This window comes from Trifolium pratense, linkage group LG2 (assembly GCF_020283565.1).
Source record: "Trifolium pratense cultivar HEN17-A07 linkage group LG2, ARS_RC_1.1, whole genome shotgun sequence".
NCBI lineage: Eukaryota > Viridiplantae > Streptophyta > Magnoliopsida > Fabales > Fabaceae > Trifolium > Trifolium pratense.
The window spans coordinates 53,893,367-53,965,455 of NC_060060.1; the positions used below are offsets into that span (position 1 = coordinate 53,893,367).

At 32.6% G+C, this 72,089-nt stretch overlaps 6 protein-coding genes and 1 long non-coding RNA gene across 9 annotated transcripts; 2 read left to right on the top strand and 5 right to left on the bottom strand.

The window, feature by feature from the left end:
• The first annotated feature begins 4,404 nt into the window (after positions 1-4,404).
• On the top strand, positions 4,405-5,156 carry LOC123906238. Its single transcript, XM_045956103.1, has one exon. It carries the CDS (start codon positions 4,511-4,513, stop codon positions 4,970-4,972), a length of 462 nt encoding a protein of 153 aa, XP_045812059.1. The 5' UTR covers positions 4,405-4,510; the 3' UTR covers positions 4,973-5,156.
• Positions 5,157-6,346: 1,190 nt separating this feature from the next.
• Positions 6,347-16,472, bottom strand: LOC123906239 (LMBR1 domain-containing protein 2 homolog A-like). Of its 2 annotated transcripts, XM_045956104.1 has the most exons (14): positions 15,860-16,472; positions 14,672-14,751; positions 13,616-13,774; positions 12,099-12,312; positions 11,500-11,586; positions 11,269-11,408; positions 10,611-10,691; positions 10,430-10,494; positions 9,778-9,950; positions 8,621-8,751; positions 8,422-8,509; positions 7,301-7,514; positions 7,087-7,190; positions 6,347-6,915 (listed from the first exon to the last, which is right to left on the bottom strand). In XM_045956104.1, the coding sequence occupies exons 1-14, from the start codon at positions 16,025-16,027 to the stop codon at positions 6,457-6,459; spliced, it is 2,163 nt and encodes a 720-aa protein (XP_045812060.1). In that variant the 5' UTR covers positions 16,028-16,472; the 3' UTR covers positions 6,347-6,456. The 2 variants fall into 2 exon arrangements, with proteins under 2 accessions (XP_045812060.1, XP_045812061.1); XM_045956105.1 differs by lacking the exon at positions 15,860-16,472 and having other exon boundaries at positions 13,616-13,752.
• Positions 16,473-18,301: 1,829 nt separating this feature from the next.
• On the top strand, positions 18,302-19,731 carry LOC123904942. The gene is made up of 3 exons (XM_045954549.1): positions 18,302-18,711; positions 18,809-19,346; positions 19,453-19,731. Exons 1-3 carry the CDS (start codon positions 18,302-18,304, stop codon positions 19,729-19,731), a joined length of 1,227 nt encoding a protein of 408 aa, XP_045810505.1.
• Positions 19,732-32,101: 12,370 nt separating this feature from the next.
• LOC123906241 (triacylglycerol lipase OBL1-like) lies at positions 32,102-35,977 on the bottom strand. Its single transcript, XM_045956106.1, has 4 exons — positions 35,649-35,977; positions 35,077-35,267; positions 34,948-34,981; positions 32,102-32,881 (listed from the first exon to the last, which is right to left on the bottom strand). The coding sequence occupies exons 1-4, from the start codon at positions 35,965-35,967 to the stop codon at positions 32,190-32,192; spliced, it is 1,236 nt and encodes a 411-aa protein (XP_045812062.1). The 5' UTR covers positions 35,968-35,977; the 3' UTR covers positions 32,102-32,189.
• Positions 35,978-45,328: 9,351 nt separating this feature from the next.
• LOC123906242 (triacylglycerol lipase OBL1-like) lies at positions 45,329-57,624 on the bottom strand. The gene is made up of 5 exons (XM_045956107.1): positions 57,172-57,624; positions 56,005-56,195; positions 49,259-49,292; positions 46,726-47,345; positions 45,329-46,288 (listed from the first exon to the last, which is right to left on the bottom strand). The coding sequence occupies exons 1-5, from the start codon at positions 57,488-57,490 to the stop codon at positions 46,040-46,042; spliced, it is 1,413 nt and encodes a 470-aa protein (XP_045812063.1). The 5' UTR covers positions 57,491-57,624; the 3' UTR covers positions 45,329-46,039.
• Positions 57,625-60,775: 3,151 nt separating this feature from the next.
• Positions 60,776-62,741, bottom strand: LOC123906243. Its single transcript, XR_006808810.1, has 4 exons — positions 62,401-62,741; positions 61,556-61,668; positions 61,410-61,464; positions 60,776-61,022 (listed from the first exon to the last, which is right to left on the bottom strand). It is a non-coding gene; the product is annotated as an uncharacterized LOC123906243 (long non-coding RNA).
• Positions 62,742-64,474: 1,733 nt separating this feature from the next.
• On the bottom strand, positions 64,475-70,566 carry LOC123906244 (triacylglycerol lipase OBL1-like). 2 transcript variants are annotated; one of them, XM_045956109.1, is made up of 5 exons: positions 70,185-70,566; positions 67,331-67,521; positions 66,485-66,518; positions 65,004-65,620; positions 64,475-64,903 (listed from the first exon to the last, which is right to left on the bottom strand). In XM_045956109.1, the coding sequence occupies exons 1-5, from the start codon at positions 70,501-70,503 to the stop codon at positions 64,655-64,657; spliced, it is 1,410 nt and encodes a 469-aa protein (XP_045812065.1). In that variant the 5' UTR covers positions 70,504-70,566; the 3' UTR covers positions 64,475-64,654. The 2 variants fall into 2 exon arrangements, with proteins under 2 accessions (XP_045812065.1, XP_045812066.1); XM_045956110.1 differs by having other exon boundaries at positions 64,495-64,903; positions 68,974-70,310.
• Between the last annotated feature and the right edge of the window lie 1,523 nt (positions 70,567-72,089).

Here is a 72,089-nt window from a genome sequence, read left to right on the forward strand (position 1 = left end):
TGTGGTACATGGGCGAGGGACTTGATAGAATCTTCACCCTAGAACTCACCATATTTTTTATGTTAAAAAAAAAACTTAGCAGTTCAGAATGAACAGGGTGAGCGGAAGTTGTATTTAAACGAGAGAGTTAACACATTTGTCTCAAGAGAAATCGGTTTGGGAAGAGGAGTTGAAGAGTAGAAATCGGTTTTATGTATTATTATAAGTTTGTCAAGGTAGTTTATGATAAAATAGCTTATAAAAATACAATTTTCACTAGTGTGAACTTATAAAATAGCATAAAACCTAATTTATATTGCATAAGTTGTTTGCATAAGCTAAAAAATAAGCTAATCCAAGCGAGACCATACATATATATATATATGATGATGATGATTCAATATAATGGAGGAGTGGTGATTAAAATTTTCCGGTCGCTTGGAATCGATTAGTCTTGATAAATTTTTCTGATGTGTTCAAATATTTTTTTTTATAGAGAAAGACGCTTTACTAATTTAAAGTTCGATCGCGAGGTAAGTAAATTCAGGTCATGAATTATTTTAATCATGAATCGAACTCAAATTCTCCCAAATAATTCATTCTAGGAAAACTTATTAACCAGTTGAACTAAATGTCTTAGTTAATACTCCCTCCGTCCCAAATTATAAGGGAAAAAAAATCACACTTATTAAGAAAAAGTAAAACATGAGAATTTGAAATATATTTTTATGGGTTTTCCTTGGAATAAGTTGTATAGTAAGATGCAAAAACAATTTTTATTGGTTGTTGTTTATTGAGAAAATGAGAGAGAGAAAATTAAATGCAATTTGCATTTAATTATATGAGTAGGGGTGATCGCGGTGCGGTTTGGTTCGGTTTTGAGCATAAAAGTTATCCTAACCGCGAGATAAAAATGCATGCGGTTCGGTTTGGTTCGGTTGATTTTTAAAAAGTCATCCAAACCAAACCAAACCAAACCAATGCGGTTTGGATCGGTTCGGTTGGTGCGGTTTAAAACATAACGATTGTACCGAACAATTTTAAGCATAAAAATAAAATAAAAAAGTGAAGTTCCAAAATAACATTGTAGTACCAAAAAAATTATTTATCCAAAATAACATTATAGTAACTTACAATTTTAAATATATAAAAAAATTGAATTTTCAAAATAACATCACGGTACCGATAAAATTTGTTTATTTAAAATAACATTACAACACCAAAATAAAATTTCAGTACAAAAAATAAAAACAACTTGAAGTTCGATTAAATTGGTCGACTGACTTGGTAATTGGGCATGTATATTGGAATATAAATATATTTTCTTTTACGATATTGGAATATAAATATATAATAGTAACTTAATGCGGTTTTTGCGGTTATCCGCGGTTTTTGCGGTTTTTGCGGTTTTGCGGTTTTGCGGTTTGCGGTTCAGTAAGAAAGTCATCCAAATACATCCAAACCAAATGCGGTTTTTGCGGTTTTCGGTTTGGTTTGGTTCGATTTGCGGTTTTACTTTTGGATTGGTTCGGATACGATCACCCCTATATATGAGAATAAGGAAAAAATATTCTTGAAAATAGTTTTTTCCCCTTATAATTGGGACAAGAAAATGAAGTTTTTTTCCTTATAATTTAGGACGGAGAGAGTATGTCCAAATATTGATTATGTGACACATGATACAGAAAAAGACAATTGTCATTTAATAATTAATTTACATGCATGTTTGGGATGCGGCCGCCAACTCTTTGAATCATAGGACCCGGATTATGTGCAATCATTGATTGCTTGCGGCCACACATTTCTGATATTTTGATCTCGATTAGACGATTCACGTTAAATGTATATTTTTATTTTATAAAAAGTACAGTTTTGATCTTTAAATTTTAAACCGTCTAATCTATATCGAATGGTCAGAAATGCGTGGCTGCATGCCGGCAGATAGTCACTTAATCCTCTATTATAATCCCTTATTATTATTATTATTATTATTATTATTATTATTATTATTATTTTTATAATGTTCTATCATATATACGTAGTCTATTATTTTTTTGATCAAATCATACGTAGTCTATTGTAACACGTTCGATTTGCCAATGAATAATTAATTTCACCATGCATTTCTAAACTAAACTAAATAACTTATTTTGACGTGAAAAAGCTTATACATAGCCTCAACTTAAAAACTATTATAAGAGTCAACGTGAAATTTTGAATAAGTAATCATGTTCTTTTAAAATGATTTAGTATTCACCACACTATGAATTTATACAAAACTTCTCATAAATGACAAATAATTTTTTAATTATAAACTTAATTTCACGAAATTTAGTTAATTCTAAAAATGACATTGAGTATGTGGACTGGACATAATCTACGTATGAAATCAATTGTGTTTTGGAACACTGTTTAAAGTTTGAAATTTCTTCGTCAATTTGACGGAGCAAATTGTTATATTTATGAGACTGACCTTAGTCGCAATATCAAAATAGTCAATTATACAATTATTGTTTTTTAGGTGATTTCTTATTAAATTACTTCGTCCGTCTCAAAATTTTAGTTCTTTTAGAATTTTACACATAATTATAATTATACTTTAATGGATATATTTGGCCGATATCCGCACATATAAGGTGGAACAGACGCGTATTGGATCATTAATGAGTCAACGCATATTTAACACGTGTTTAAATCACACGTAAGTATTAATTAAAAAAAATAATAATAAATAACTTTTAATTTTTGTGACAAAAAAATAACACATCACCAAGCCCGTCCTGTCCCGAGCCGGACGAACGACGACGCACGCGTGTGATCATTAATGAGTCAGCGCACATTTAACATGTGTTTAAATCACACGTAAGTATTAATTAAAAAATAAATAATTATTTTTTAATTTTTGTGACAAAAAATAACTATCACCGAGCCCATCCCGATTAGAGCCAGATGGATGGCGGCGCACGCGTTTGATGGTTAAGAGTAGTTTGTGTGATGTTCAAGAGTAGTTTACAAAACGGAGTACCCCTTGGGGGTTCGAAGTGGTCACATAAGGATATATATAAACACTAATAAGGAGTGTAATCTTATTAATGTGGAATTTCTCCCACTTTTTTTAATTCACACTTCAATATTTCCTAAGTCCCAAGTCTTATGTTTATCCTTCCACCACATTCCAATCAAATTTATTCAACTTCCACATATTAAGGGCCTGTTTGGCAAGATCCAAAAACTGACTTATAGATTATGTCTTACAACTTACAAGCTAAAAGACATGTTTGTTAACAATCTTTTCATCATGAGCTTACATCTTATTTTACTGACTTATATGCTAAAATGTGAGGCTTATAGTAGATGACTTTGCAGAAGAATATATATCTCGATGTGGAAAGCGATTATAAGATTCTTATAGATATGATCTCCAATAATTACAAGTTTAATGGGAATATCTCAATTTTGGTTCACCACATTCGTAATTTGCTTAGTTTGAGATGACATTGTCCAAATTAATCATACTTTGCTCTAGGGCAATAGGTGTGTTAACTGACTTGCAGGCTTTAGCATTTTCCTAATTAGGTGATTTAAAGGTTATGGTTTTGGAGAATCCTCCCAGTGAGCTTCCAAAACTTCTTTTTGTGATATTTCCGAAACTTGCATGCCTATAAATATCCATTTTTAATTTCTTAATTTTTTCTCTCTGGGCTTTTTCCCTTTATTGTAAAAATAAATAATAATCCTAGACCTCAATTTTAAGCAAATTAACTAATTAATTATACATGTAGATGTTCTTGGAGTTGTTTGGTTTCAAGTGTATTATGCTCTTTATGGTAGAATATGATAGTCATTTTGATATATGATCGTCAGTGTAGACAATAAACGTTGATGTATCATTTTCAATTAAGGTAGAGATTGTTAGAGTTAATTGGTATAAAACATCTTTGAACGGGTTATACATTGCACATTATTATGAGGCAAAAACAATTAATCGTTGACTCAAATCCTTTGTTACAAGATGTATCCGTCGAAACATTTTATATTTGTATCATCGACTTTCTTCTTTTGTTTATACTCTTGTCTTACAATGTTTTATGTGTTGTGGTAAGAGTGAAGTGAGTTATATCTCACGCTGTTTAGAAAAGTGGTGGCTGAACATTTTATCCCTTAAAGTAAAAATACTATTACCAGGTTTGTTTGCCGGTCGCTTTCAAATTCAATTACAGATTTCGTTAGAGATTAGCATTTAAAAAACAAATTAAGAAAAGATGTATTACATTGAACGCAGTCATAACACAATAATCTCGTTCTGATATTCAATAATAATTATTATTACATTTTCCATATCCTGCCAAAAATTAATTTAATTTATAAAAGCAGCAATTATAGAAAATATAAAAACAGGAACCTTCTGAGTCATAGTCCATTGTATTATTGTTGTATTTCAACACATTATTTCTTTGACCAAACATGTATTATAAATAAACATAACACACGAGCACATTCATATCCAATCAAAAAAAGTTAGAATTAAACAATGAATCAAATGAATTGGTGTGAATTAGAAGCATCAAGAGTAAGGTGCAAAGAGCATCCAAATGATAAACAATTACCAGGTGTTTGTTCTTCTTGTTTAAGAGATAAACTTTCACAGCTATATACTAAGAACCCTATTGAATCTCTTTACTATTGTTCTCCTTCTTCACCTGCTACTCCTCAAGCTATTGATGATGGTTCAACAAATCATGGATCTTCGCGTAGTAGACGCTTTCGTCGGAATGCTTCACATGCGACCGGTTCGGCTTCTTGCATGATAAGTTTTAATCATGCTTTGAATTTGAAGAAGAGTAAGTCGCTTGCTGTTGTTTCGAGGAATCGAGTTAGAGATAGGGATGTTGTTGGTGGTGGTAGGGGAAGAAAGAAAGATGGCTTTTGGTCCAAGGTACTAAAACTAAGGAGAAAGGATACAGAGGAAACTGTGGTGAATTCAAGGACATGAAGGTGGATATGATGTATATGGTTACATATGCAGATGTATCATATTTTGTTTGATGATTCATTGTGGATCGTATTAGAAATTCCAGTTTTTTTTGTTTAGGTTATTGAATTGTATACTATGTTATTGTTTTTATTTTATCCATCAACATAAATGGCAAAATCTTAAGCCACTAGGTTAGGTTCGATACTCAGCTTCGTTGTAAAAAAATAAAATAAATGGCAAACTTTTGCATTCTTTGAATCATCCATGTGTGTTATTTTGCTATAATTTTAAGCAGACACAATTGATTGAGTATAAGTGATTAATATTTTTTTTAAGAGTGAATCATATGGGAGAATCCAAATTCAATCCATAGGGAAAATAACTTATTCTAGGTGACCAGTGACCGGCGACTTAGCGGCGGGGTATGAGGTGGTCGGTGACACGACGACTGCTGGTGAGGCGGTCCGCAACAAAAAAATGACGGCAGCTGACACGGCGATCGACAACGATGGAAAACACCCAGCAAGTTAATGATAAAAATGTGAAAAGGGATTGTGATATTGTTTGTACAAGTTTGGTCAATGGTTGTAAAAGGGGTTTATGGATGGCTGTAAAAGTTTTATATTGATTGAATAAATGAATTGGTTTTGTTTTCAAATTACTATGTATACCAGAAAAAATAAGAAACAAGAACAATAGTATTTGATATTGTATCACTAAATCAAAGCATGTTGATATTGCTATTGCAGCGCTGACAACCTTGTTTTGGATTTTTTTATTGCAGATTTTGTTGTGGAAGAGGAAGAGAAAGAATAACTTTATTGTAAGTATAACATGTATTTTTGCATTTTAGTTTATCATCCATTGGGTTGATTTAATGGCCAAGATTTAGAGGAGAGAGATGGAGACAATTGAGGAAGGAGAGAAATCGAAGGGAAAAACACTCTCCAACCACCAACTGAGTTCGGATTTACAAGACAAACAAATATTAATTTTTTGTCATCTGAAACTATACTTCTGACTTCCTAACAATTTATGTCGTCCGAAAATATACTCTAAATATATTAGAGGTTTTTTAATAGCTGAGTCACAGGCAGCTCCTCGGAAAGCGATACGAGCCACATGCAGGGAAACTTGCACGTGTGGAGGGCACGATGAAAAGTAATGTCTGAAATGAAACTATGAATACAAGCCCGGCAAAACATCAGTTATGCTGTCTACTGGTACAATTTTTAAGTATTGTTTCTAAATTCTAAGGATCAGCTAGTTTGTGTTACATTGATTTGTAATGTATTGAGTTTCTATATTGTAGCCTATTTTTTCATCTTTAGGCTGCAATGGGGAATTCAGTATTGTTTTTCTAAGCAGAGCATTAAAAATTTCCCATATCTGTACATGATAATATGGACCTGCATTGTCAATCCAAAATAACACTTTACACCTGTAAGTTCTTGCCAAATGATGAATATGACCTAGAAGGAATACAAGTATCGGTTTACATCTCAGTCCTCGTCATTGTAAATAACTTGGTCCAAAGATGGCTGTTTGAGTCTTTGAAATATCTCATCGAGGGACTCAGATGAGGACACACGAGAGACTGTATTTTCCTCTGTTTGCCGTATAGGTAAAAACTTTTTGGCCCCTATGTTGGACTTGAAACTTTGAAAGCCCGTCTTCATTGTTTGCCATGTCGAAGCCAAACCTGAAGATGGTGCTCCAGCTGAATTTCTAGAATTAGTATTGCCTTCATCAAGCACAGAATAAGATGCTACCTTTTTCTCTTCTGTCTTCAATTTAGATAATGGCCCACCCTGCGCTCTAATTTCAGCATACTTGTTGCTTATGGCTTCTCTGCTCGAGCCATATCTTCGTGTCTCTTCATCCAATGTTTTGGATATACCTCCATTCACTTCTTCGGTAATTAAATCGGAAGTTGTCTTCAATTCAACACTGTTCCTCCCCTGAAGAAACACAGGGTATAAGATGAGTAATACTATAATACCAAAAGAAAGTAGTAGTTCCAAATGTCATACATTGCAGCCAAAGAACGCATTAGGTTAAATTGGATATGATACATAACAGAAAACAATTGAGACAGCATTGCTTCCACTTTTTGAGGTATGTCTACATACCCTATGATTATTGCCCGACTCGATATCTAATCCATTGAAATTCCTTGCAAGTGGAACAACTTGCTCTTCCCCGATTTTGCGCCCTTGTTCAAGCCAAGACCGCTCTACAAATAAAACAGAACCAATCAGTCAGCATTCATCAAATCATATATGATTTATCATTTACCAGATTGAACTAAAGTTTTAACAAACAATGGAAATTTTCTTTTGATACCTTTTTGTAAAATAATTATGCCGGATGGATCCAAACCATCCATATCCTCAGCTTCGGTTTTAAAAATATATCTCTTCCAGCTCCCCAGAAAATCAAATACTTTGTCAAAGAAGTTGCTTGCTACCAAAAGTGTGTATGTAACCATAATAAGTGGATAAATTTTGTTAAACTTATCCCCAAATAAAGGGACGGCATTGTCAATATTCCCCATTCGCTGCAATCATAGATAAATTGTGCAGTAAGTTAAATAAAAGAAGGAAAGGTGCAAAAATGTTCTTGGGAAAAAGATCAGATAATTTAGCAGTTGCTAGCTAAGTCAAGCACAAATGAGAGAAGTTATAATGAAACAAATATAGAAAAGACGTGTAAAATAAAAACAAATTCAACAAAACTAAGAAAAATAGGTTATCTTATGTAGGACAAAAATAGAAACAGTAAGAATGAAATAAACTTTCGTCTATAAATTTAATGAAATAATTGAGTGCGTTATGGGAGTGTTTGCCCAGCTTATTTTGGACTTGTCTACTCCTTAAGATAAGAAATTGTGCCAAACAATGTTTGAAGAAAGCCATTAATAAAAAGTGCAGCTTATTTCACACCAACGAAAACACATGGAGCTTCTTAAAAAGCTGTTCAATGGGACTTTTCTGGAGCTTTTGCGGAGCTTCTTGAGGTGTGGCTACTATTCGAATCCCACATGCATATGAAATGTTACATTTTAATGATATTTTACTTCGCATGCATGTTAGCGCTATGTCTTTGGTTGTGTCACATGGCCTCACTTCACATGTCCCTGATAAAATTCTTTCGCAATTGTTCCAATAGTTTACAATTTAAAATAATAAAAACTTTGTACATAATGAATTGTGGAAACAAAGCATCAGGTGTCAGTAGAATTAGTACAATGACATATTATGAACAATACTAAACTTTAATCTCCTCTTGATGGTTTGGATAATTAAAAAGTATTTTGATGTTTATGCCAAAGAGATAACCATGAAAAAGAAATAACATAACAGACAGTAATACATGGTATCACATCCGTGTACAGTTTTGTTAGATTAGACAAGAAAAATAATACTTTAAAGGGAATTGACAGGTCAAAGAATTCATGAGACTACCTTTTCAAATATAGTTTCTTTATCAGGACCAAGGCGAATGAGGTTGAGGAAGTTGTATGATACAGGGGGGGCATAACGGGCAACCATCCTGGAAAAAAAATAGGATTTAAATATAACTGGTATTCATTTGAGTATTTGAAAACATAGGCAACTCAACAAACAAATACGAGCAGTGGCAACATAAAAATAAAAAACTTACGAGCATATCATAAGCAAGTTAACTGAGCTGGTCTGTCTGGGCGTCAGTGAGTAAAACATCAACATTCCGATTTTGAACAAAGAATAGTATGTGCAGATGCACATGTACATGAGTGGAACAAAAGCAAATGCCTGCACAAGAAATTAAAGGTTAGTGATTTCATACAATCTCACAATCACAAAGATCAGAGTGTGAACAAAAAATATATCACGGTACATGATTCACATCATTAAAAATAGATCGTTATATTTTCCAGTTAAGGGATACTGAGCTCTAAATTGGAATGAATGCATCTGTGATGCTAAAATAGTTGAGCAGAAGTGCAGAACATTGACATGAGATTCAAAAGAAGTTTGTCTTCATTTCAAATAAGAAGTAGCAATGTAGAATCAAAAGCATTTTATTGAAGCAAAGACACATTATGTGAGATTCCATTAGCAATTTGTTTGCATAAGATGTATGTCCCTAAGCCAAAAGAACAGAAATTTTATTTCATACGAGAGACAGACACACCCATCCCAAAGAACAGAAATTTTATTTCATAAGAGAGACAGACACACCCATATTAGAAGAAAATCGCATATGATGTTGACCAATACATGACAAAGGCCATCTAAATCAAAAAGAAGTTTATATGAGATGGGATAGATGTCAATTTTGTTTAAAATGTTATCTGATTTCCAAAGTTTTTTTAAAATGTTATCCTGATATTATGTAACATCTTAGTTTATCTCCTAGGATTATTTATTATGATTTTCTTCCTAATTTTCCAATTTATTTAGAATTAGGAGGGGACATGTAACCCTATAAATAGGGGTTAATGTTTAGTCTTTTGTATCAAGTTATTATCAACAATATTCAAAGTTATTATTATTTCTCTCCTCTTCTTATCTAACTCCAATAACTTTAACAATTTCACAACAAAATCTTCACCGAAAACTCTTTGAAAAGGTGAAAAATATTTTACATGTATATACAGCATTTCAATGTCCAACATAGGAAGAACAAAAAACTCCAAGAGTCTACCTGCACAAGCATGTCATGTGTCCCGACATATTTTATAAGAATGTAGAAGCACATTTTATATACATACAGGCACACATACATATAGCAAATGTTCATCATATGAAATAAAACTCTCAACAGAATTGGTCTACCTGCACAAGCAGCTCCTGTGTTCGAACGGATTTTATAAGAATGGAGAACAGTGATAGATCAATGCTAGGCAGCAGAGTAGCCTCTGCTAAAAGAATTGCAACAGACATGATGCCAAGTAAAATAGCAAAGCCCTTTTCAACTTGCTTCCTTAAAATGCATTTCCAAAAAAATTCTGCAAAGAAACACAATTAGTTCAGAACCAAAATTTCAATGCCTCCAACCAAAATATTCTCTATTCAAAAAAGAAAGAATGAGGATTTATCCTTGCATGATCAAATAATGCAAAATAACATGTACCAAAAAACCTAATTCGAGAAAGGCTAGCTAAAAGTGAGATAAAACTCAAGAAGCTTTTATGCCAAAAACAACATATGTATGAGCAAATATAATGACTTCTCACTAGGTTTGTCACTACTGTATTCAAATTTCTCTTATTTCAAAACCTAAGGAGGTCAATTTATACATAGTAAATGTCTGAGCAAGTCGAATATAGAGCATTATATTTTGTTAATATATTATTATTATACAGAAAAGGTAATGTTCACGAGGCATCATAAAAGAAAGAGCATTGCAAATAATAATAAATAAAAAAAAGAAAAGAAAAAAGTCCAAGCTATTCCAGATACAGTGGAGAAACATTCTCGTAGTTACCCAAAGTATCAAATAAGGACCCCAACTTGCCAGTCCGATCAGGTCTGATGCTTGAATTATATTCCCTGAAATTATAGCATGAAAATTTGGGTAAGGTGAGGGTTCTAGGACTGCAATATACTATAGGATATTAAAATATCGTCCCAAACCAACAAAGCAGAAAACAAAATTCGGAGCAAACCATCCAGTTGAATTGCGGCGTTCATAATTCTTTATTGTATCTTCCAACTCAAGGGCTTCCTGCACATAAGTTATATACTCACTGCAAAAGCAACAATATCAAATAAATTTTGACTATCGCTGAAGGAAATCTAAGGTGCCTTTGTTGTAAAGATTTGGCAGAAGTAATCTGTGAATCAATGGAAAACTAGACAAGAAGTATATGAATCATTCTGAAAGAGACAAGAAGTAATCTACTTCACCACTATAAAGAAAGCTAGATTTTACAAGGTATCTTTCAATTAATAGATGCTAGGAAGCAAAGATGGAACTCTTCATGATCCAAGTAAAACCAAAAGAATGAAATTAATGAGCATAATTATTAATTAGACCAATTGTAAGATTCAGTAGTACACAAAATTAAAAAGAAAAAGACATCAAAAAAGTATAAGTGTGTGTCAAGTGAAGAAACATATCAGAAATTGGATTTTCACTAATATAATGAATAAGATGTAGGCATTATCAGTGACATGCAGAACAAAAACAAATAACTAAAAGATCTATTAAATATTTTCCTCATTGTAAAAACACAACAATTGAATTTACCATAAATGCTGTACAGGATTCAAGAACACATGACACCACTAGAGACCAAATTGATCACATCATCACATGCTTACCTTTTGTATCTATAATACTCCTCGCGAGCATTCCGAAGATGACGCCTTAGTTTTGCCATTGACTTCTCATCTGTATCGTAATCCATATCATTTTCCCCTAATTGTCCACCTTGCGGTTTGAAGGACGGATCTTCTCTAAACTGAAAAATTGAAAGTTATGTCTAAACGGAGATAGCAATACAGATTTTGTACCAAAATCCTTAATCAAATAAGGTCTCAAGTGCTCAATACCATTTGAGCAAGCATATCGTCAATGACATTCATATAAGGTCTCAAAGGATCCCGCTTGGACATCTGCTTGGAAGTTGCTTGGGCAACCTATACAAATATACAATCATTAAGTTCCAAGAAACGTGTCTGTTTTGGGGGCAGGTTGCAAGATTACTTTGAAAATAGAGCAACTCAAAAGCAAGCAATTCTTATTTTGCATCATAACCATGCCATGATGCATATTTTCTGCTCAGTATGAGTTTCAAAATTAATATTTCCAATGTATATGGAATTTGAAAGGAAGCCAACTGGTTTAAGACAGCTAGAGAAGGCGGTTCTTTTTAATAACACTACGACACGAATCATAAACAAGAAAATGTGGTTCTATATTCTTCAAATCGAAAGAATAACAAATTTTCCACACTGTATATGTGCACTAGGAAAGCAGCCACAACCAAGCCTTGTCTATTTAGACTGTAGATGGCTTGGTTGCATAGACTAAATAACTAAGTTGGCCTCTATTAAAAACCAAAACATTCTATAGATCAATTCACAATAATGTCTTCTCCACAGTAAAATTGCAAAATATATTTTACACGCAACTTGAATGAAACACTTACAACAATAGCATTTGAAAGATCTTGGTGGGCATCATCAAGTTTGACAGCCATTTGGGCAATTTTGTGGGAAAGAACTTTCTGGCGGGTGGTCCAATCAGCATTTCTCCAAATGCTTTTAGGAATTTCACTTAAACCAAAGCCAAGAAGAAATGCACCAGTAACAAGTCCAAAAGTATTTGAGCAAGTCATGGCAAATCCCATAAGACTCCCACCCCTGCTTACAGAAGTATCAAACAACTATAAATCATTCCTAAAAAAGAATGGCTTCATTTTAAAACTGAAAAGTAAACAGACAAATACAAGTGAAAAAAGTCCTATTTCATGCTAACTTGTCAACCATGACAAAAAATAGACAAATAGTTGGGAAGTGAGCAGATATTTATGAGTTTATGACTTGACAAATAATACATGCCACTGATTATCGAGAGCCATGACTTACATATACAATTAAGATCTGTAACTTTTGTATTCCATGAGCCTAGTTCACACTTGATCGAAACACATGCTTACGATTATGATTGGATTGATGCAAGGAAAAAGAATGGAATGAAATCATGATAGGTTCCATTGTTTGGATTTTTTGAAAAAGGATTGAATATAATGGAACACGATGAACTTTTTCAAAAATAAATGGAACACGATGAAGTGCACTTCATCCCGTTCCAACCAATACCTCAATTTGTCTTCCCCTACAACTTGAGGGTATTGGGTTGAAACATTTTTCTCCATTCCATCATAAAAATATCCAAATAGTCCATTTCACTTTATTCTGTTTTACCTTGATACGCATCATTTTATTCTCTATTAGATATCCAAACACACAGTCTAGAAGTTCCTGGTACTGAGGTTCAACACTACTGGAACACCCGACCACTTCCCCCTCCCTTCTCAGGTCTCCTAATGTAGACCCAAAGGAAGTTGGGCACCACTCTAATGGCTTTCCCTAGCCCCTGCATAGTTTAGTACCCATAAAAACAACTATACTTTATTTCAAATGACCTCGCAACTTTTTCATAATGCATTTATCTATATTATTGTTTACTCAAGATCTTATTATATTGAGATTTTTTTTAACACCCTCATAGAAACTGTGTTAGCCTCACAGAGTAAATGCACAGATGTCAAAAGACTAAACAAATTAGATTGAAATCTGAACTTGCAAATGCAGAGCTTTATCGGACAGATAACTATTTTACAGAACTCTCTTAAATAATCTCATTATTCACAGACACATGCACAGGCTCAAGTTAAATTTCAATACATCAGGAGAGAGAGAGGGGGGGGGGGGGGGGGGGGGGGGGGGGAAGAGTCCAAGAAGCAATGATTTGGAGCTAACATGATGCTAAAATCAACAATTAACAAAATCTAAGAATTTGGGTTGGGCCTAACTCAACCCTTACAAAACCGGCTTTCAAGGCGAGGATTATCCCCACTTATAAAGTTATGTTCAAGCCATATGTCATCCAACGTGGAACTCTTAACATAAAACAATTAAGGCTAAGAGGATGAGAACTAACCAGGTCCTGTGCATCATAATGAGAAGAATAATTCCGAAAAGACCAATGGATCCCACAATTAGATAAAAGACCAAGTTAACATGTACACTAGTCTTCAATCTTTCTGATACAGTGAAATCCCCAGCATCTTCAAAACCCTGAATAAGGGGCACGACAGCCCTGCTTAGGATAAATAATTTAAATATGAGGAAATTGCATCTCTGATCTGTAAAAACTAATTAAATATTTCCTTGCAATATCATGATTAAAATGTAGACAAGCATATTAAACAATTTAGAAATACACTGCATACACAAAATAAACAAAATTTTATGTAATTGTTATTCATTACTACTTCCGGTGTAAGTGTAACCCAAAATCTGTTTTGTAGTAGAAAAATGTTAACATACATTCACACCTGAGTGTGTTTGATTTGTTAAAGGGTAAGTACTGGACAGAACAGTACAAGACAGAACAGCACAACACATGACAGAACAGCACAAAACAAACTTTTGAGATATTGAACATTTTTTTGTCTTATACGATATTTTGTTAATAAAATGGTATTTTGGCATTTTAGACAACTTGTACTGCGGACAAAAAGTTGTGCTGTGGTTTAGTGAGGTACAAAAAATTCTGTTTTTGTCCTGTCCATTGCTTCCCAGTTTGTCCAGTTCCTGAAACAGTTTTACAATCAAACACAGTACAACTACAGTTGTCCTGTCCAGTCCCTTATTTTTTAGCGAATCAAACGGACCCCTTATGTATAAGGAAGTTCAATACTAGAGATACCAAAGGAACACAACACAGCATAAATATATTCAAATTTGTTGATGATTTACATTAAATTGTTACTTCGGCTTGATGACATTACAAAATTAGATTAGATACATAACAAGGTGTGCAGTCCACAGACTAATAACAAGGATCCTGGAGGAATGTTTGAGTTTAGGTCATTGAGGGAGCAAAGCAATTATCCCATGATAAACCAAACTAGCTGAAAGACTTTGGAGTAGGCAGAATAAAAGGATGTGAAAGTGATGCAAACATATAATCACAAACTTTAAATTGGCGTACCAAGTAAGCAAAAATGTACTCCAATATGACCAGCTCCAAAAGAAAGAAATACCTCCATTCTCATTGTGAGAAGCTATCGTCTGAAAGTTTCATAGAAACACAATTAATAAATGAAATAATGCACACACATTTATTCAATCAACCACAACTTTTTTCACCTTAAAACAATATAAAGTTCCAAAAATCTACCGCTCGAAGGAAGAATAAAAAACTCATTATTAGCCAAATAACAGTCAAATTGAACCGAATAGGAACGAAATGCAGCAGAAAAAAACTGATTTAACTGACACAAGCTTAAAAACAAAATAAAAAGGCATGAAGATGTCTGGTCAATACATATAAGGAGGCAGCACAATTTTTGTCCAAATTTTGGAGTTTTGACACTAACCTAAAGTACATCATTCCAATGTTATAAATAAATAATGATTAAATTTTTCTCCTAGTTTCTAGCTCAAAAACCAACTATTCACAACTTCACCATGTACAATACAAGCCCCTTTTGAAAGTTTAGGTTTCCTCTAAGACAAATAACATTATTAAGGAAGTGTTAACTATAATCCACGCACTCACTCTTGACCACCACAGGCATGTGCGCTGCCGCCGGCTCAGTTCGGTTGGGTCTAAGCTTTGGCTGAGTGGTGTATTATTTTGTTCCATTGTTTGTCCCCCGTGAACATAGCTCAGTTGGTAGGTACATTGCAATATGTAGGGGTTGACATTCAAACCCGGGATTCCCCACTTATTCACCTTAAAGGCTGAAATCCTGACCACTAGGCTACTTGACAAAAACAACAACAACTATAATCCATCCTCTTTGCCACTCACCTCTATACACTGTTACCTCTTACCAGCATCTTTACCCAAGGCCATACAAATCTCTCATATAACCCATGCATTCATTGCTCAGTTGTAAAGCAAACCAAGTAAGGGAAGAACTAACCATACCTACAAAAAATGTTTTCAATTTTGTTTCTAATTTTCTATACTAATCAAACCATCCAATTCAACATTGTTTTTCTAGCCATAACCTTCAAGAGGAAAAACATGCAAAAAATTCCTAAAATTCCATTACAACAGATTATATAGCAGAACAATTGAAGCTCAAAATTTCTAATAAAAACGAAATCAACTAATGTGAAATGATAAAAAACAGAACTGAAAAACAAGGCATCGGAAAAGAAACGTTACCGCCCAAATATCAGCAGGGACAAGAATGATGATCGAAAGAGAACAGAACCAAGTATATCCAACGGTGAAAAGCACGTATCGAGGAACATCTGGACCAGCGAAATACCTCAACGTGAAAAGCACCATTCCCGTTGTTAGAGGAAGCGAGATCAGGTAAAACACCCACATCTCTACCTCTCTATTACACAAACACAAACGCACTTTACCAAATCAGTAACACTGATCGGAGAGATAGATTATAGATCGAATAATCGATTGTGAAATTGGAATCGCAGATACGAGGTGGCGATTGTAGCAGCGCCACCTCTGGTGCGACACACGTTGCTTGAAGCAGGAGCTAGCGTCTTTGTTTTGGGGTCAAAATTGGCGGTTAAGGTGAAAATGGTGTGTGTAGGGTTTAGTTGAGTTAAGATTGTTTGGCAACGCGTTTGGAAAAAAGAACTTCTTCTTCGCTTATGCTACAAGTGTTGTTCTCCTCTGTGTTAAGTTTTGTCTTTGTTAAAACGCTTATAAATCGTAAAGGTAAATTGAACGGAAAAGTTCTTATTTTCTCGTCGGCGTTCAAGTTTTTCTTTTTCTTTTTGATTAATTGAACCAAATTCGGTAAAATTATACTGCAGGTGTTTTATTTTATTTTTTTTAACATTTTGGTTTTTTATTTTTGTAATACTTGATCCTTTATTTTTTATTTGTAATACTATTATCCTTTATTATTTTTTATTTGTAATATTTATGTCCTTTATTTTTTATAAATAAATAAGATAAGGACCAAAATGTTACAAAAAAAAAAGACTAAAATGTTACAAATAAAAAAGATAAATGACCAAAGTGTTACAAATAAAAGATAAAGGACCAAAATGTTACAAAAAAAATAAAGGACCAAAGTGTTAAAAAAAAAAAGATAAAGGACCCGCAGTGTAATTTTGCCAACCAAATTCTGACCAGGCATGTTAATAAAATTTATATATGTGGGTACCCGCCCAAACCATACCCATTTTGACGGGGAAAATCCGAGTTGGCTGGGTTTGGGTTCGGATTTTCCCCGATTTCAAAAGATGGGGTTGGGGGGAAACGTGTACATTGATTCTCACCCCGAACTCGTCCCCGAACCCACCCCGCTTATACTAAAAATTAGTAGTATTAATTTGTAGTATTTATTTGTAGCTTCTGAACTAAAGCCTTAAAACTCAACACCATTATTGCAATAGTAAAAATGTGAGAGTTTTGAAAGGAGATGAATTGATAAGAGAGTGAAGTTGGTACATTCATTCAAGATGAAGACATGGTTTAACTTGGAAGCTACAAATAAATACTATTGCAATAATGGTGTTGAGTTTTAAGGCTTTGGTTCAGAAGCTACAAATAAATACTACTATTAGATGACTTAAATCGGGATGACAATTTTACTCATATTCAGTGGGTACCTACAAATTTTGATGGGTTTCAATGAAATATAAAAAGATTTTTAATTTATTTTAAAAAAAAATTATGATTGCTCTATATGAAATAAACTTTCAATCTAACGGTAAATTTTGTAAAATTCGTATTTGTTATAATGTTATTGATGATATGTACATGATATACCACTTGAACCACTCTTTGATGTTAGACAAATCGTGTTTGAACCTTGAATTTGAAATTTGTATGAATGTTGTGATTCAACGAGAAGGAAAAAGTATGGTAAAAAATGGGATTCCTCCACCAGATATTTGGCCAAACAAACCCCGCCCTTTTACTATTTCACCCTCATTGCAGCTACAAAACCAATCATCATAGCCAATCTTCCATTGATCCTTTCAGGTGATGGCTCACTAAAAGCCATCAAATCCGAGAACTTTATTATTCATAAATATATTGATCAGTGTTAGTAATACTTTTGGTCAAGGAGTAGAGGCTGCTGATGGTGGTGTAATTTGGTCAACAGAAAATTTTGGTTGTTCTTTCTTCTATTCTTGTGACAGGAATGACTATTTTAGCTCGTGAACATAAATCATAAACATCCCTCATGAGGATCCAATGTTGTTTTCAAATTACTACAGTTTAGTTGTAAACACTTGGTCAATAGAATCAATTCATTCTCATGCTTACGATATCTACATACTTTATGGTCAAAATTTTAGGTACTATCATAAAGCTTTATGATAGAGCTTTATGACAGTAGATATATGACCCGTATGGATTAACTTATTTTAAGTTTATGTGGTTTTATTTATAAATATAAGTCATTGTATTAGTAATTGAGTAAATTAATAAAAAGTGTTTATCACAATTTAATAAGCTACTTATGCTATTTTAATAAGCCCTATAGATAATATGTTTTATCACTGAGTTTAAGATGGAGCTTATGAAAAGATATCTCACTTTGAATTCGGTCCGCTTAGTTCTACATAATATTAACATATTTTTAAAATTTTATTTTGTTAGAATAGAAATCCGGTACTGATGAAACAAGCTGTGACGCCTAAACATGACAAATCCTTTGTGCAGGATCTACAAAACTCGTGTGAGGTCCTTGTGAGTCAGATGCCTGTTTTAGCAATCAGGGGAGAGACATTGAACATACAAATAACGCAATCTGAGTATGAAAGAGTGGTTGAAGATTGCAAGAGAAACCTTCATGGTGGACTAGTTCTCAATAAAGGCGACAAATTTGTGACGGCCAGAGACTTGAAAGCAAAACTGTCTATGGTTTGGAAAACTAGAAATTTGTGGCATATGGTGTCTCTCGGAAGGGGATTTTATGAATTTCAGTTTACCTCTTATGAGGACATGCGATTAGCATGGTCTATAGGATCCATGAATCTCAAACTGGAGATTTTACGTTTGTCAAAGTGGACCAATGATTTTAATTCGTATACACAAAGACAAAAAACATGCTCAGATTTGGATTCGGCTAATGGAACTACCGCAAGAGTATTGGTGACAACGCACTCTTTTTGAAATTGCCAGCGTTATTGGAACTCCACTCTTGCTGGATGAGTCTACCAAAACTAAGGCTTTTGGCCATTACGCGTGTATTTTGGTGGATATCAATCTCTCTCGCCGAAGGTTTGATGAAATTGTGGTCGAAAGAGAGGGATATGCTTTTAAATTGGGGGTTGTTTATGAATGTCTTCCTACGTTTTGTCCACACTACACGACTATTGGACACGATTTAACCTCATGTAGGTGGATTCATCCGACCAAAGAGACGGCGAAGGCTGAAGTCATGCAGCCCATGGTACCGAAGAAACCGCAACCACAATATGTTGTAAAAAACAAGCATGATACGTCTGGCGACTTGGAAAACTCGGTTGTAGTTGATACTTTGCAGCTCGCGCAAGAACAAGCTAAGCTACAACTTGAACAACATACACCGGTGCCGGAACAATCTGTAGAAGATAATATAGATAATATCATTACCGTGGAGGGAAATGCCGATCGAGTTATTAAGTCCTCTACCTCCTTCACATGGAATTGGAAAACGTTAGAGATGAAATTGCTCATGGTGTAATAACTACAGGAGCATTGTTTATCCTTGAAAAAGTGGAGACCCCCACATGGATAACCAAGGTCATGATACAAACATTGCAGATGATAATATTGTTGTTTAGGAGAACACAAGGGAGGAATATCAGACGCAGGCATACCGAGCTAACAGTGACAACGAGGAGGAATTCACTATCTTGGTTGAACTTGTGCAAGAAGGCGTTCCTGAGACTCAGTTGGAGTTGGAGGTAACTAGTCAGTCCACTGCTAGTAAAAGCACTGAGACCATCCCTGGAACTAGCGTGGACAATGTCTTTCGGGACACACAAGGTCGTGCACTTCCTTTGGTCACACAAATGGATATGCAAGTTATAAGACAAGCTTGGGCAGACACTGCGGAATAAGAGCAAGAGTTTACAACAGTTCTATCTAAGCAACGGAAAAAGAAAAATAATAGAATAGCCAAAAATGCAGATCAACCTTATAATACTCGTTCCAAATGTGTCCCTCCTCGGAAATGAAATGGGAGGGTGTTTGGGAAACTGGTAATTAGAGCTCTCTATGAATTCCCTTTGTTGGGTTGTCTTTTTGTACTACTTTGATTTTGGTTATTTTTGGGGTAAGGTCTAACCCTCCATGTACATATTTTTTTTCTATTTTTATTTATATTATTATGAGATATAGGTATATGATGAGAGTGTTTAGATAGACCAACTTAGTTTGGATTTATACTCAATTCTTGATGTCTATATGCTCTTAGTTTATCTAAAAAAAATAATATTATTATTTGTTGAGAAAATATCTCTATAATTAGGTTTCTTTATTCTTAGCTCTATAATCAAGGGATTTAGTTTAGATTTATGTATATTCACTTGGTTATAAATACCAAAGTAGTATCATACTATTTGAGTATGTAAATAATGTAATAAGGTCATTGATATCAGTATCAATAATATTCATTGTTCCTTATTATTTTCTCCTATTCTTTCACCTAAATTCTACAATTTCAACATGGTATCAAAGCCACGATATCCACCTTGAAACACAATTCCGCTGCAATTTCTCTCGAGAAACTTTAACTCTCGGTTATTCTTCACATTACTTTTTTCTTCTTTGATTTATTGTTTAATTTTGGAGGCTTGCTTCCATATAAACCCTAACCATCATTAGGATGATTACTATTTATTTTGTTCTGTGCTATTTTATAGTATAACATCAAAAAATTATTTGTATAAGTAGTAAATTTAAAATTGAAATAATAGGTATTATCAAAAGAATAGTAACAATAGAAGTTATCTAAATGTGATATAGATTTAAAATATGTGTTTATACATTTAAAAAACTTATTTATACATCACATTTGAAGTTACCTTGATAACTTCTTTGTTAACATTGATTAGCAATATCTTTAATCCATTCTTTAAAATAACTCTGGAAATGACAACATATAATTGACCATGGAAAACAATTGATGTTGAAACATAAGTTTTTTTTTTATATTATAAATCTCATTGGAGGATTCCGAGTTTGATAAATTACTTCATTATCGAATTTGTCATTTATATTAATTTGAAACTTATTGTAGAAAAGATAAACCAACTTTTTTTTTAAACAAAGATAAACCAACTTAACTCATACTCAATCGAAATACTCAATCGAATATGATAAAAATCATGCAGAGCATACTAACCATTAGTAAATTTTATTTTGTCTATTTTTTTTACTAACATTAGTAATAATAATAATAAGGCTTAAATGCAGTTTTGACCCCCCAAGTTTCACAATTGCTTGATTTTAGCCCCCAACATTTCAATTGCTTGATTTTAGCCCTCCAAGTTTCAATTGCTCGATTTTGGCCCCCCAAGTTAACCCCTTTTGCATTTGCTAGCCCCCCATTAACTTTTTTGACTAAAAATTGCTTATATGACATTTTTAAAAAAATTAAAAATATGTTTTAAATAAAAATAATAATAATATTTGCTTTTATAAAAATGTATTAAAAATTTTTTTTTTTAATAAAATGTTTAATAATGACTTTTTATTTAAAAAAAGTTTACAAAGTTTTTAAAAAATAGTTCATATAAAATGTTTTTTTTTTACTTTTTTATATAACAAAATTATTTTATAAACTACATATAATTAATAAAAAATATATTTTATAATTTAGTTTTTGAAAAACAATTTGTAATTTATTTATTTATTTTTAAATACTTATTTAATTTTAAAATGCTACATAACCAATTTTTAATCAAAATATTTGACGGGGGGCTAGCAAATGCAAAAGGGGGTAAACTTGGGGGGCCAAAATCGAGCAATTGAAACTTGGAGGGCTAAAATCAAGCAATTGTGAAACTTAGGGGATTAAAATCAAGCAATCGAAACGTGGGGGGGCAAAATCAAGCAATTGTGAAACTTGGGGGACCAAAACTGCATTTAAGCCTAATAATAATTACAATTAGTACCACACATTAAATGGATGTAAGTGAATGATGTGACTAAATCACTACAAGAATACTTCAATTTACCGACGGATTCAAATAATATTTATTGGCGGTTTTGACCCTTAGTAACTTACTGGCGGTTTAAACCCTCAGTAAGTGAAAAAAAACCCCAAAACATTAAAAAAAATATTTTTTACGGCCCAAGCCGCCAATAATTTTATCCCTCAAAACAAGAAAAAGAAAGTTATATTTTCTGGCGGCCCAAACCGCTGGTATAAAAAAAAAACAAAAAAGTTGATTTTCTGGCGGCCCAAGCTGCCGGTAGAACTTTTCCAATATTAAAAAAAGTAAATAACGCATCTTCATATTTCACTTTCCTCTTCTCCTTTTCATAATACACTCTTCTCAATCTCATGCTTCAATTTCTGCCTCATATGCTCATCACCTTCCACCTTCATCTTTGTTCAAGAATTATTTTACCATGGATCTCTCGCCCTCCACCTCCTTCAATAGATAGATTTCTCCACAGATCTGTTGCTCTCCACAGACAGATCTTTCGCACTGCCTTCAACAGATCGATCTCTCCAACAGATAGATCTCTCGCTCTCCACAGATCTCTCGTTCTCTACAGTCAGATTTTTCACTTCCATCGTCAACAACGCCACCGTTTTGGTCCTTGCTGCACATAAAATTCTTGTTCTGTTCCTACATCTTTACTCCTGTCCTTTCTTTTTGCACAATTTTTTTATATGGATGGATGAAATCTTGTTTAAGGGTTGGAAATTTGGGTAATGGCTTCTATACCAAAAAGAAAGGTTATTTTTTTTTCGGTATAAAAAAGAAAGGTTATTTGTAACAAAAAAAAAATAATAATATGATTTACACAATATGGAAAATTTTCTTCTGTTTCTATCATACTTTGATTTGCACAATTTGGAAATTGCTTTTCCATTCATGCTTATCCTCGAGCCATTGAGGTGTTTGAACAAAAAAAAATATTTTTTTTTTAAAAAAGAAGCATGTCACTGGCGGTTCTGGCCGTGTGTATGTGGATGGCAAAAACTTTGTGGCAGTCTGGACCGCAAATACATCTACCGACGAGCAATTTCTTGGCATATTTTGGCCGCCAGTTGGCTGCCAATAAATAAGCATTTATTGGCGGTTTTGAGTGGTTTCAGAGGGTTTGGGGCCGCCAAAAAATCATGATTTTCTTGTAGTGAATGAAAGGTTTTCATTGGTTAGTGGATTAGGGTTTAGATAGGTAATTGGACAACTATCTAGGATTTATATAAATAGATAGATTAATATATTTATTTGATATTTCTATTTACATATTGTTTATTAACATTGATATAATTTCAGGACCAATTTTACAACATTTATATATAACACATCAATCTGCCTTGGATTTTGTTATTTCAACGACCAATATACACACATCAATCCACCTTGGAGAGAATTGATCCCAATCGGGTAGCATTAACATAATCTTGGGGTAGGTGATCAAGTGCTCCAGGAAATACTAAACCCACTAGTCGAAAAATTCTTAAAACCCACCCCTCTTGATATTGTGGTCCATACCTAGAAACCATAGTGAAGCTCCTTACGAGTTCACAAAAAGCATTCAATGTCATCGGCACTATCTTTGACAAAGAAAAGTAGTTTTTGTTTGGCTCCTCATGCACCTTCTGTAAATGCATAAAAAAATGAAGATTAAATATATTTTTAGTCACTATAAAATCAGAATCTTTTAAGTTATGTTGTTATTAAATTTTATTCATAATTTTAGTCGTCCATAATATTGTAGTTCGTAAAAACTATCCCTATAAGTGAATAAATTTTTTGATGGACAAAACTTGAAAGATCATAATTTTATAGGATTATCTTGGTGTTGCAAAGAGGAAACTTGGAATGGATATTGTTAGAGAGTGCGTGGAAGGGTAAATTATTCTTATCTCAATATGATTACTTTAGGAAGGTGGTGGAGCGGTTTAGGATGCTTGATGCGAAGACCGTTACTACACCTTTGGGTTATCACACAAAGTTGTCGGTAATGCAATGTCCTCAATCTGAAGAGGAAAAAAGGAGAATGGAGGGCATTCCCTATGCCAGCTGTGTGGGAAGCATCTTGCATGACATGGTTTGTTCTAGGTCGAACTTAGCATATGCGGTTAGCATAGTGAGTTAGTTTATGGCAAATCTGTTCCGTGCCCCAAGAAAACGACAACAACGAAACATGAATAACTGAAGCCTGGGTAGCGCCCCATGTAACGACCCAATTTTCATATTATTATTTTTATGTGTTAAAATATTTTATTTAACGTGGCATTTTAATTAAGTTAATAACTTGAGTTATTTATCGAATACTTTAGTTATTAAGCGAGTAGAGTGAGTTAATGTGTTATTGGGCCAAGCCAATTGGGCTTGAGGCCCAATGGGCCTTGTGTGAGGTGTGTGTGGCGCCATATGGCCATGAGGGAAGAGAGAATTCATTATTCTCTTTTGTTCTTGTGTGTTCTTGTGAGAGAAGGGAGAGCTTGGGAGCTAGAGCAAGGGGAGAGCTAGGGATTCGAGATCTTCGTCGTGTTTTCTTCGAATCCAGGTAAGAGAGTAGATTTCATATTCGTGGGTGACTCGAGGAAGGGGAGAATGTCGATTTCTCCTCACCCGAACTTCCTCCACCCCATTTTCGTTTTAGCTTAGAACGGATTTTCTTGATGGAAATCGTTCCTAAGGTTCTTGATATGTTTAACATGCTTGTAACATGATTAATGAACGGAAATAATGGTTAAAACGAGCTTTCTAATGGATTAAACTCAAGAACTTTGTGTTCTTGAGAGTTTTGATGAAAAAGTGTCAATCTTTACTTTTTCGATGTTTATGGCGTAGATCTGAGAAATGAACCGTCCTTTTGTGTTTAGATATGTTTGTTTTGCTTGAATATGAACTTATTTGGGGTTTATAACATGAAAAATGGTTTATGTGAGAATCTTGAGAGTTTAGAGTTTGAAATGAGAAATGTAGAAAATTGTTATCTATGAGGTCTGAACCTTTACGTGCAATTTTGACCTCTTTTCGTTGTGAACTGGTTTTAGTGGTCAACATAAAAGTTGTAGCCCTGTTTGTTAGCTTTCCAACGAGTATATGTGCGTCTCCATTGGACTTTCGTAGCCCAAGTTATGATCGTTGCAATGAGAGGCTGTCCAGTAATTTCCGCCTGAAACGGCAGAGCAGTGAGCAGCCAGCCTTTCAGATGTTTTTCCGCCCCAGGCGTAAACATTTCCGCCTCAGGCGTAAAGTTCCGCCCCAGGCGTAAATATTTCCGCCCCGGGCGTAAATACTGCAGTTTGCGCCAGTTTTTCATTTGTGATCTTCCTTTGCATGTAGTTTTGAATCAGTGTCTTATTCTTACATGATTGTTGATGATTGTTGATGATTGTTGATGCTTGTTGATGCTTGTTGATGCTTATAATGATTGTTAATCATGTATGAAGAATAAATGAAGTATATTAAGGTGTTAATCAACTTAATAAAGAAGGATATTAGAATTATGTTATTCTAATAAAGAAGTATATCGAATTATGTTATTCGATAAAGACGGATATTAAGGTATTGATTATCTTAATAAAGACGGACGTTGGATAGTGTTCCACGTTATTGTTGACGGGCTATATGCCAAAATTGTTGATGAATATATTCATGAGTTTTGAGTGCATGCATCATGAATATTTAGGGATATTGGCTTGTCCAATAAAGAAGGATATCGAACTATATTGTTTGATAAAGAAGGATATCGGAGGTGAAATACTCTGATAAAGACGATGGTACCACATGCATTAGAGGTGTCTAGAGGACATAACATGAATGTGAAGCATTAGATTGCATTAGGGATTATGTGTGCATTTTATTATAAATGATGTTTGACACATACTTGGTAAATGTTGATTGTTAATCCGTATGTGAGTAGCAGAGTCCGTCATGACTATAAAATGAACAACGCAGGGTCCGTCATGACCATAATCTGAACAATGTATTTGTTGATGTTTTGGTATTGTCCGAGACGACGTGAAACTATATGTTTGGTATATAATTGTAGATGATTGATTATGTGATAAATGAAGTAATATGCATGATATATGAATATGCATGAATGATGGTAATGTATATGTATAATGTATGATTATGCATGTTTTTATGAAGAAGTGTTTAAGTACAATTTACTTACACTTGTATTATTTTGAGTATGTTATCTAACTCTCTTTTATGTGTTATGTGCTGGACCGTTGGAGGTCCAGATTTTACAGGATTTTGTGGTATTCGATGTCGAGTCGTCGGTGAAGCTCCGCTCTGATTGTGACACGGGAAAGGGTTTTATATTGTATATAAAGTCTATTGTCTAGGTTGTTTTGTATAATCAATAAATACATTAGTTGATTTAACATTTGTATAAACAAGTATTTTTACTAATTAACTACATTAGTATTATTTTGATTGAAGAATGTAATACTCGAACCACAACTTTTATAATATCGAACATTACTTTCCGTTGCGTATTTTGAAAAAGATTTTACTAAGGTAGAAATATATAAATAATGGGTTTGGGTGTTACAATTGGTATCAGAGCAGGTCGTCTTCGGACTGTGTGGGTTATGTGTCGATCAGAGCAGGTCTGTGCAGTCAGACCAAGTGAGTATTGTGTGTCAGTCGTGTTTGTCTAACAATATTGTTGTGTTTGTTTTGTGAAATCATTCATGTTGTTCATTTAGGAACTATGAGTGATGTGAATTGGATTAAATTATTCGTTCTTTTTGTGAGTAATGGTGTGAGTGCTATACTCCTATGTTTATAATAGTTGTATATGCGTAGAGTTTAACCTTTTTGTAGTTTAAACTTGATTGATTGATGCTTATTTGCCAATTGTTGACGATCCGGCATGATATAAAACTGCATGTGACGATCCGGCATGATATAAAACTGCATGTGGTAATGATTTGAAATAATTTTAAAAACTAATATTATTTCTTGAAGATTTTGATGAAAATATAGAGTTATTTTCTTTTGGGTGAGTGAAAATTAATTTTTCAAAATGGTGAGAAGAGTAGGATATTAATGTGTCCTGATATGTGTTTGTTATATGTTTGTTTATAACATGTGCTAGATGATTACTAGGCATTTGAATTGCTATGCGTTTTATGAGTAAAAACATGAAGATCTCATAATCCTATGTTGTGATTATTGATGCATGATTCTAGTTTTACTTTCAAGTATATAAAGATGTTATATGCTTGATGTTTTGGATTTTGTGGATTAGTGAGTCGAGAAAACGAGAGTTTAGTGAGCGTAAGTTCAAAACCGTAGCAGAGCACCCAGATTTTTGGATGTGCTCGCTAGGCGAAGAATGAACCTCGCTGAGTCTCGCTAAGTCTTGCTATATCCTGTGAATGTTTTTGACTTGTCTCGCCGGGAGCTCGCTAGCTTTTGCTAAGCGAGGGAGCCAGACAAGAAATTTATTTTGTTGATGTCTTGTTCTGAGTTGATTGAATGTGAGTATGAATTATTGCTATGCAATGTTCATTTTTCTTGTGTTGTTTTGATTTCCTAACTCTGAGAAGTGAGGGAAGTATAGGTTACTTGAATGCTTGCATGAATTTGTGTTAGTGTTTAGGTATCGTGGGTTAGGTTTTGTCCCTTGTATGTGACATGCGTGTAAACGATGTCGATACTAGTTTCTTCTTTTGGGAAGAATGTGTTTAGAGACGATAGAACCGTTAGGTGTGAGCACCGGAAGTTCTAGTGGAAGAGTATGAGTGAGTTTGAGATAAGTGGGGGAGAAGGTTATATCCCTCTGAGATGTTTCGAACGTGAGAAGATGAGATGAGTAGAGATGTTCTTGAAGCGGAATATTCAGGAAGTGGTGACGTTGTTCGAAGTGGAATGGATGGGAGCAACAAGTTGTGAGAAACTACTAGAATAGGAGTTGTCGGACCAAAGTTGAAGTACATGTTTGATCGAAAGGAGTCGAATATGAGGAAGAGGGAGTGATTAAGATTCTTGAAGAGGTGATGATTTTGAAGTAAGTTGTCATCCAAGTGGATCGGATGTTGTACCGGATTCTTGAGTAAGAAGCTTTATGTGAGTCGTGCATATGGTAGTAGGATGAATTGGTTGAACAATTTGGAGTTCTAAGTCTAGTGTGTGGAGTGACTTTCGGAGGAGATTTGAGAAGCTTAGAGAAAGAGATGTGAAGATTAGTGAACCGTTGGTGTTAATTAATCGATGAAGGGAAGTAGGTTTTAAAGTAAATGAGAATGGAATTGAGAAATATCATAATAGGATTGGTATGTTTGTTGAATCGTTGGAAGTGAGGATTGTATGAGTAGTCGAGTTTATTCGAAGATGGAAGTAGGATAACAATTCGAAAGATTTTGTGAGAGGCTTGCCGAAGAAAGGGTAATTGGATTTGGATAATGATAGGGCAATTTGTGTCGAAGTTGAATGAGAACGTAGAGTCTTGGAGGTTGAGATGAAGCTAAGTGAGTAGTAACGTCTTAGAATGATTTGAAGAATAAGAAAGTTAGCCGTTGGAGAACGTGTTGAGAGTGAGTAATAGGAGGTCATGTTGGAAGTGACTTGTGTTAGGTGGGAGTTTGCGAAAAGGATTACCGCACATATGAGTAGATGTTGTGTTTGAGCACATATAGTAAGGAGTTGAAGGTGATGCCTAAGGTAAGTGTCAGAGAGCATTTGGTAGTGCCCACAAGATAAGAGTGAGTAAGTATTTGCTAAGGAATTTGGATTCATGGAATGGAAGAGTCGGTAGAGACTAGTTTTGTTAGATGCATCGTGGATGTTGATGAGGTATGGTCACAATCGGTGACAATGAAGTAAAGGATTTTAAATTGTTTCATCATGGATGATGAAACGGTAGTGACTTGGTGCATAACTTAAAATGTATTTGGACGAGAATTTTGGAAATTTTCTAGAGATGTCATATTGGGATTAGACAAGGAGTCATGAGTAAGAATACTAAGACAAAGGTTGATTAGAATTTAATGGATGGGATTAGATCGTATGACGAGTATTTGGAGCTTTGTGGATTTAATTCGATGAGTGAATAAACGGAGAAGAGTGTGCTTGTTGCAATGCAAGATGATGGGGAACATGGATAGATGGAGTGTGAGAGAATTGAAGATGTTGTTGGAATCAACGAGATAGAAGTTATGATTGTTTGGAGAACCAATTTTAGGCGGTAGCCTAATTTTGAAGTAGCGAATTGCTAAGGGATTAAGGAGAAGTGGTATTGGAAAATGTTGCGTTAAGGAATGCAAATGTTGGTTGAGAGATTACTTGGGAACGGATTAGTCGTGTTGGGATTCGACTCAATGATTGGAGATATGTGAGAAAAGGAATTTGACGGTTAGAGACGGTAGTTTTTAGCATGTGTCAATGAAGTTTGAGAATGTTGGTCATCAAGTGATTGTTGGAATTGAACTATCAAGTGATAAGTTGGAATAAGATTCGAATATGAATAAGTGATGTAACACGGTTAAGTGATTCCTGAGGGAATCAGAGAATTATGGAGTTGTGGAAGTATTCCACGGAAGTATCTTTCGGAGAGTTCGAATAGTTATACCTGTTTTGGGGTAGAGTTGTGAGTACCGTAGAATGTGAGTCTATGGATGTTTCGTGCGGAGTGGACGTTTTAGCGGTTTGATAGGAATGGTTTATGTCGATATCATGATTGTTGACTGTCTATCGACAAATTGAGGAACTGGCCGTCCTTGATCTCTTGTTGATAAATAGACAAAAATTGTGTTGGATGGGATAAATTAATTTTGTCAAACTTGGTAATGTGCAGTGTTTTGAACGTTTCATTGGAGGGTCGGATACAGGAGTTATCCAGAGTTGTTTTAGTAGCGTAATTTTCGAGGGCGAAAATCTTTTAAGTGGGGGAGAGTTGTAACGACCCAATTTTCATATTATTATTTTTATGTGTTAAAATATTTTATTTAACGTGGCATTTTAATTAAGTTAATAACTTGAGTTATTTATCGAATACTTTAGTTATTAAGCGAGTAGAGTGAGTTAATGTGTTATTGGGCCAAGCCAATTGGGCTTGAGGCCCAATGGGCCTTGTGTGAGGTGTGTGTGGCGCCATATGGCCATGAGGGAAGAGAGAATTCATTATTCTCTTTTGTTCTTGTGTGTTCTTGTGAGAGAAGGGAGAGCTTGGGAGCTAGAGCAAGGGGAGAGCTAGGGATTCGAGATCTTCGTCGTGTTTTCTTCGAATCCAGGTAAGAGAGTAGATTTCATATTCGTGGGTGACTCGAGGAAGGGGAGAATGTCGATTTCTCCTCACCCGAACTTCCTCCACCCCATTTTCGTTTTAGCTTAGAACGGATTTTCTTGATGGAAATCGTTCCTAAGGTTCTTGATATGTTTAACATGCTTGTAACATGATTAATGAACGGAAATAATGGTTAAAACGAGCTTTCTAATGGATTAAACTCAAGAACTTTGTGTTCTTGAGAGTTTTGATGAAAAAGTGTCAATCTTTACTTTTTCGATGTTTATGGCGTAGATCTGAGAAATGAACCGTCCTTTTGTGTTTAGATATGTTTGTTTTGCTTGAATATGAACTTATTTGGGGTTTATAACATGAAAAATGGTTTATGTGAGAATCTTGAGAGTTTAGAGTTTGAAATGAGAAATGTAGAAAATTGTTATCTATGAGGTCTGAACCTTTACGTGCAATTTTGACCTCTTTTCGTTGTGAACTGGTTTTAGTGGTCAACATAAAAGTTGTAGCCCTGTTTGTTAGCTTTCCAACGAGTATATGTGCGTCTCCATTGGACTTTCGTAGCCCAAGTTATGATCGTTGCAATGAGAGGCTGTCCAGTAATTTCCGCCTGAAACGGCAGAGCAGTGAGCAGCCAGCCTTTCAGATGTTTTTCCGCCCCAGGCGTAAACATTTCCGCCTCAGGCGTAAAGTTCCGCCCCAGGCGTAAATATTTCCGCCCCGGGCGTAAATACTGCAGTTTGCGCCAGTTTTTCATCTGTGATCTTCCTTTGCATGTAGTTTTGAATCAGTGTCTTATTCTTACATGATTGTTGATGATTGTTGATGATTGTTGATGCTTGTTGATGCTTGTTGATGCTTATAATGATTGTTAATCATGTATGAAGAATAAATGAAGTATATTAAGGTGTTAATCAACTTAATAAAGAAGGATATTAGAATTATGTTATTCTAATAAAGAAGTATATCGAATTATGTTATTCGATAAAGACGGATATTAAGGTATTGATTATCTTAATAAAGACGGACGTTGGATAGTGTTCCACGTTATTGTTGACGGGCTATATGCCAAAATTGTTGATGAATATATTCATGAGTTTTGAGTGCATGCATCATGAATATTTAGGGATATTGGCTTGTCCAATAAAGAAGGATATCGAACTATATTGTTTGATAAAGAAGGATATCGGAGGTGAAATACTCTGATAAAGACGATGGTACCACATGCATTAGAGGTGTCTAGAGGACATAACATGAATGTGAAGCATTAGATTGCATTAGGGATTATGTGTGCATTTTATTATAAATGATGTTTGACACATACTTGGTAAATGTTGATTGTTAATCCGTATGTGAGTAGCAGAGTCCGTCATGACTATAAAATGAACAACGCAGGGTCCGTCATGACCATAATCTGAACAATGTATTTGTTGATGTTTTGGTATTGTCCGAGACGACGTGAAACTATATGTTTGGTATATAATTGTAGATGATTGATTATGTGATAAATGAAGTAATATGCATGATATATGAATATGCATGAATGATGGTAATGTATATGTATAATGTATGATTATGCATGTTTTTATGAAGAAGTGTTTAAGTACAATTTACTTACACTTGTATTATTTTGAGTATGTTATCTAACTCTCTTTTATGTGTTATGTGCTGGACCGTTGGAGGTCCAGATTTTACAGGATTTTGTGGTATTCGATGTCGAGTCGTCGGTGAAGCTCCGCTCTGATTGTGACACGGGAAAGGGTTTTATATTGTATATAAAGTCTATTGTCTAGGTTGTTTTGTATAATCAATAAATACATTAGTTGATTTAACATTTGTATAAACAAGTATTTTTACTAATTAACTACATTAGTATTATTTTGATTGAAGAATGTAATACTCGAACCACAACTTTTATAATATCGAACATTACTTTCCGTTGCGTATTTTGAAAAAGATTTTACTAAGGTAGAAATATATAAATAATGGGTTTGGGTGTTACACCCCACACAAACTACATTGTGCCCCACGCAAAAGATAGAACCACATAACACAATTTTACTGACTTCAAAATTTCAAGGCATACACAACATATTAAAAACACATTTAACCCAACAAATTATTAAAGATAAATGGACTTGATTGGTAAAATGATTTGAGTCACCTGTAAAACAAAATTAGTTGAAATTGCAGATCCCTTGCCATTATAGTCTCTATCAAAATAAAGACATATCCCAAAGTGCTTGAACAAGATATCCTTAAGATCAGGAGGAAGTCTAGGAACAATATCATAGTTGTAAACTATCCTGTAATATTTAATACCATTATGTTTCATGTTATTCTCCATGTACTCAACAAATATATCATCTCCAACTCTTGGTTGACCAAATGTGTACACCCCTTCAAGTCTCTCTAAAAGAAGTGTTTCCTCATGCATCATCAATATTGCTGGAAAGAGAATAGCAAGAGCTCCACCTAAACTGTGACCTGTTACAATAAATCTTGCTTTATTATTTTCATTCAAATGCTTCTTTAGTAAATCTCTAATGAAGTAGTAGGCTTCAGGTGCATGGTTAGGATTTGTTTCAATTTCTTTTGGCCAACCCATGTTGCTTTTCTGTAAACCCAAGACTTTCATGAAACCATCATGGGTTTTTCCCAAACCGGGAAGATTCAACCATGAGACATCGAAATCATAAGACCATTGATCAGCATCAAAGAGTTCGGTTCCTCTGAAAGTTACTATGTAGGTGTCTTGGTTATCGCTTTTATCTAGGAGGACGAAAGCTTGAGTTGTAGCTTTTCCTTGATAATCTGCAAAGTTTCAAAACCAACTTATAATCAACCTTGCTATTTTGATTGAATATACATTATATATTAATGAGAGTAACATACATGAATGGTGTGATATGTTGATTGACAATAGTGTAATTAAATTGACTCAAGTGGTCAATGAGTTTCTCCTAAAATCAATTTCTATAGAAATAATTTTTGACCAAACTTTACTTATCCCGCGGATTACCATAACTCATTCCCCTGAGAACTAGGAGATTAATAAAAATAAATTAATATCTTTATTAAAAAGCTGTGATAGTTCAGTGATATTTGTTTTTTTTTTTTATTAAAAAAATTCAGATACATATTCACCTTAAAAGTATATAGGGACATTACGTGTGCTGGGATCGATGTTCGAATTCTATACGGTCCACTTATTTACCTTAAAGGTAAAATTTCTAGTCACTATTCTACTTGACAATAAAATAAATTCAGATACATAGACTTTTGACATGAACCTTAGAAAGAAAAAAAGTTTAAAGATAACTCTTAGTTTTAGTAAAATATAGGATTTTACTATAATATAAATAGGAAAATGTATGTAATCTTTTATTCAAATTTACATAAAACGGTATGGATCTACCTTAATTTGGGGTTTTTTTTCTTCTAAGAGAGAGTCCGTTAGATCGAACAACAAACGAACATGTATATTAAATAAAATATTGGCAACATTCTTCCATAAAAGGTTAACACAATCCAGAGGATGATGGGTAAGAATAGTAAAATACGGAGGTATAAAACCACAATTCAGTCAACAACCTGATTTGTCTGCATATAAATATGAGAGTTTTGAATTTTTCAATCCTCCATCTTAAGGCGATTAATGAGGGAAACAATGGAAGCGCAAAGATGTGAAGACGGGGAATTGAGTTATGTGCAGTTTCACTGCATACAGTCAGGATATCTAGACTGTCTAATATTAATCAAATGGTCCAAATATGATCAGTTGTAGTGTAGTCACCTCTCCAACTGCTCAAAATTCAAATCAGTGAGGACGAACACCCTTTTGATAAGGGAAACAACCATTTTATCTCCATATTAGATGCACGTACCCTATATTTTTAAATAGTAATATATACAAAAAATTGAAATATATTTTTTGTGGGTGTTGGGCTAGGTGGTACTAAGGGGAAATAAATTTGGTGTCGTAAAATATCACACAGTTTTAATATCAATCATTGGATCAATTTATATCATAAGATGATGATTTGACTGTTGCAATCTAAACCATTCAATAAAAGATCAAAGGCCACAATATAAAACAGTGTGAAACTATGTTGTTTCACTATTGCAGTAGATCCAAATCCGTACTAAGGTACCCACACCAATTGACTCATTTTTTAAGTTGTATTTTCGTACCAATATATACCCTACTTTTATTCTTGACTTATTGTAGGGTTTCTTTTGGATACCCAATAGATATATAAACTGGATGGTCATCCCTATTTTATTCGAATATATTAACGGGAAGTAAGGCCGGCCCAGAGGCTTGGTAAGCTGGGCTATGACCTAAGGCCTTAACATTTTGAGGCCTCAAAAATTTATAATTTAATCAGGCCCATCATTTAAACAATATGTTAAGTATTTATACCGAAATTTAATATCACAAAATATCATAATCAATTGGTGTAGTGGTAACTTTTGTCAAAACTATAGGGTCTGGGTTCTACTCCTTCGCCTCCTATGACAGTTTTTATTTTTTATATTTTTCTATATTTTGTGTGAGAGGTTTTTCTATAAATAGAATCACTCTATTACTCAAATAACTACATTATTTTATTTTTAAAAAACTATACTTTTTAATCTTTTATTATTTTACTTGTTATTTCTTTTAAAATGAAGTTACAATTTTATTATTATTGATTAGGATATGACTATTTTTTTTATATTATTAATTTATATTTTAAATAAAAGACATATTAATTTTACCAATTTAATTAATTTTTTAATTTTCAAAGGACTTCATTATAAAAAAAATAATAAAAAAAATTAAAAGGGTATCGGGATGGCCCTAACGGGAGGGTATGCTTAATTTTTGCTCTTACCATTCCAGTAGTCGCCGCTTGCCACCACTTCCATCTAAACAAGAACACAAAAAGAAACTAATTAAAGAGTGAGAAACAAAAAAAACTTATTTATATAAAAAAAAAATTATAATGCTAAATTTGTAGTACCTTCCAATGATTTTGAACAGTATCTCTTATAAAAGCTTTATTCTCATAAGCTGCTTTAGAAGCCATCATAGACAAAGCAACATTATATTTTGGGTCATCACGTTGAATGCTTTTGTCCAACTCCACTCTATTGTCAATATGACCAACAATTGACAAATAATCTGCTGAATTTGTATCCACTAACTCCTTACCTATTCACAATATATAAAACATCAAAAGCTAACAATCTTTGTCGATTTCGGTGGGATAAGTCCATACAGAGAAAAAAACTCTGACTTTAAATGGCCCCCCACAAGTGAGCGGTGAGATTGATCCCCTTAGAATGATCGGTCCTCAAGGCCGGATACTAAGTTTTCAAAAAAAAAAAAAACTAACAATCTTTTTTACTTGTAATTCACGTGTAATAATCTTAAATATTTATATAAATTATTATATAATATTAATTAAAATTTTAACTGACTTATAGATTAAAAAATGGACATGATATGGAAAATGCTGTGTGGCACATTAACCAATTATATAAACATAAGCATGCAAAATGTAATTAATTAATTAATTAATTAGATAACAACCTTGAAAAAAGTTCAAAATGATATGGAAAATGTTGCAGTTGCCACTAGCTAGGTTCAAAAATAACTCAATAGTGAAGCCAAGATATTTCAATGGATACTTAAACAACTGCACCAACTTTTGTAACAATATCGATAAAAATACAAGATACATGTATTCATCGAAGCTTTCATCTTCAACAAGCTCATGGCATTGGACAAAGTTTTGGGTGTGTAACTTAGTAGTACTAAATAAGACCCCAAATAGTTGAAAGAACCCAATATTTTTGTGTGTCAAGAACAAAAAACGGGTAGCTGAAAATTTGCCAGAATTAGGATCCATGATTGAATGTGTATATGTTTGATTGAAAGAGGATGTACTTATTTATAGCATAGAAGAGTTGGAGTGAGTGACAAAAACAAGGGTACGGTTAAGGAAAAAAAATTCTACAAGAAATCTTGTATACGTAATTGAGACTTTTTTTTTGTGGTACATTGCATAATTGAGACTTTATCTACCGTGCATAAGTGAAATAATTATAGTTTGAATTAATAAATTTAAGAATTAATTGCAATTTTAGTCCTTATCTTTATTTTAGGTTTTAAGTTGGTCCCTTATCTTTTCTGCAGGTTTCAAGTTGGTCTCTCCCGTCAAATTTTTCACTATTACCGTTAAATTTGGACATATGTCATCTTTCTAAGTGCGGTTTCGGTTTGCCACGTGTCCAAATTTAACAGCAACAGTGAAAAAATTGACGGGAGAGACCAACGTGAAACCTACAGAAAAGATAAGGGACCAACTTTAAACTTTTAAAAGATAAAGGACCAAATTAAAACCTAAAATAAAGATAAGGTACCACAAATGCAATTAAACCTAAATTTAATAATCGAATCAAATAAAATGTGATGTGATGTGATATATATATATATATATATATATATATATATATATATATATATTGATCTAATGATAAAATTTTATTTATCTAACTGTTAAAACAAATTGGAGCATGATAAAAACTTCGTCTCACTTGTGTCCCTAGACTTCATCTATAACTAACACAAAAGTTCTATAATTGAGTTTTTTTTTTTTCCTTAAAAAAGAAACTTTTAAAAAATGAGAACCTATATAATAAAAATCTATGCCCTGCCAACATAGTGTGACATAAATGATAGATACTTGGGTCCATTAATCATTTGGTCCTGAGTTCGATCCCCGGCCGGTACATATGAAAAAATATTTGTTGGGAGAGGTCAACCCCTTAAATAGATCTCAGTTACCTCGAGAGGATTAGTCTTTGCAGTTACGCGTGGAGTATAGCTTTGATTTTAAAAAAAAAATAATCTACGCCCTACAGATCAAACACAAGGCCCAAAAAAAAAAAAGGTCAAGGGAGTGTGAATTACTTCAATAAATTTTAAGTCATTGAAGAAATTAACCTTTTTTTCTTTGAAAATTTTATTATTTTAGAATATAAATTTAATATATAAGAGTTTTTTTAATCGAGTTTAGTAATTTATCCGATATTTGTATTTTATTTTAATTTGTATGGTTTCATAATTTATAAAAATATTTAACATTATATGTTAAAGATACAAGTAAAAAAATAATGAAAATATTTTAATTAGAAGTTTGATTATATTAAATTGAAATTTTATTAAAAGAGGGAAATGTAGGTTATAATATAAGGGGGGATGCATCTTGACTACTTGAAATGTAATGTTGACGCTAGTTTCTATAATGTAGCTGGAGTAACGGGAGGAGGTTGTGTTTACGTGACCAGCGGTCGATTTATTCTTGTAGGAACCAATTTAATCAATGGAAGGCTCAACACATTGAAGGGAGAAACAATGGCTCTTAAGAAAGCAATTTGTGAAAGTTAAGCAATTTGTGAAAGTGGTGCAAAGAGGTTTATCTCATGTTGTTTTTGAGAGCGATTCCAAAATTGTTTGTTGATGCAATCACTTCTAGACAATTAGGAGCATCTAAATTTAGTGTGGTAATTTCATATATTAATTCCTTATTATTGTTATTTTCAAACTTTGAGGTCAAGTTTGTCAAGCGATAACTGAATATGGTGGTTCATTCTTTAGCAAGGACGACCTATTCTATGCCTATAATTGTTGTATCTTTGAATCTGTTCCTCATTGTATTTATAACTATTTGATTAATGAATTGAATTAAATTTGTTTTTGTAAAAAAAATAAAATATAAGGGGTAGATGAATATTCACCGTGATCTAATAAATGTCACTACATCTATGTCTGATGTGCACTTTTCATAATATCAACAATACCCTTGATGATTTTTTAATAGCAACAAAAATTTATTATTAACAAACTTACCATAACATAAGAAACATTTTTTTTATTTTAGCAGCAAAAACTTTTATTAACAAACTCAACGTAATATGAGACACATCTTTTTTTTTTTAACATAAGTTAGACACAAACGGTTCCGCACCTGCCTAGTCCGGCAGTGTATTATAAAAAACATCTAAAACTGAAACTATATAGACTGGAATTCAAACAAAAATGTAAACTTTTTTTACGGGACAAAAATTTAAACTTGGGGACCAAAAATATGACTGAATTTGAGCTGGGTTACCAGCAGGATAGGATAAGAAAAAAAAAAAATTACTGATTTATTTTATAAAATATATTTTAAAATACATAAAATAAAATTAATAAAATATAAATAATAAAATAATTAATTTTTAAATATATATGTGATTTTCTCACAGGGATAATTTTGTAATTTATATATTCTAAAAAATGAAAATTTTACTAAAATTACAATATTTTAAAGTAAAATGATTATTAAAAAATTGACAAATAGGGATATTAATTTAAATTTTATAAAAAATTAAATATAATTCTTTTGCGATAGTAGTTTTATTATTTACGTATGAGATATATTATATATTTATTTGGCTTATCTAACATGTATATATTATTGAGTTATTTATTTGATCATGATTCATATAAAAAATTAAACTTGATTATTTTCTCATGATTTTTATTTTAAATTATATAAAGTTATTTGATTACTTATTTATATTTTTTATTTATAAAATTCAAAGTATTACAAAATAATTTTTAAAAAATAATAATTGTTTTACAAGAGTAATTTTGTCAATTAAATATGTTATATATCTTATCATATTATTATGAGCAAGTATGTATTAAAAATAAAATATAATAGTTATCATATTTGTTATCCTGTGTGCACCAAACATAGGATATGATAACTGAGTATAATTGTTATCCTGCTGTTATCCTATCTTATCCTTATCCTGTTTTATATCCTATCATGTTACTATGCTATCCTGCGCACCAAACAGACCCTAAGAGTACCGAAACTTTTTTGTTTTTGAAAATAAGGGACCAGTCTAATGTGCTCTAATTCTATATTGCTACCAAATTGTTTGCCATGTGCGGCAAATTATCAATTTTAATTTGTCATGTGATAAATGATAATTAACACATATGTAAGTTTCATATTTTCTTTTTGTCGGTTTTTTCAATATTATCTTTTACTACCTCCGTCCCTACTTATAAGATGCTGTTTGACAAAAATACATTATATATTCATTTACTTTGTTTTGACCGTATTTTTTTAATAATATATAAATGTAAATATTAGCATATAAGATCTTGTTCAATTTGTTTTGAAGAGTATTTTCAAAATATTAAATTTTTATAATTTTTACTAATATACGTACAGTGGTCAAACGATGTCTTATAATTAGGGACGGAAGTATTAATAATTTAGGGATATTTATCCAACAACCATTAGTTAGTCGTGAGTAATATCATATGTATAAATCTACTTATATGATTTGTTTCGTTAGTTGTTTGGTAAATACTCCAAAATAGTATACTAGTTTATTGAGGAAAAAAAATCTCCGCCGCCAAACTTTTTTTTTAACATTCTCTTCTTTCTTTTGTTGTTGTACATCTTCCTTTCAAAATCCTTCACGATATAAACTAGGATGGTGATGGTGCAACAAGGTCCTTCTCTATGCCATTTCACTCTGTTGGGGTTGCTATACTCCTCTCCGTCGTCAATCTCCACCATGCCAGCATAGTTGAAGTAGTTTTCAAATATATGGTGATGCAGTTTTAGTTGGTGTTGATTGGTTGTCGACTGAGTGTCGAGTATGGCTCGTTGTTACACTGTCCGGTAGTTTGTTCCGCCATCGTGGAATGCTCTATTTGGTTGTTGTGGTATCTGATTGGGTTTCTCGTCATGTGACTATTTGATAATTTTCCAGATTTGTTGAAATATACAGATATCGAGATTTTGAGTTTGTTGTCGGTGCTGTTTAATATATGTATTATCATTGATTCGCACCATTTTTATTATCCTCTCGTCATTCTTTGGATTGACACTGAATTGTTTGACTTGAAAGAGTCATTACTTGTTGATGTTGCATGGAGTTATTAGTTCATAGACTTGTTCCGTATTTACGTTACGGTAGGTTCATTCATCAGTTATTGTACATCTGATTAATGTTGGGCTTAACCAGAGGTTGAACAATTGTTGCTCAAATGTCCCAACAGAAATCTATGACATAACGTGAGTTATTATCAAACTTAAAGTTGAAAAAATTATCCTTTATTATTGTTACTTTGGTAGGATATGATGAGATTATTAAATCTCGATTAAATAGGATACGATGAGATTTATTATTTTATTTTAATATGATGGTATTTTTAGTTAAAAAGAAAAGATATGATGAAATTTATTAATCCAATAATAAAAGTATGTTTGTGCATGACATATATAAATTATTTTCACTACAAGAAAAACATGTATTTTTGGCGATCAAAAACCCTCTAAAAATATCAAATTCGCCACAAAATGTATATTTATTGGCAACCAACAAACGCCCATAAAATGGTTGTAAATTTAGTGGCGGTCAAAATTGCCACAAATGAGAAGGACGAAATTTACTGGCGCCTGATCCGCCACAGAATTTAGTGACGTAATTTAGTGACAAGAGAGAGTATATGTTTAAGAGAGGAGGAAGGTCACCGTTGCATTTCTAGCGTGTTACTTTTTCTTTTTTCTTTTTTTAATTTCTAAACATTTTGTAGTGGCGGCCGCCACTAAATTTTGGGCGTTTTTTTTTTTTTGAATTCCTAAACATTTTGCGACGACCAAGGCCGCCACTAAATTATGGTTGCTGCTGTTTTTTTTTTGTTGTTGTTGAATTCCTATACATTTAGAGGCCACTAAATTCTGGCCGGGCTAGTTTTTTTTTTTTTTAAATGCCTAAACATTTTGTGGCGGTCAAGGCTGCCACTAAATTTTGGGCGAGTTACCAGCGGCTTTAGCCGCAACTAAGTTATATGTCCGTTCTAAAAGTTATTATTATTTTTTTTTGATAATTACAATTTTATTATAAGGAGTACAAAAGGGTACTCAAACCCTTACAACAAAGAGCACCAAATTAAGTGCTCATAATACAAGACATATGATTTAAACACCAAAAAGGAATACAAGTCTTACGCCCATACCGACTAGTGAACCACAACCAAGAATGAAGTTTAATTGTCTCCAATAATGACGAAACATCCGGAATATTGCCCTTAAAAATTACTTTATTGCGAAGATTCCAAATATTCCAAGTGGTTGCCAACCATACCAAGTACCGGACACGACCATTGTCTTTCATTTTGAACAAATCACCAAATAAAAGAAAATGATCTCTACCTTCAACTCCGGTTTGTAACGATGTCCCTAACCAAGATAAAACTTTTTCCATACTCCCTTACTAAAAGGACATGAAAAGAAAAGATGATTTTCGTCCTCAGCTTGTTGAAAACAAAAGACGCATGATAATTCATGATGATTAGTCAAAATACCACGATGATGAAGAGTTGTTCTAGTTGGTAATCTATTTAATAATAACCTCCAACCGAAAACATTTACTTTCGAAGGAACATTCGACTTCCAAAGGCGCTGAATGGCCTCGAGCACAAGAGCATCTTGAAGTTGTATCTGCCGCAGGTCTAATAAATACGTGTAACAGGATTTAACCGTGAACAATCCATTCAAAAAAAAATCATATATGCTTGTAGTACTCGTATGTGTATTAACCCTTTAATTTTTTTAAAAAATTGGTGTTGATAATTCAAAATTCGACAATAAAATCTGAATAAGAGTTGTTTTCATCAGAATTTGAACTAGAATTCTCGTGAATCATTGTTCTAAACTAAAAGAACAATTATTTGGTTATTTTCTTTGTATATATTAGACAAATTATGGCTATATACAACAACAATTATTTGGTTAATTTATTTGTATATATCAGGGCAGACCCAGCTATAAATTATTAGTGTGGCTAAAAAATGTAGACACTATTGAAAAAAATTATTCATTCTGAAAATTCAGTTAAACAACAAACAATATATGAGGTTACTACTAATACAACATGTATATTCAAAAACCAGAACAACAATAATACAAAAAACTTCTATTCAAAAAAAGAAATCAACAAACTATATCTAAAAAACCATAAAATTTCTATTCGAAAAAAAAGACTATAACTTATCAAATATCTGTTAAATCATGCATATCGCTATTGTTTGATGTTTCACAAGATCATACCTTTGACAAAAATATATAGAACCTAAAATTATACTACCTTATAGTTTATTTTGATAAATTAATATAATTTTACCCGTATTATCTTATTTGAAAAAAGTAAATATCACTGAAACATATATTTTTATGTTATTCCATATTTATATGCTAGTTCAATTGCTAATAATTTTACCCAATATTACAAATTCAATTAATTATCCACTATTTTTTTACAAATAAAGTCAAAGTTGAATATTATAAAATTAAACTATACAACTTAAATTAATATTCTATGTATAACAAAAGAGTTAAAATCACCAATAATATAGACTATGAATTAATATTTGTACTAAAACTTAAACTAATATATGTATGGAGAGACTTACGATCATTAATAATAAACTCTAAACTAATATTTACATTAACATTTGTACAAATATGTATATAAAATGTCTAAAAAGCATTTATAAAATATTTTTATTTTTGAAAAAAAGAAATTTAGGCTGAGTTGGTGTGGCTATAGCAAGTCGTCCCTGGTATATATTAGACAAAGTAAACATGATTGATATATGCAAGACAGTGTAAATGGAAAGAACAAAACTGTAAGAATTGCCACTTATACTCTTGTGGTCTCCCCCTTCCAGAAAACTACGCCGTGCACGTTTGTCTTTTTAATTACATGGCACTCTTTCATTTGTTTGTTCTTTTGTGTCACTTTATTTTTTAATTTTAATCATGTTCTTGTACGTGTCACTCTTTTATCTTTCAAATTCATTATACCTAATCACCAATCAGCTTCTATAGTGATGATGTCCATCCTCCCAACCAAATATCTTTGTTTTGTTTTCACTTTTCACTACCAACTAAGTAAATATTTACTAGCTACTATTTACTCTATTTTTACATTAGTTTTTAATATAAGAAATCCTATTGATAGAGGTAATAATTCAATCTTGTAAAATTTTAAGACTGCAGGAAGGAGCTCTCGATAATCTGGAGTTTAAGACTGCTATTTTACAAAATTTTACAAGATTGAATTATTACCCCCTAATAATTCAATCTTGTAAAATTTTTTGGTTTTAATTCTCTGCAAGTTTTTAGAGGAAGGAGCTCTCGATAATCTAGAGTTTAAGACTGCGGGAGTGTTTGTTTCATGGATTCTAAATCTCTTCCCAGAAAAATTATTTCTTGGAATATGATGGCAGGAATTTTATTCCCAGGAATTAATAAAAAAATGTGTTTGGATAGTATTTTAAATTCCCAGGAGCATTTCATTTTTAATTTAATAAATAATTAATATATTTTTTTCTAAGTAAAAGCTATATGAGATAAAACGTGCATGAGTAGTGGAAGGACGTGCAGTTACAAATAAAACTGATGGGAATGAAAGATTCCCAAGCTAATAAGGGGGGAATTAAGTTCCTGGAAACATAGGAATAAAATGTTCCCAGTAATAATAATTTCCAAGGAATAAATATTTATTTCCTTAAAACAAACATCGGTACTTTTTATTTCCATCTTAGGTTCCCATGAATAAGTTTTTAATCTCCGAAACAAACACCCCCTGCAAGATAAATATAAAGTCTGATAAAAAATTGTTCTTACCAAAAATTGAACTCAGGTTCTCCCGAACGATTCGCCATAGAGCAAACTTATTAAACACTTGAACTTAACATGGATAGGGGTGTGCAAAAAATTTGGTTATCCTTAACCAAATTACTAACCAATCCATATCCAATTTTAGTTTGCAAAATCCATTTAAAAAAAAAACCACACCACTCCAATAAAAAAACACCAATTATAAACCATAACCACATTTTATAATTTGGTTTGGAATTGGTTTGAAAATTTAGGCCCAATAGCTAATTCAGGCCCAATCTTCAATTTTTTAAAATTCTTTATTATATAATAAAATAATTAATTAAAAGAGGGTGGAGGACCGGTGGTCAACCGGTGGTCAACGCCGGACCACCGGCGGCCTGTGCGGCGGCGCTCCGGCAGGGACGGCGGTTTCCGGCGGACCTCCGGCGACTTTCACGGCAGCCGGCAGTGGTGCTCCGGTTGCCGACGGTGGTGCTCCGGCGGCCGGCCACCACCAACCACCCATACTATTTTAATATTATTTTATTTTAAAAATCAGATTTTTAATAATTATTTTAAAAAAATCAGTTTTTAATGTTTTTAATTTTTAAAAATAATTAAAAAATTCAGTTTTTTTTTTAAATAATTAAAAAATCGGTTTTTTATGTTTTTAGTTTTTCAAAAATTTAGTATTTTAATTTTTTTCCTATTTATTAGTTTTTTTTTGTATTTAAAAATCAGATTTTTTAATTTTAAAAATTACTCTTTTTTTAAATAATAAAAAATATTCTTAAAATAATATAAAAAATAAGTTTTCGGCTAAGTAAAAAATAATTTGGGTTTAAAAAACCTATTTAAAATTGGATCATGTGAATAACTTAAATTTTATTACAAACCGGTTATAAATTGGTTCGATCCGGTTAATAACCAAATCCAAATTAGTTTTAAAAAATAACCGGTTTGTTATTGAAATGGTTTTGGTTTAGAACCAAAACCATCAATTAGGTGTGGTGTGGTTTCCAAACCATGCACACCCTTAAACATGGATAATCTATATGATATAAACTTTCAATCAAACGGTGGATTTTGCAAAATTTGTTTTCGTTAAAGCGTTATTGAGCGATGTAACATCACTCAAATGTTACACCAGTGTAATTTGATCTCTCCCCATATATATATATATATAAAATAATTCCCCTTTTCAATTCTTAAAATTGATTCATACAAGAGTTAAAGTTTTTTTTACTACGTATATGATGAAAATGTGCTTATAACATTTCATTAATTTTTGTCAAAAAAAATCATTAATTATTAAAACAAGTTCAATACAATTTGGTATATCAATCAAAATTTAAAAATTAACTAACAATGTGGCCATCTTAGCAAGCTTATGGATAAACTTTACACTTGAGTTTCTATAATAGTTAGTCCACATTGTTATTAATTTCAAATGTTTTTAATGATCTAAGACTATAACTTAGTGGTAACATACAAAATATTTACCTAAAATTAATCAAGACACATTAGGTTCAAGTCTGACCAACTTGGTTAAACTTTTTATCTTGTGTGGTTGAACTCTGGATTATTAGAACCTTTTTTCCTAAGAACCAGATGATTAATCTTAATACAAAAAAAAATTACCTTTGCACCGACTGTGTATGAAAATTAAATCCATACTTTATTACAAACTTAGAAATATTAGGATTTTTTATACCAAAAAAGAAAGAAATACCTCTAGATTGTCTATATATTAATGGCTTTGGCTAATATGAATATGTGCATCATGTCTTTCATGATGCACAAGTTAACAATATCGTTATAACGAATATGAATTTTATAAAATTTACCGTTGGATTGAAATTTTTTATGATATAGATTATCGATGTCAAATTTTAACGAAATTGAAAATCATATGATATGTCATTGAGATCCATAAAAAATAACGATATTTAATAAAAACTCATAAACCGTTAATCTTGATGGGTGTCAATGACATATCATATGATTTTAAATTTCTTTAAAATTTGACATGGATGATCTATATGATATAAACTATCAATATAACGGTGAATTTTGTAAAATTCGTATTCGTTATAATGATATCATTAACTTGTGTACCATGAAAGACATGAAGCACTTGTGCATGTTAAAATCGGCCTATATTAATATGATAATCAACTTCGCATGACCTGTGCATTTGCACAAGTATTTTGATAGTTCAAATGTCAAAATTCATGCATCAATCCATCTTCGAGGGTATTGATCCCAACCGAGTAGCATTAACATAATCTTGGGGTATGTGATTAGATGCACCAGGAATTACTAAACCCACAAGTCGAAAAATTCTTAAAAGCCATCCCTCTTGATACTCAGATCCATATCTTGAAACCATAAAAAAGCTCCTTATGAGCTCACAAAAAGCATTCAATGACATCGGAATTATCTCTGACAAAGAGAAGTAGTTTTTGTTTGGTTCCTCTTGCATTTTCTGTAAATGTCGCATACAAAAAAGTTATTACTATATACTCTCTAAAAAGAATTATATGTGTGGGTGAAAAAAATTATATACTCTACTAAATACACAGTTCCTTTTTAACAGTCTTTTTGGAATAGTAACATCAAATTAGCGAAGTGTGTTTCTGCACACATTTTCTTTTTTCAATAAATTTAATACGTTATGTACAAAAAAAAACTTAATATGTTATATACCAATTTTTTTTTTTAAAAGAAACAAACTTTAATTTTCCAAATATGTAGCATTAATTAGTTTTATTGAAAAAGATAATGGTATAATTGACAAATCTACCCTTAAAATACCAAAACGACAATTAATTAGAAACGTTAAATCTGCAGTCAAAAGACATCTAAAAAGAAACGGAGGAAATAGACATTTACAAAGGAATGAAGGAAGTAGTTATGACGTACCTTGCAATTATAGTTTCTGTCATAATAAAGACATGTCCCAAAGTGCCTAAACAAGATATCTTTGTAATCAGGGGGCAACCTAGGAACAATATCATAGCTGTAAACTATCCTGTAAAACATAACACCATTTTCTTTTAAATTCTTCTCCATGTACTTAGAAAATATATCACCTCCAACTCTTGGTTGACCAAATGTGTACACTCCTTCAAGCCTCTCTAAAAGAAATGTTTCCTCATGCAATATCAATATTGCAGGAAATAGAATAGCAAGAGCTCCACCTAAACTGTGACCGGTCACAATAAATTTTGCTTTATCATTTCCATCTAAATGCTTCTTTAGTAAATCTCTAATGAAGTAGTACGCTTCAGGTGCATGGCCATGATTATTTTTGTCAATTTCTTTAGGCCATCCCATATTACTTTTTTGTAAACCTAAAGCTTTCATGAAACCGGCATGAGTTTTTCCAAGACTAGGAAGCTCCAACCATGAGATATCAAAATCACAAGACCATTGATCAGCATCAAAGAATTCAGTTCCTCTAAAAGTCACTATGTAAGTGTCGTGATTGTCACTTTTATTTAGGAGTACATAAGCTTGAGTTGTAGCTTCTCCTTCAAAATCTGTGAAGTTTCAGAAAACAAATAATAATCAACCTTATTGCTAGTATTTTAATCTAGGATGACGGTCGATAGAGTTCGAGTATGTTGGGTAGGGCTGAGTCAATAATTTTTAAAGTGAAAAATTTTAAAATAAAATAATAATACACTGACTATTACTAAAAATATAATTAAAAAACAAAATAGTGAGAGATTTGAACCCGAGTCAATGAAGATATATATCTTCATCCTAAACAACCGAGCTAGAGAAAAGTATTTAAAGCTCTTGAAGTTTTGAATTATGAAAGTTTTAAACTAAAGAATTTAACTTATTCAAAACTATAAACGTCCAAAACATATTTTAAATGATTATATTATTTTTTTGGTTACATGAGGTAAAGAAAAAGAAAAACAAAAACAAAAAAAGGATTGTGTCCTTACAAAAGACACATCAAGAACATCAACTAATCAACTAATAAAGCTAATAACAAATGTGCGACCAGCTTGATTAGATATTTAGGTTTGTAATCTAAATATTTTTAGGTAAATGATTATTTACCCCTGCAAAATAAACAAATTTTCATTTACCCTCTTACGTAATTTTTTTTTTCTTCTGTTTACCATCTACAAAAAATAGATTCCCTCATTTTGCCCCGTGTGTGTACAACAGGACATGTGATTGTGAAAATCTGCTGACGTGGCTTGTACACGTGAAAAAAATAATTTATATATTTTTTTTATTTTCCATTTCAGATAATATTTTCTTTAAAAAAAAATTCTTGCAAAATAAAAAAACGAATTTTTTCCCAAAATTTAAAAAAAAATGCTACAAATAAAAATAAAATTCTTACAAAATTTTTTTTAAAATTTCCTACAAATATTTTTTTCGCAAAATAATTTTTTTTTCTTCTTATTTTGCTCCCAAAATAAAGATTTATTTTCAAATCTTTTTAAATTAAAAAAATAAACAGAATCATTATTTTTTTAAAAACAAAACTTTATTTTTTTGTTGCATAATTTAGTGTTGCGGATATAGTGCAACCTAAGGTTGTTGCATAATTTAATATCACATAAGAATTGAAGCCTCAAATGTAAAACTTTTTTTTTTCTATTTTTTTTTAATTCAAAGAGATTAACAAAAAAAATAAAGTTTTGTTTTAAAAAAAAAATAAAGATTATGTTTTTTTTAATTAAAAAAAATTTGAAAATAAACTTTATTTGGAGTAAATGTTAGTATTTTGGGAGTAAAGTTTCTAGGAAACAAAATTGTAGGAAATTTTTTTTAAAATTTTGTAGGAATGTTTTTGTTATTTGTAGGAATTTTTTATTTTGGAAATAATTTTTTTTTTTTTAGGAATTTTTTTTTTAAAATTTTTTTATCTGACGTGGAATTTAAAAAATAAATATTTTTTTTCACGAGTACAAGTCATGTCAGCTGATTTGCACAATCACATGCCATGTTGTACACATGGGGGGCAAAATGATGGAATCTATTTTTTGCAGGGATGTAAACAGAAAAAAATCTGGATAAGGAGGTAAACGAAAATTTGCTTATTTTGCAGGGATAAATGATTATTTACCCCATCTTTTATTAAAATGGTGCGATAGTTTAGTAATATTATATTTTTAGAGAGAGAGTACTTTTTATGGTTAATTATACCTGTAATTATAGTACTCGTAATAACGGTTTTCACCCTATATGTTATACTTACTTTTTATGGATACCCGATAAATATGTATCCATTGCATCCTTATTATTATTATTTTTTTAGTACATGGATAAAATGAAAAACTATGGTAAATTTACACATACAAAAAGAGGACTGAAGTTTAAATCGCAATCATAACGTTTTGACCTAACAATTTTGATATTTCTAGTCATTATCACCCTTATTTTAATGGAAAAACATGAGAGTAAGCTTTATTTTTGCACTTACCATTCCAGTAATCGCCGCTTGCCACAACTTCCATCTATGCAAGAGTTCAAAATTAACATTAGTAAAGAATAAATTATTTCAAATCTTAATTACTACGCACACCACATCACATTGTTAAGAAGTTCCAAATCTTAATTACAAGTCGGTTTTGTAGGATTGAGTTAGATCCAATATTCAATTCTAATTTAGAGCAAGTTTCGATCCTTGGGCGCCGGGACCAAACGGGAAGAATAAACCCTAAAAAAGAAAGGGAAAGCATGAACCGTCAGGACGCCGATTGTTCAGCGGGCGGATTGGTTACCGATTTCCATGTGCTTGTTGGACTTCATGAACCCAACTTGGAATCCCGCATCGGAAGTAATGAACTCGGTGTGAGGGTTTATATAGGATAGAACAATCCTCCCCTTTGAACCATGGTTTTGAGGTTGAGTTACGTTCAATCCATATCAATTGTCCCACATCGGAAGTAATGAACCCGATGTGAGGGTTTCATATAGGATTCAACAATCCTCCCCTTTGAACCATGGTTTTGAGGTGGAGTTAGGTTCAATCCGTATCAATTGGTATCAAATTCTCTCCAAGATCCATTGGGCCACCCGCTATCGGGTCACCCACAATTTATATCCACGCACCAAGCATAATAGTGTTCGGCGTGAGGGGGTGTGTTAAGAAGTCTCACATCGAATGCGAGTTTGCCTGGACAATGGCTTATAAGTAAGAGACAATTCTCACCTTACAAGCCGATTACTAGGGTTGAGTTAGGCCAAATACTCAATTCTAAGAAACACTTAAACAATTCATCCATATTTACTTAAATAGTTGGAATTGTGTAAATTTAGTGGGATACATACATGTAAATGTTTTTTTGACCGGTAAGAGAATTGAGTTTGCAAAGAATATATGTGAATATCATTTATAAAAGACATCCTATCGGGCCCTACCACACATGCAACATATGTGACGGCATCGGGCCTCCAAATTTCGATAAAAATTTAGGCCACAAAATTTCGAGACCTTACATTATTATTAGTTATATATTGTCAATTTTTATTAAGTATTGCATTTGCATTAATAGACTAGTGGTAAGTTGTGATGTTTGTGTGTATATGGTTTGTGGTTCAAATCCCGCAATTTCATTTTTTTGCATAATTTTAGCTCTATTTATTTCAAATTAAATTAAAATTGGCCTTGATTATGATAAATATCTTTTATGTTATTTACAATGATAATTATTGTGTCTTTAATGTTATTTATAATTTAAATAGAGCATGAATTTCAATTTTTTTTGTGTAAAACATGATTTTTTTAAAAATTATATTTTTTATTAAGGGTCCATTTTAATATTTAAGCCGGGCCTCCAAATACTCGGGACAGGCCATGTATAGGACATAGGTCCTTGTGAAAATTTCTCATCCCACCCACTCACTTTCTCAACTACCCCATGTTTTTCCATTTTTGCCCTTGGTCAAAAAATTCGGAACGCGTTTTCCGAATTTTTTTAGTTCAAATTTGGAAAAAATTCGGAAAACACATTCCGAAGTTGTTTTTAAAGGCAAAAAAAATTCGGAAAACGCGTTCCAAATTTTTTGACCAAGGGCAAAAATGGAAAAACAGGGGGTAGGTGAGAAAGTGAGTGGGTGGGATGAGAAATTTTCGGTCCTTGTTTGTAAAGGTTGATGTTTAACTTTTATAAATTATATTTATGTATCTTTGCTTATAATAAAAATTAAATTTAGGTTTAATTGCACATTTGGTCCCTTATCTTTATTTTAGATTTCAAGTTGGTTCCTTATCTTTTAAAAGTTTCAAATTGGTTCCTTAAACGGAACAAAAGATAAGAGACCAATTTAAAACTTTTAAAAGATAAGAGACTAACTTGAAACCTAAAATAAAGATAAGAGACCAAATGTGCAATTAAGCCTAAAATTTATGTATCTTTGTAAGTAAATTTTTTTTTTTTTTGAACTTATAGCTAGAGTATGTTAGGTGTATATTGATCAAATATAAGCTAGTTAGATGCAATGCTCATGAGCAAGCTTGCCAAGCCTATGAGCCAGGCCTGCTGTCAAGGCACGCGCGTGATTGCAGTTGAAGCTTAAGGCGCAAGTTAGCTTAGTTTAAGGTTGTTAAGTTGTTGTAACTAACTTGTATCTTGTACATTGGCTATATAAGGCCTTGCTATGATCAATGAAAGTCAAGAAGTACCATTTGCCTTATCAATTGGTATCAGTTTACCTTCTAAAGATCCAGCCTTTGCAATAACCGTAGTTAGTTACAAAGTTCTTCATCGTGTTCTTGCTTGAAGATTCCATGGCGGATTCAAGCAACTACCTGCAACCATCAATTCCCAAGTTTGATGGCCACTATGATCACTGGTCTATGTTAATGGAGAATCTCTTGAGATCCAAAGAGTATTGGAGTCTCATCGAGGATGGAGTAATTGAGGCTCCTGCAGGAGCAACTCAAGAGCAAATTCAAGCTGCAAGAGAGAGCAAGTTGAAAGATTTGAAAGCAAAGAACTTCTTGTTTCAAGCAATAGAAAGATCCATTCTTGAAACAATCCTCACTCGAGGCACTGCAAAAGAGATATGGGATTCAATGCGCCAGAAGTATTGTGGATCCACCAAGGTCAAGAGAGCTCAGCTGCAAGCTCTGAGGAAAGAATTTGAGATGCTGAACATGCGAATTGGTGAGTCTATTGATGAATATTTTTCAAGAACATTGAGTATTGCGAACAAGATGACAAGCCTTGGTGACACCATCACTCAGAGCACAATAGTTGAAAAGATCTTGAGATCTTTAACCTCAAGGTTCAATTATGTGGTGTGCTCAATTGAAGAGTCTAATGATACCACCACAATGACTGTGGATCAGCTGCAAAGCAGCCTGCTGGTTCAAGAACAAAGAATGAGGCATCAGAAAGATGAACAAGAGCAAATTCTGAAGGTTTCTAATGGTGGAAGAGGCTCAGGAGGTAGAGGAGATAACTCTAATGCAAGGGGTCGTGGTAGAGGCCGTGGTAGAGGAGGAAGAGGATCAAAATTCAACAAAGAACTGGTTGAATGCTATAAATGTCATAAGTTAGGTCATTTTCAGTCAGAATGTCCTAATTGGGAGGAAGACAATGCAAATTATGCTGAGTATGCTGAGTTTGATGATAGGGGAGAAATCTTGCTAATGGCTCAAGGAACAAAATCTAATGAATCTCAAGATTCAACCATTTCTGATGCAAAGAATGAGCTGTGGTTCTTGGATTCTGGCTGCAGCAATCATATGGTGGGAAATAAGAACTGGCTCTTTGAATATGATGGCACTTTCAAAGATTCAGTCAAGCTTGGTGATGATTCAAAGATGGCAGTTGAAGGAAAAGGTAACCTAAAATTGTATATTGAAGGTTTTACTCAAGTACTTACAAATGTTTACTATTTGCCTGGCCTGAAGAATAATTTGTTAAGCATAGGCCAATTACAGCAAAAGAACCTAACTGTTATCTTTAAGAATGACACTTGCAAAGTTTTTCATGAGGAAAAAGGGTTGATCATGGCCACACACAAGACAATGAATAGAATGTTTGTTATCAAAGCACCAGTTATAGTCCCTCACTGCATGAATGCTTCAAATGATAGCAATGATAATGCCAACTTATGGCATCAGAGATATGGTCATCTCAGTTTCAAAGGTATGAATGTGCTGGCTCATAAGGAAATGGTGATTGGTTTGCCAAAATTGAAACAGCCAAAAGAGGAGTGTTCCAATTGTATGAAGGGTAAACAGCAGAGAAAAAATGTGCCAAAGAAAAGTTCATGGAGAGCTAGTACCAAGCTTGAACTTGTTCACTCAGATATATGTGGACCTATTAACCCTGAGTCAAATGGAAGAAAGAGGTATTTCATCACTTTCACAGATGATCTAAGCAGAAGAACATGGATCTACTTCATGAATGAAAAGTCAGAAGCTCTAGCAATGTTCAAGAAATTCAAAGTGATGGTTGAAAATGAGGCAAAAGAGTCCATTCAGTGCTTAAGAACAGACAGAGGTGGTGAATATACCTCAAATGAGTTCAGTGAATTCTGTGATCTTCATGGAATTAAGAGGCAACTCACAGCTGCTTATACTCCTCATCAAAATGGAGTATCAGAAAGGAAAAATAGAACCATTATGAATATGGTCAGGTGTATGCTTAGTGAAAGAAATGTACCAAAAACATTTTGGCCTGAAGCAGTGAATTGGTCTGTATATCTGCTTAATAGATCCCCTACTTTTGCAGTGAAAGATGTCACACCTGAAGAAGCTTGGAGTGGGATCAAGCCATCTGTAAGCCACTTAAAAAATTTTGGCTGCATTGGCTATGTGCATATACCAGATAATCTGAGGAAAAAGCTAGATGACAAAAGCATAATATGTGTTCACTTAGGTATAAGTGAAGAATCAAAAGCATACAAGCTGTTTGATCCTGTAAAGAAAAGAATTCTTGTTAGCAAAGATGTTAGATTTGATGAGAAAAAGCAGTGGAATTGGGAGAACAAGGTAACTGAGAAATCAAATTCAAGTCAGCAAGTGATTGACTGTGAAATTGATGTAGAAACTTGTTCAACAAGTAGTCATCATGATCATTCAAATGATGCACAAGTTCATGCACCTGATGATGCTAGTAATGCCATCAATCCCCTCAGTGAAGAAATGGATCTAACTGTATCTGATTCAGAAGAAGAGGGGAGCAATGAGGTAAATGAACTAGGCAAAAGAGTTTCAAGGAAACCTGGTTATTTGAATGACTATGAGGTTGGAGATTATGAAGCAGGAGAAAGTAGTGACAGTCAAGCCTTTTTCAGCCCTAGTGAAGATCCAATGACATACAATGATGCAGCTAAACATGATGTATGGAAAAAGGCTATGGACACAGAAATAGCAGCAATTGAAAGCAATGACACCTGGGAACTAACACACTTACCTGCTGGAGCAAAGAAAATTGGTGTTAAATGGATTTATAAGACTAAGTACAATGAGGAAGGAAAGATTGAGAAACATAAAGCTAGATTAGTTGCAAAAGGGTATTCTCAGCAGCATGGCATTGATTACAATGAGGTATTTGCACCTGTGGCCAGATGGGACACCATAAGGACAATACTAGCTATAGCTGCAACAAACCACACTGATATGTGTTTCAGCTTGATGTGAAAAGTGCCTTTTTACATGGTGAATTAGATGAAACTGTATATGTGGAGCAACCATTAGGCTATCAGAAGAAAGAAAAGGAGATGGTGTATAGACTGAAGAAGTCTCTCTATGGTCTGAAGCAGGCCCCAAGAGCTTAGTACAACAAGATTGAAGCCTACTTCTGCAGAGAAGGGTTTGTCAAGTGTACTCATGAACACACATTGTTTGTAAAGAAAGAATCAGATGGGAGAATCATTATTGTGAGCTTGTATGTAGATGATCTCATCTTTACAGGAAATGATCAAACCCTATTTGATAAATTCAAAACATCAATGGAGAGAAACTTTGCTATGACTGACTTGGGCAAGATGAGATACTTCCTTGGGATTGAAGTAAAACAGACAAAAGAAGGGATCTTCATGTTTCAGCAGAAGTATGCTTGTGAGGTTCTAAAGAGGTTCAATATGGAAAGCTACAATAGTGTATGCAACCCTATTGTGCCTGGAAACAAATTGAAGAAGGATGAAGATGGAATAGCTTGTGACTCAACCAGTTATAAACAAATGGTAGGTTGTCTGATGTATCTGCTTGCCACTAGACCTGATTTAGCATTTTCAGTTTGTTTAGTAGCTAGATTTATGGAGAGGCCTACAGAACTTCATGTTGCAGCAGTAAAAAGAATACTTAGGTATGTGAAAGGGACTGTGAGCTATGGTTTGTGGTTTGAAAAGGGAAAGAATGATGAGCTGGTTGGGTGGTCAGATTCAGATTATGCTGGAGACCTTGATGATAGAAAGAGTACATCAGGGTATGTGTTCATGATTGGTTCAAAAGCTGTGTCCTGGTGTTCCAAAAAGCAGCCAATTGTGACCCTGTCAACAACTGAAGCTGAATTCATAGCAGCAGCCAATTGTGCTTGTCAAGCCATTTGGTTGAGTAGAATACTTTGATCACATCAGCAGCAGGAAAAAAGATTGTATTACAGTGTATTGTGACAACAGCTCCACAATCAAATTGTCAAAGAATCCAGTGATGCATGAAAGGAGTAAACATATTGATGTTAGGTTTCATTTTCTCAGAGATTTGACCAAAGATGGAAAGGTACAGCTGCTACATTGCTCATCCTTTGAGCAAATTGCAGATATTATGACCAAGGCCTTATCCCTTGAGAGTTTTTGCAAGTTCAGAGATATGCTTGGTTTGTGTAAGCTTGAAGATATAAACTGAAGCCTTGACATGGTTCAGTTTAGGAGAGGCAATGTTAGGTGTATATTGATAAAATATAAGCTAGTTAGATGCAATGCTCATGAGCAAGCTTGCCAAGCCTATGAGTCAGGCCTGCTGTCAAGGCACGCGCGTGATTGCAGCTGAAGCTTAAGGCGCAAGTTAGCTTAGTTTAAGGTTGTTAAGTTCTTGTAACTAACTTGTATCTTGTACATTGGCTATATAAGACCTTGCTATGATCAATGAAAGTCAAGAAGTACCATTTGCCTTATCAGAGTAGCCAATTTATTATAAATAAATTATACATATGTTAATTATCATCCTTTGATCAAAAGAAACTAATCAAAGAGTGATTTAATTTGTACCTTCCAGTGATTTTCAACGGTGTCTCGTATAAAAGCTTGATTCTCGTAAGCTGCTTTAGAAGCCATCATAGACAAAGCAACATTATATTTGGGGTCATCACGTTGGATCCTTTTGTCCAATTCCACTCTATTGTCCAAATGACCAATAATTGACACATAATCTGCTGAATTTGTATCCACTAGCTCCTTACCTGTTCACGTAATTATTTAAACATCAAATGCTAATCATTTTTTTTTTATTAGCAGACAGTTTATTAACCAACAATCAAGGTAATCATTTTTTATTTTGATGTACGTTTTTTTCTAATGATAACAAAAAATATAAAAATTTGTATGCCCTACCAAATTAACTTGAAGGATGTGTCTTTAAAACATTTTCTAAAAATTCCATATAAAAAATAAGGTGCATCTATTAATAAATATTTGTTTTTTCAAAAAAAAAATGATTAATATTAAATAATATGATTAAATTATTTATCTTAAAAAAAAAAAATTCAATGATATATGTGTGCCTAAATATAATTACATTCTGGTTGCATTGTGCCTATTGAAGAATTACATTCTTGGCACAAACAATTTTTTATGCGATTTTAAACACAAGATTTTACGGAGAGTAGAAATTTTTATGTGGCAACACATTTAAAAAAATAATTAAACAAAAAGTAGAAAGGAAAAATTATTAAAATAATCTGTATTTTTAAGTCATTAAATAATATGTATTTTTATATGAGTCCAAATCTAGCACTAGAGGTTGTAAACCTTTTGAAAAGAGTTCAAATGTCATGCATAGTAATGTTGTGTCGCTTAAGCTCATGAATGTAGTTTTTTAAAGATTAAGTTTTGCTATATAGAAAGATTTAGTAGCGCAACTTGTTACTTGTCTACCTTTTATTCACGTGTAAATTTTTTAAAAAAATATAATACCTTTTCATTTACTAAATACTTTTTTTTTATGTGTCCAAATCTAATGTTCAAAATTCTATTGACTATTCAAGTATTTTTCAAATTAATATGATCTCTTCAACAAAAAAAGATATTGTATATTTGACCTAAAATTTGTACTAAATATATCAATATTTTGATTAAAGTGTATATATCTTATCTTATATTTATTTAAGATATAAACATTACCATGCCAAAAGTAGTACTTAGAGATAAATAACAAACCTTGGAGAAGGTTGGAAATGATCTGGAAAATGTTGCAATTGCCACTAGCCAAGTTCAAAAATAACTCAATAGTGAAGCCAAGATATTTCAATGGATACTTAAACAACAGCATCAACTTTTGTAACAATAGCGATACAAATACAAGAGACTTGTATTCATCCAAACTATCCTCTTCAACAACCTCATTGCATTGGACAAAGTTTTCTTTGTGTAACTTAGTAGTGCCAAAATAGACCCTAAATAGTTCAAAGAAACCAATATTTTTGGGTTGCAAGAACAAAAATCCAGTAGCTGCAAATTTGTCAGAGCTATGATCCATGATTTAAAAAGTTAAATAAGGAATAAAAGATAGAGAAATTGGATCGTATATATGTTTGATTGAAAGAAAATGCATATATAATAATAACTGAGAAGAATCGGGTAAGGTTATAGGGGTGAAAAAATTTGGTACCACAAAATTCAATATATAATTGGATTTTTTTTGTCAAGTACTTGTAAGATAATTGAATGTAATTGATACCACCACCACATAATATAAACGACATGAAAAATAAAATAAAATAAAATAAAACGTTGCCAATAAAAGTGGTCCTGATCAATGGTCCTTCTCAAAAATTTGTTATCTAATATGCTAAATATGATCGGATGTTATCCCAAAAGCTAGCTCGAGAGTTAAAATTTGCACTATCGTTATAAAGATTATTTATGTCATATCTCAAGTCAATGTAGGACTTCTAACACACCCTCTCACGTCCAGGACTGAACAAGCTGGAACATGAAATCAACAACAATAGGTGGCTCAAACATGAGAGTTCTCCATAACAAACAACAAATGAATCTAGCTAGGATAGACTTTGATACCATATTAAATATACTTAGATCTAGGATAAGCTCCGATATCATGTTAAATATGTTTGGATCTCAACCACAAAAGCTAGCTTGAGAGTTGAGATTTACACTATCCTTATAAAGACTACTTATGTTATATCTCTAGGCAATGTGTGAGATTTCTAACATAATATCATTAAGAAAAAATGCTAACGAATGTCTTTTAAAACACTCTTTAAAGATTTTTAAAAAATAAGTTCTTTTAAAAATGTATATAATAATTCATTGAAAATTAAACTTTTTTAATTTATTTTATAAATATTTTTTAAAAATCAAATTCTTAAAAAGTGTCTCGGAAATTAATGAGAAAAAAGAAGGGAAAAAAAAAAAACAGTACACATAAAATAGTACATAAACGTTTTCCATACATGCATGCATGATACATTTTGCAACACCGGTGGAGAGGTCAATGGAGTATTAATTATTTTTTGTTGACACAGCAACGGATTGGTTGTTGTGAAAAAGAACTGTATATTGTTATTATCTTTGTTCACACATAAAATAAATTATTTGTTGTCCAAAATTGAAAAAGACAAATAAATGATAATTAGGTTTGTCCCACACCCATGTGTCAAGTGTACAATGGTATCGAGCCTTCAAATTCAGACTTAATTTTGAGGGTCTTGAAATTTTAAGGTCCTATATTAATAAGGAAAAGGCTAAACAGTGTCCCCGATGTACTAGTTAAGGATATAAATATAGAAATTTTATCTTGTAAATTGTGCATTCAATGTTTTAATGAAGTGAAAAGTTATTATCTCTCATCATTAACTTTATCATTTGTTTCCTTTTTTAGTATGCTTGACTAGTGCCCTAGGGGCACTGTTTAGCATGACCCTATTAATAATTATATATTTTAAGGTCCTATATCGTGCCCCCGAGTCTTGCATGCGCATGCGCCCACTAGGCCTCCAACTATACATATGATGCGAGTGTGAAAAAATGGAAAACTCTTGTAAAACACCGTTCGCATGCTACACTGCAAACTAAGTTCACATACCACATAGTGAACTTGCCGGCACATGAAAAAAACAGCCACCCATACAGTCAAAAGTGAATGACACATGGTCAAATGTGACTAGTCACATGTGTGGCTGTGTCATAGCTCCGGTAAATCAGAATTCATTATCCCTATGTGTCATTTTATTTACCATGTTCCCTCATTCTCTCATATTCTTTCATTTTTTTAGTTTGTTTGTTTTGTTTATTTTGCTTAGTTTTTCTTTTGTAAACAGCCACATAGTTCATCGTCAATTACTCATATCGCTTTCACCGGTGTTGTTTTGTCAACATGGTTGGGAGCGGTATTGTAATCGACGAGGGACTTTTTGTGTCCTAATTGGGAACGATATGAGTTAACGAAACGGGTCCTACCAAGCTTATAATTGGAACCACACAAATGAGATATTTCCAGGCACAAATGAGACTGTTATATCCTGCAAAATTGGTTGGTTGTAGTATCAAAGTGGGGCTTACTGATGTATTTTTCTGTCTAAGCTTAGCTTTACTTTTACCATAAGTAGGGGCTTACTGATGTATTTTTTCTGTTTAATTGTTTAAGCCCTGATTTCTTTTTACCCCAAGCTCGATTTTATTTTTCCCCCAAATGGGGGTTAATGATTATGTTTTGTCTATCTAATGTAACTTTGTTTTTGGTTGTAATGAAAATCAATAAAACTATTGTCTTTGAAATTATGGTGCAATGTCTTTTCTTTATTTCTCTGCTATTTTGTAACAGACAGATTTACTATTTAGAAAGCGAACTCCCTGATCCATTCGCGCCTTAGAAATCAAACTCCCTGATCCGTTAGTGTTTTAACAAGCCAACCTTTTACATATTCCCTCTCTAGGCAGCGAACACTACCCAGACTAGAATGCAGTGCCACTGCCATCAATTTTAAGCACAATTAACACGAGCAAAATTCAACAGATTTTTTTGTCCTTAAATATAAGCAAAAGTTATCAAAATCAACTTTATTTAATGTTATTATTCCAAAAGTACCCTCATTAATTGTTATATTTTTTTTAACATTGTAGAGTTCCAATGCAAATTATAAGGTCATTTTAAGAGTTTCATTAGAAATATAACATAAAATTAATACAAAAAAAACTACTCCTTAATAAGTGTGCAAAATTGAATCTTGGCTTACAAAACACTACAAGAAAATCTGGGGTTAGCTACCACGCCAGTTTCAGCTAATCCGTAGCTAATCGCTAGTAAAACAGTGTTTGCTACAAGTTTGTTGTGAATTAGCTGTCGTATAGGTCCTAGCATGGATTGGGCGGCAAATTATCTAGCAACATATTTCCTAGCTAATTTGCAACTAATATATTGAAAATCCTAGCTAATTCCCAATTAATACATAGTTAAATATGGTCGAAAAGTTTATCTTCCTAACTAAATCGCTAGGATTTTGTGACAAAGATTTCGCAATAAATCTCTAGCAACATATTCCTAGCTATTTCGCAGCCAAATTCAAGCCTTTTTGAAAAATTTATAATTATAAAATGCTAATTATGAATCCATGCCCAAAACCAAGCTAATTATAAATTGATTATCCTCCATTAAAAAATCGAAAAAAGCTATGTTAAATGTTCGTGATATACACTCATTACATCTTATTACTGACAAATGTTCATGATGATACTTTAAACTCAATCTAAACTATACATCTATAAAAAATTTAAATTACAATAATTTTTTAAGGCATTCTTACACACCCAATTAAATATGATCCTCCCAGAAGCAAAAATTAGAGATCAAAGATTATAATGAACAGCATACGAGATACGACAAACGAAATAAAGCAATTTAACAAGAAAATTTGAGCAAAGTAACGTACAAGTAATTAGATGCCGATATAGCAGGCAAGATATCCTCTCTTAGGCATCTCTAACAATAATTTTTTTACTATATATTAACTTAACTGCACGCTTGCAATAGCAATCATCAGTAGGACAACCTGAACAGGCAGAGATTAAACACATAAGAGTCCAATGATACAAAGAAATGAAAACAAATACAAAAAGAATTGAGCTCATATACCAAGTCAAGAATATAACTAAACAACTTTTCTCGTCTATAAACAAGTCTGAGAATGTTCAAATTCTGAATAATTTCATAAAAATAATAACAAATATTCAAACAAAAAGCATAAAAGTTGGAAGATTTTAATATTAAAACCATAAACAAGTAGAAGTGAAATTGATTATTGTTAATAAACATATGAACAGAACTAATGTAATGCATAATTTGAATATGAAATCGATTAGCAAGTAAATATATTGATCTATTTAATGCCTCATGTTATCAAGAACTAAGAACTCAGCCAAAGAAAAGTTCAATTTACCCAAAACAAATTCATGTGCTTCAAGGGAAAGCCGAGACTGATCACTCTTCATCAACTACAAAACAAATTCAGAGTCAATTTCTTAATGTGTTCCTGATAATTATAAAAAATAATAGCAAGTCTAAACATCACTCTTTTTCATTTACCTTTACTTTTTCCTGTAATAAACTGGTAATTGCCTCTGTCCTTCTCTTCTTATAGAGTTCATACCTCTTAGAAATACTCCTCAGGTTCTCAGCTTATTTCTTCGCAGTTTGTTCTAACAGAGAAATTGACAATAAAATTAGGAATATTTTGAAGTGAGGCTGAGTGATTCAATTGATATTGATATATATAGGCACATCTAACTGTGGAAATTTTTAACAACCATAAGCTATAAGCATTTCAAAGAACAAAGAAAACAACATTCAAAGATCCATTTTGTCAAACAAGTAAAATACTCCCTCTATTCCCTATTAAAAATCTGATATAGTAACTAGAATTGTATTAAAAATCTGGTCCAAATCGTCAAGTAAATATACATGTATACATACACATACAAGTAAAGCAACCGTAAATAATTCAATAACTAAAGCTACACAAGAGTATGTATCCAAACATACTGCTACAGCAAGAAAACTTTCTCATGCCACCACCAATAACAATGCCTCAACTCAAAATCAAATCTAGAACTAAGCTTTCTCATGTAAACACGTTAAAAGATAAAAATTGAGTAATAGAACCAAAATCAAACACAAATGATTCATAAAATAACCAACAATCACAGTTCTAAATCCCTATGTATAATCAATCACACACTCGCAAACGAAAACTAGGCATGCTAATTTGCAAAATTAAAACAATAAATTGAATTGATTAATCACAAAAGAGACATAGAATCGCATCATATTAACACAAAATCCAAGAAACAAAGTAGAGGAAATCAATTACTACATGAAAATTGGTGCCAAAGAAATGAAAAAGAGAATTGTACTGTTTCACATATCAATACCTTAGATCGAACGAGAGTGAGCAATGGTGCGAACGAGAACCGTTCACGATTCTGAAGAAGTGATGGTGCGAATGAACGAGAGTGAGTTCTGGATTCAGTGTTGAATCGTGTTGACGAGAACAAGAGTGAGTTAGGGATTCAATGTTGATTGTGATGAACATTGAGGATTTTGAGTGCGATTCGATGCTGAATCGTGATGAACATGAGTGCGGTTAGGGATTCAATATTGGAGTATTAGGGATTTTGAGAGTGATAGCGATTTTGAGGGTTTCGTAAGAAGAATGCTAGTTTCAGAGTGTTAGGAATCCTAATGAAGATTGTGAAGAGATTCAGGGCAATTAAGTAATTTGCTAAATTTTAAGCTAAAAAAGTGAGTCAGTGACACCAAAAATGAAAAGTAAGCAAATTCCGGTCAAACAGGGGTAGTTTTAACTGAGATTAGCTACTAACTGTGTTGGTAGTTAATATTTGGTAGCAAATCCTATATTTTCTTGTAGTGAAAGAGGCCGGAGGGAGTATATATATATATGTCGCCGCACTGATGTTATTTATTAATTTTTTTAGAAAAATTAAAATTATTAATGTAAAAGTATTTAAATATTTTTAAGTTTATAATAAATCTGATTTACGGTGGTGTAGAAAGAAACTATTTTGGGCTTTGTAAAAAAATTGGTTGGGCATAGTTAAAAATATTTTATTGGATTGATTATAAACAAATTCAATCATAAAAGAAGTTTTCTCTCCCCACCCCCCATGAATCTTTTATCCCCTTGAATTTCCAATTTTGCCCTTGAAAAAACTTCGGTTCGTAGAAACCGAAGTTTTTTTTTCCCTTGAAAACAAATTTCGGTTTTTAAAAACCGAAATTTACTCTGAATTTGCACTAGAAAAATTTCGATTTCTGCGAACCGAATGTTTCTGCAAGGGCAAAATTGGAATATTGGGGGTATAAAAGATTCATGGGAGGGGGGAAGAGAAAATATCATCATAAAATGAGATAAAATTATGTTTGGAAATAGTTAATAAATCTGTTGTTTAATCAATTAATAACTATATTTTAATTACTTTTAAAAATCATATATTTTAAAAGATGGATCGGATGAATATCCATCAATTTAAGATATCATAATGGATGGATTGGATGAATCATATATTTAATGGATGGATTGGATATTTTAAAGAAAATTTTAGTGGATTATAATGGATTGATGAATTATTTTGATCCATCCATTAGTATCCAAATCCATCCATTTTGCTACCCTTAGTTTAAGTTAATTTATATTTCGAACTCGCCTAAAACATTAGGGTTTTGTTATTAATGAATAGTGTTCTGAGTTAGGACAGTGATCTTAACTATTTTTGTGTTAATTCATCGTAATATTAAGAATGAATTGTGATGTATGACCACAATTACCAAATAATGATAAAGAATGGATTTGAAACAACCTAATCACTTTTCTCATATGAAATCCAAATCTCTTATATTTTTCTGTTTTTATAATCTCAAACTCTCCCCAGTTTATTTTAATTGTTGAAATTCATAATCATTGCGGAGACGAATTTATTAAAAATATTATTACTTAACGATAATTTTATAGACTTACTAAAAAATCATCATTGATCAAATGGAGGTCTTTCACCCCCAACCCCCCTTTTCTTTTGGGTTTACACACATCCTCTACTTCACCCAACTAATAACCCTTTTTTTTTCAAGCCCCCCCCCAAAGGAACTCCCTTTGGATTCTCACCACCCTTGTCCACACTCTTATTGGCGTTTTCATAAAAGAGAAAGAAAAAAATGATAGGAATGACACTAAAGACCGCATTCAACAACATAATTCTACCACCAAGGCTAACATACTTGTTCCTCGCAAGAGGCAAGTGTTCGCCGCAACACCTCAATCATCGGTTGACACGTTGTTAACTTCCTCGGACTTGCACCCACCGGTAGATAAAGATAGACCAAATTGTCACTCTTATTGATGAATTATTTGATTAGACTACTTTTAATTAGGTTACTTTTGTAAAAAAAAAAAATAGCAACCAATCATATAGGTGGGTATAGAAATAATTATAATGAAAGGCAAACATTATAAATGATCAGGAGATTACAATTTATTGACGGCGTATAAAATCTTTACAAATATTAATTCAATCCATATTTTATTATAAACTTAGAACTCTACCTTAATATGATAACCAACATGTGCGTCCCTACGAGTATTTTGTTACTTCAACTAACAAAATACAAGCATCAATCCACCTTGGAGGGAATTGATCCCAATCGAGTAGCATTAACATAATCTTGGGGTAGGTGATTAGGTGCTCCAGGAAATACTAAGCCTACAAATCGAAATATTCTTAAAACCCATCCCTCTTGATACTCTGATCCAAATCTAGACACCATAGCGAAGCTCCTCATGAGCTCACAAATAGCATTCAGTGTCATCGGTGATATCGCTGACAAAGAAAAGTAGTTCTTGTTTGGCTCCTCTTGCACTTTCTATAAATTTATACAAAAAATTAAAGTTATTAAATATAAATGTACTTGAGGTAAAATGATTTGGCTCACATGGAAAATAAAATTAGTTAAAATTACATACCTTTCCATTATAGTTTCTGTCAAAATAAAGACATGTCCCAAAGTGTTTAAACAAGTCATCCTTGATATCAGGAGGAAATCTAGGAATAATATCATAGCTGTAAACCATCCTATAATACTTAATACCATTATGTTTCAAATTCTTCTCCATGTATTCCGCAAATATACCATCTCCAACTCTTGGTTGACCAAATGTGTACACCACTTGAAGCCTCTCCAAAAGAAGTGTCTCCTCATGCAACATCAATATTGCAGGAAACAGAATCGCCAAAGCTCCACCTAGACTGTGACCAGTCACAATAAACTTTGCTTTATCATTTTCATTCAAATGATTCTTCAGTAAATCTCTAATGAAATAGTAGGCTTCAGGTGCATGGTTAGGATTTGTTTTAATTTCTTTCGGCCAGCCAATGTTGCTTTTCTGTAAACCTAAGGCTTTCATAAAACCAGCATGAGTTTTTCCCAAACCAGGAAGCTCTAACCACGAGACATCAAAATCATAAGACCATTGATCAGCATCAAAGAGTTCAGTTCCTCTGAAAGTTACTATGTAGGTGTCATATTTATTACTCTTATCTAGGAGCACAAAAGCTTCAGTTGTAGCTTTTTGTTGATAATCTACAAAGTTTTAAAAATCAAACAATAATCAACCTGACTGTTGTTTTGATCTAAAGATGGTCACATGTAGATTGTCAGTATGTTAGTTAGATGACTATTTTTTTTATATTATATTGTTGTAATTTATAATTTAAATGAGAATTATTTTTCAAATTTTTTTTTTTACATTTTTTAAAGGGTCCATTTTTAACTTTCAAGGTCGGACCTCTAATAGTTAGAGTCGGCCCATGTGTACTCATATTCATAGGAACAGAGCTAGAAGGGGACCAACAGAGGCCACAATCTCCCCAAAATTTTTTAAGATATTTTTTATACTAGTATCTTATTATATTATTGATTTAATTTCACTTTTAGTCGCATCATTTTATAATCTCACGAAAATGGTTGCCCTTTTTAACTCAACTTTTTGGGTTCTATTTATGAATTTGATGTAAATTTAATCTTGACGTATATTTTCTCCCCTAAAAATGATATTCTTTTGTACAAAAATGGTGATTTTAATTTATATCCCAAATATTGAATTTAATGACAAAATATATTTCTTTTAAGACCAAAATTACAATAAACGTAAAAATAAAAGATGCAAAAAGTTCAACTTAAAAAAAGTGGTCCATAAAATACAGATTCACAATATAAATTCGATCCCACGTAAACTTAATTCTTAGCTTCATCCCTTTATGCTATTTGTTGTTGTAGGTGTTTTTTTAGATATGTGATAGGTATGGATAGATATGTGATCTCTATTTTGATAGAATTGTTATATTTTAAGCTAATTAGATTTGATCTAGTGATAAGAAATTTACATAAAAATTATTCTATTAGAACATATTTTGCGGCTTATTCAAAAAAAATATTTGCGAATACCATTCCAGTAGTCACCGCTTGCAACAATTTCCATCTATGCAAGACACACAAAAATTAGCATTAATTAATATAGATACCCATAAATAGTTTAATTTTTCTTTTGTTAGATAGTCCAGTGGCTAGAAATTTCACCCTTAAGATGGATAAATAGAGTGACCGGGGTTCGTACCCCAACCCTTGAATATAAAATGTGACATCCCTACCAACTGAGTAAACTCACATGGAGTTTAATTATTTTTAAATCGTATAGTTTTAATTATGTAAAAAAAATATTTAAAAAGCATAAAGGAAAAACAATTGAAAGAGAAGATATAGGGTTCAAATCCAGATCGGTTAAACTCAAACATGAAAGCGGGGTGGACGGTTTCCATCAGGTCATAGGACTGGTTATACATGTGAACAAGTATAAAGTGGTGTGAACCGGATTGGTTCCGGTCAAACTTGACAATCGATGGGTTGCTACCACCAAAATTGGTGTAGAGTGTCGTGATGAATTTGCAGGGTGGTTTTGTGCGCATAGCGTTAGTTTTTTGTTTTGCCCAAAAAAAAAATATTGAATAAATTTAGTGAGATGAATTGTCCACATGAGTTTGACTCAGGTGGCATAAACATCACATTATATATTTGTAATGACTGAGGTTTGAATCTGAATATCTCACTTATTTAACTTAAGGGTGAAATTTTTAGCCACTAGATTATTTTATAAAAAAATATTTAGTGAGAGAATTGGGTTTGGAAAGAATATATGAATAGCATTTCTGAAAGTATTTTTTAAAAATGACAATATTCAGATTAATTTTGTGCAATTCAGTGTGTTGAGAACAAAAACAAACTTATTTATAGTACCTTCCAATGATTTTCAACAGTATCTTGTATAAAAGCTTTATTCTCGTAAGCTGCTTTAGAAGCCATCATAGACAAAGCAACATTATATTTTGGGTCTTCACGTTGGATGCTTTTGTCCAACTCCACTCTATTGTCAATATGACCCATAATTGACAAATAATCTGCTGAATTTGTATCCACTAGCTCCTTACCTATTCACAATAGAGAAATGATATTTAGACACAAGATTATTTTGTTGAAGTTATAAAAACATCAAAAGCTAACCATTTTTATTTTCGTTGAAGTTATAAATAAAAAAATGAACAAAATCTTGTAATAAAGAGGAAAATGAATCAAATGTGAAAATGGTTTCCAAAAAAAAAAATAGAAAACGTTAACATTTTTTTTAGACAGCAAACAAATAGAATATGTATGAAAAATTGGAGAAACATGAATTTAGTACAGGAGATATTCTACCCACTCTCGTAGGATAAGTACATTTAGTATTCGCTCCAAAATATTAGGGGTGTCATGGGTTGGGCAAATCCGGTCGACCCGGTCAAACCCACCCAATCCAACCCAAAAAAGTGGGTTGGGTCGGGCAAGTGGGTGGATATGGATTTCAAAAATGAAAAACCCATTAAAAAATCGGGTTTCGGGTAAAACCGGACCCAACCCAAAAAACCCACTAACCCACTAGTGCTATGTTTCTTGAAATTTTTTTATGAAAATACTAAAGATTTTTTCATTTGATTATTAAATATTTTTATATTGAAAATGAGTTATACTATTTTTTATGAAAATAAAAAAGATTGAATAATTTTTATAAACAAATATGATAACTTTTCGCATTATTTTTTTAAAATTTTAAAAAATTGAATAATTTTCATAAACAAATATAGTGATTCATGGTTTAGTCATTTGATATTAAAAAAAGCAAAAAAATCATTTGGATAACACGCTATCCAGCCCGTAAATTAGTAGATTTACACACAAAAAATGGGTGATTATTTTTTATAGTGAAAAAAAGTTACCCTATTTTTCAAGAAGATACATTGAGTTATTTTTTATGAGAAAATATGATGATTCAATATTTAGATTTTTAATAAAAAAAATAGAAAAATAATTTGGGTAACCCACAACCCAACCCAATCCAACCCGGAAATTAGTGGATTTACCCAACCCGGCCCAATGTTATAACGGGTGGTTATTTTACTAAACCCAACCCGGAGTACCATATGTGGTTTGGGTTTTGGTTTTGGTCAAACCCAACCCAATCCGGCCCACGTACACCCTTACAAAATATACAATCAAATGACTCTATATGCCACCATAATACTTCTTCCACAACAATTTTATAAGCAAAAATACACTTTTTAGGTTCATTGTATATTTAATAAATTTGGTCTATATTATAGATCAGATTCACTAAATATAAAATGAACTTAAAAAATGCATTTTTGCTTATAAAGTGTTATAGAGGGAGTACATAAAAGGAGAATTATTTTTTTGGCCAACAACCATTTTCAAGAAGTGACTTTAATTCTATCGATAACCTCACTTAACACCGGTTCTGTATTGGAAAAAAATTTCTCATTCCTAGTACGCCAAAGAACTCAAATCACCATGTCATATCAAAAGGAGACTTTTCTTAGCTTTCTTACCTCAATTGGCGGATGATAAAAAGCTATCCAAGAGAACCAAAATATTACCCGAGAAGACTTCAACGACTCCAAATCATCTATACATGTCCACCCAAATTGCCCAAGAAGAAGAAGAAGAAGAGGAAGAAGTGGTGGTAATCCGATTCAACACAACCCCGACATAAAACACAAAAGGGTGAACCACCCGTGAGAGGCACCCCCCCTTGCAATTAAGTTGGACTTTGTTGGAATTCTAGCCAATAAGACTTTCCAAGAAAACACCATAACTTTCAACGCCGTCCAACCAGCCCAAACTTTAGACAACACCAAAGTTTGTTCCGAGGAAACTAATGAGATAGTCTATTAAGAAGAAAAGAGTAATCGCCTTAACTGAAAAAATACTTTGACTATCAAAACGAAACACCCAATTGAAGGCTCGTCACTATAAATTTGGACAAGCTCAATGGATGTCCAAAGGCGAGTGAAAACTTTCTCCTCCAAAACAAAAAAGGGTCTTCTCCATTTTAATTGCCAAGACCCCTCCCAAGATCCCTCCCAAGTGTTCTCACTCCCATGTCATAGATCGTATCTTCCGGTTGAAGCGATAATTTAAGACGAGGAAAAGCTTCCGTGAGAGGAACCGAACCACATCAAGTGTCCAACCAAAACTTAATATCCCTCCCATTACCAAGATGTTTCTCAAAAGCGTCATGCAATCAATCTCCGGACACTCCTCTCACCATCCCTAAGCCCACCAAATCCTTCCACCAAAGTTAAATTTACAAAGTTCAGTCCAGTAAATTTGATCAATTTAATTTGAGTTTTTTTTTTTTGGTACAAGAAGGCAAAGACAAAAGAAAAAGCAATTTAATTTGAGTTTGTTAAATTTCGACAAATACCTTACACATTTTTATCCACACTAGCTCCTTATTCACAATATAAAAACATCAAAAGCTAACCATTTTTGTTTCTGTTGTAATTAAAATTTCAACTCAACTTATAAATTTAAAATTGGACATGATTTGTTAAAAAAAAATAAAAAATTGGACATATATGAACAAAATCTAGCTAACAAATATAAAAGGAATCAAATGTAAAAACGCTGTGAAACATAAGCATGGAAAAAGTAATTAATAACCTTATAGTACTAATCCGAAAGAAAATATTTCATGGCACATCAATTAATTATATAAAACATAAGCATGCAAAAAGTAATTAATTAAAATAACAACCTTGGAAAAAGTTGAAAATGATCTGAAAAATGTTGTATTTGCCGCCAGCCAAGTTCAAAAATAACTCAATAGTGAAGCCAACATATTTCAATGGATACTTAAACAACTGCATCAACTTTTGTAACAATAGAAATAAAAATACAAGATACTTGTATTCATCGAAGCTTTCATCTTCAACAAGCTCATGGCATTGGACAAAGTTTTGTGTGTGTAACTTAGTAGTACTAAATAAGACCCAAAATAGTTGAAAGAACCCAATATTTTTGGGTGTCAAGAACAAAAAACGGGTAGCGGAATATTTGTCAGAACTAGGATTCATGATTGAAAGTTAAACAAGGAAAACAAAGTAAAGATAGAGAAATGTTATCAACCACTAGTGTGTGTGTCAGTGTGTATATAGAATTTGTGAAGATATATTCTTCCATAACCCAAAAATTTGGACCACATTCTTGGTCACACACACAAGAAAAATAAATGTAGAAAAAGTAATAATAAAATAATATATAATTTTTTAAATGATTAAATTATTTGTTGTGTTTGAGTGTGTGATCAAATTTAATTTCTTGGTCTCATGACCACATAAGAATAACTCATTTGTTAAAATACATGTATTTATGGTGTGTTAAGTTATAATTAAAAGGTTGTATAAGTTGTCCGAGAGCTTAACATAGTTGACAGAGATATTAGTAGTTAACAAAAAAAAGTTGTGTAAGTTAGCTGAGTGCAAGTTTTTTTTTTTTTTTATATAAAACATTAGCGTGCACAAGCATCACATGATAACTATGACATCCCAACTATGTTGGCACCCCATAATCATCACCTATCATTTGCAGCACCCTAATAAATTTATTAAAAAGAAATAAAAAAGAAACAAACTTGGGGGGACTAGACCAAAACCCAAGGAAACAAAAATACAAGGAACCTGCCACTGCCTCATTAAAAACCTTTCATGGAAAACCTTGAGGGATAAAACCAAGGATAAGGGAAAAAGAGTGCAATGGATTTAATGAAATGTAAAAGACGGAAGACCCATTAAATTACTAATATAATCTCCTTGAACACTAGGCGGAACATTATCCCACCAATAAAAACCATCAACATTGATGCCTAAAGCAGCCATTTTATCTGCACAACAGTTTCCTTCACGATAAATGTGAGTCACTCTAAAATGCATGGTTTTAATCAACTCCAAGCAATTGAACCATCTATTACGGAGCTTCCAAGGGACAATGAGGGAGGACTTAAAAGCTGAGTGCAAGTTTTTATTTTTTTTATTAGCAAAATTTTTATTAAATGAAGTATATGAGGTACTCCAACTCATACATACAAAATTAGTCCAAGCATTTGTTAATGCACACTCACTAGTATGTATAAACGTGTATTTTAGCAAGTTGTAATTATAAAGTGGTTAAACACATTTTAAGGTGAATGTTATTAAAGTAGGAATCTTCGTGGGGTTTGCTCAGTTTAGAGACCCGAAAGCAGTGAATTTTTATCTGTGGCGATGAGGATGAAAGTCACCCTGAGGGCTGAGGGAGGTTTGACAATGGAGACGAAATTTTATCGCCCATCTTGCGAAGGATCTATCGCTGAAGTACTTTAAGGAGTACTAATTTAGCTTAGTTGATAGAAACATCATATTATATATATATATGCAAAAGTCGGGATTTAAATTTCAGACACTCCACTTATTCACCTTGATGATGAAATTTCTAGACAATAGTTTCTGTTAATTACAAAAATGTCAAAAACAATTTCTAAATTATTGAATATAAATGTCATTTTTTTTATATACATGTACAACATAGTTTCTCTCATCACGTTTTCTTTCCATATACTTGTACTGTTGTGCAACACCACTTAAAAGAAAGGTCAAGGGAGTGTTAATTATTTTTGTCATTTATT

Coding starts and splice junctions, on each gene's coding strand:
- LOC123906238 (XM_045956103.1), top strand. CDS start 4,511: ATGAATCAAATGAATTGGTGTGAATTAGAAGCATCAAGAGTAAGGTGC.
- LOC123906239 (XM_045956104.1), bottom strand. CDS start 16,027: ATGTGGGTGTTTTACCTGATCTCGCTTCCTCTAACAACGGGAATGGTG. Junction 11,587..12,098: donor ATCTTTCAAATGCTATTGTT/GTAAGTGTTTCA, acceptor ATATTTGTATAG/GTTGCCCAAGCAACTTCCAA. Junction 6,916..7,086: donor AGTCGGGCAATAATCATAGG/GTATGTAGACAT, acceptor GTGTTTCTTCAG/GGGAGGAACAGTGTTGAATT.
- LOC123904942 (XM_045954549.1), top strand. CDS start 18,302: ATGAAACAAGCTGTGACGCCTAAACATGACAAATCCTTTGTGCAGGAT. Junction 18,712..18,808: donor TGGACCAATGATTTTAATTC/GTATACACAAAG, acceptor TGAAATTGCCAG/CGTTATTGGAACTCCACTCT. Junction 19,347..19,452: donor TAGAGATGAAATTGCTCATG/GTGTAATAACTA, acceptor ATTGTTGTTTAG/GAGAACACAAGGGAGGAATA.
- LOC123906241 (XM_045956106.1), bottom strand. CDS start 35,967: ATGGATCCTAATTCTGGCAAATTTTCAGCTACCCGTTTTTTGTTCTTG. Junction 34,982..35,076: donor CTGTTCAAAATCATTGGAAG/GTACTACAAATT, acceptor GTTCTTGTTTAG/ATGGAAGTGGTGGCAAGCGG. Junction 32,882..34,947: donor AAGCGGCGACTACTGGAATG/GTAAGAGCAAAA, acceptor GAAACTTTGCAG/ATTATCAAGGAAAAGCTACA.
- LOC123906242 (XM_045956107.1), bottom strand. CDS start 57,490: ATGGATCATAGCTCTGACAAATTTGCAGCTACTGGATTTTTGTTCTTG. Junction 56,196..57,171: donor CATTTCCAACCTTCTCCAAG/GTTTGTTATTTA, acceptor TTACGTGAACAG/GTAAGGAGCTAGTGGATACA. Junction 49,293..56,004: donor CCGTTGAAAATCACTGGAAG/GTACAAATTAAA, acceptor ACTCTTGCATAG/ATGGAAGTTGTGGCAAGCGG.
- LOC123906244 (XM_045956109.1), bottom strand. CDS start 70,503: ATGAATCCTAGTTCTGACAAATATTCCGCTACCCGTTTTTTGTTCTTG. Junction 67,522..70,184: donor CATTTTCAACTTTTTCCAAG/GTTGTTATTTTA, acceptor TATTGTGAATAG/GTAAGGAGCTAGTGGATACA. Junction 66,519..67,330: donor CTGTTGAAAATCATTGGAAG/GTACTATAAATA, acceptor TGTCTTGCATAG/ATGGAAATTGTTGCAAGCGG.